Below are 71,890 nucleotides of genomic sequence, written 5' to 3'. Positions count from 1 at the left end.
TGGCTAAGAAAACACATGTTCCTCACATTTCTGTGGAAGAAAGTTCTGGAATCTGAGGGGAGCCACAAATTTCCTTCCACCCAGTGTTCCCCCAAGTCTCCCGATAAAAATGATACCTCACTTGTGTGGGTAGGCCTAGCGCCCGCGACAGGAAACGACCAAAGCGCAACGTGGACACACCAAATTTTTGAAAGAAAACAGAGGTGTTTTTTGCGAAGTGCCTACCTGTAGATTTTGGCCTCTAGCTCAGCCGGCACCTAGGGAAACGTACCAAACCTTTGCATTTCTGAAAACTAGAGACCTAGGGGAATCCAAGGATGGGTGACTTGCGGGGCTCGGACCAGGTTCTGTTACCCAGAATCCTTTGCAAACCTCAAAATTTGGCTAAAAAAACACATGTTCCTCACATTTCTATGGCAGAAAATTCTGGAATCTGAGAGGAGCCACAAATTACCTTACACCCAGCGTTCCCCCAAGTCTCCCGATAAAAATGATGCCTCACTTGTGTGGGTAGGCCTAGCGCCCGCGACAGGAAACGCCCCAAAGCGCAACGTGGACACATCCACATTTTTTAAAGAAAACAGAGGTGTTTTTTGCGAAGTGCCTACCTGTAGATTTTGGCCTCTAGCTCAGCCGTCACCTAGGGAAACGTACCAAACCTTTGCATTTCTGAAAACTAGAGACCTAGGGGAATCCAAGGAGGGGTGACTTGCGGGGCTCGGACCAGGTTCTGTTACCCAGAATCCTTTGCAAACCTCAAAATTTGGCTAAAAAAACACATGTTCCTCACATTTCTGTGGCAGAAAGTTCTGGAATCTGAGAGGAGCCACAAATTTCCTTCTACCCAGTGTTCCCCCAAGTCTCCCGATAAAAATTATACCTCACTTGTGTGGGTAGGCCTAGCGCCCGCGACAGGAAACGCCCAAAGCGCAACGTGGACACATCCAAATTTTTGAAAGAAAACAGAGGTGTTTTTTGCGAAGTGCCTACCTGTAGATTTTGGCCTCTAGCTCAGCCGGCACCTAGGGAAACGTACCAAACCTGTGCATTTCTGAAAACTAGAGACCTAGGGGAATCCAAGATGGGGTGACTTGCGGGGCTCGGACCAGGTTCTGTTACCCAGAATCCTTTGCAAACCTCAAAATTTGGATACGAAAACACATGTTCCTCACATTTCTGTGGAAGAAAGTTCTGGAATCTGAGAGGAGCCACAAATTTCCTTCCACCCAGTGTTCCCCCAAGTCTCCCGATAAAAATGATACCTCACTTGTGTGGGTAGGCCTAGCGCCCGCGACAGGAAACGCCCAAAGCGCAACGTGGACACATCCAAATTTTTGAAAGAAAACAGAGGTGTTTTTTGCGAAGTGCCTACCTGTAGATTTTAGCCTCTAGCTCAGCCGGCACCTAGGGAAACGTACCAAACCTGTGCATTTCTGAAAACTAGAGACCTAGGGGAATCCAAGATGGGGTGACTTGCGGGGCTCGGACCAGGTTCTGTTACCCAGAATCCTTTGCAAACCTCAAAATTTGGCTAAAAAAACACATGTTCCTCACATTTCGGTGGCAGAAAGTTCTGGAATCTGAGAGGAGCCACAAATTTCCTTCCACCCAGTGTTCCCCAAAGGCTCCCGATAAAAATTATACCTCACTTGTGTGGGTAGGCCTAGCGCCCGCGACAGGAAACGCCCAAAGCGCAACATGGACACATCCAAATTTTTGAAAGAAAACAGAGGTGTTTTTTGCGAAGTGCCTACCTGTAGATTTTGGCCTCTAGCTCAGCCGGCACCTAGGGAAACGTACCAAACCTGTGCATTTCTGAAAACTAGAGACCTAGGGGAATCCAAGGAGGGGTGACTTGCGGGGCTCGGACCAGGTTCTGTTACCCAGAATCCTTTGCAAACCTCAAAATTTGGCTAAGAAAACACATGTTCCTCACATTTCTGCGGCAGAAAGTTCTGGAATCTGAGAGGAGCCACAAATTTCCTTCCACCCAGTGTTCCCCCAAGTCTCCCGATAAAAATTATACCTCACTTGTGTGGGTAGGCCTAGCGCCCGCAACAGGAAACGCCCAAAGCGCAACGTGGACACATCCAAATTTTTGAAAAAAAACAGAGGTGTTTTTTGCGAAGTGCCTACCTGTAGATTTTGGCCTCTAGCTCAGCCGGCACCTAGGGAAACGTACCAAACCTGTGCATTTCTGAAAACTAGAGACCTAGGGGTGACTTGCGGGGCTCGGACCAGGTTCTGTTACCCAGAATCCTTTGCAAACCTCAAAATTTGGCTAAAAAAACACATGTTCCTCACATTTCTGTGGCAGAAAGTTCTGGAATCTGAGAGGAGCCACAAATTTCCTTCCACCCAGTGTTCCCCCAAGTCTCCCGATAAAAATGATACCTCACTTGTGTGGGTAGGCCTAGCGCCCGCGACAGGAAACGCCCAAAGCGCAACGAGGACACATCCATATTTTTGAAAGAAAACAGAGGTGTTTTTTGCGAAGTGCCTACCTGTAGATTTTGGCCTCTAGCTCAGCCGGCACCTAGGGAAACGTACCAAACCTGTGCATTTCTGAAAACTAGAGACCTAGGGGAATCCAAGATGGGGTGACTTGCGGGGCTCTGACCAGGTTCTGTTACCCAGAATCCTTTGCAAACCTCAAATTTGGCTAAGAAAACACATGTTCCTCACATTTCTGTGGGAGAAAGTTCTGGAATCTGAGAGGAGCCACAAATTTCCTTCCACCCAGTGTTCCCCCAAGTGTCCCGATAAAAATGATACCTCACTTGTGTGGGTAGGCCTAGCGCCCGCGACAGGAAACGCCCAAAGCGCAACGTGGACACATCCACATTTTTGAAAGAAAACAGAGGTGTTTTTTTGCGAAGTGCCTACCTGTAGATTTTGGCCTCTAGCTCAGCCGGCACCTAGGGAAACGTACCAAACCTGTGCATTTCTGTAAACTAGAGACCTAGGGGAATCCAAGGAGGGGTGACTTGCGGGGCTCGGACCAGGTTCTGTTACCCAGAATCCTTTGCAAACCTCAAAATTTGGCTAAAAAAACACATGTTCCTCACATTTCTGTGGCAGAAAGTTCTGGAATCTGAGAGGAGCCACAAATTTCACCCACCCAGCGTTCCCCCAAGTCTCCCGATAAAAATGATACCTCACTTGTGTGGGTAGGCCTTTCGCCCGCGACAGGAAACCCCCCAAAGCGCAACGTGGACACATCCAAATTTTTGAAAGAAAACAGAGGTGTTTTTTGCGAAGTGCCTACCTGTAGATTTTGGCCTCTAGCTCAGCCGGCACCTAGGGAAACGTACCAAACCTGTGCATTTCTGAAAACTAGAGACCTAGGGGAATCCAAGATGGGGTGACTTGCGGGGCTCGGACCAGTTTCTGATTCCCAGAATCCTTTGCAAACCTCAAAATTTGGCTAAGAAAACACATGTTCCTCACATTTCTGTGGAAGAAAGTTCTGGAATCTGAGGGGAGCCACAAATTTGCTTCCACCCAGTGTTCCCCCAAGTCTCCCGATAAAAATGATACCTCACTTGTGTGGGTAGGCCTAGCGCCCGCGACAGGAAACGCCCAAAGCGCAACGTGGACACACCACATTTTTGAAAGAAAACAGAGGTGTTTTTTGCGAAGTGCCTACCTGTAGATTTTGGCCTCTAGCTCAGCCGGCACCTAGGGAAACGTACCAAACCTTTGCATTTCTGAAAACTAGAGACCTAGGGGAATCCAAGGATGGGTGACTTGCGGGGCTCGGACCAGGTTCTGTTACCCAGAATCCTTTGCAAACCTCAAAATTTGGCTAAAAAAACACATGTTCCTCACATTTCTATGGCAGAAAATTCTGGAATCTGAGAGGAGCCACAAATTACCTTACACCCAGCGTTCCCCCAAGTCTCCCGATAAAAATGATGCCTCACTTGTGTGGGTAGGCCTAGCGCCCGCGACAGGAAACGCCCCAAAGCGCAACGTGGACACATCCACATTTTTTAAAGAAAACAGAGGTGTTTTTTGCGAAGTGCCTACCTGTAGATTTTGGCCTCTAGCTCAGCCGTCACCTAGGGAAACGTACCAAACCTTTGCATTTCTGAAAACTAGAGACCTAGGGGAATCCAAGGAGGGGTGACTTGCGGGGCTCGGACCAGGTTCTGTTACCCAGAATCCTTTGCAAACCTCAAAATTTGGCTAAAAAAACACATGTTCCTCACATTTCTGTGGCAGAAAGTTCTGGAATCTGAGAGGAGCCACAAATTTCCTTCTACCCAGTGTTCCCCCAAGTCTCCCGATAAAAATTATACCTCACTTGTGTGGGTAGGCCTAGCGCCCGCGACAGGAAACGCCCAAAGCGCAACGTGGACACATCCAAATTTTTGAAAGAAAACAGAGGTGTTTTTTGCGAAGTGCCTACCTGTAGATTTTGGCCTCTAGCTCCGCCGGCACCTAGGGAAACGTACCAAACCTGTGCATTTCTGAAAACTAGAGACCTAGGGGAATCCAAGATGGGGTGACTTGCGGGGCTCGGACCAGGTTCTGTTACCCAGAATCCTTTGCAAACCTCAAAATTTGGATACGAAAACACATGTTCCTCACATTTCTGTGGAAGAAAGTTCTGGAATCTGAGAGGAGCCACAAATTTCCTTCCACCCAGTGTTCCCCCAAGTCTCCCGATAAAAATGATACCTCACTTGTGTGGGTAGGCCTAGCGCCCGCGACAGGAAACGCCCAAAGCGCAACGTGGACACATCCAAATTTTTGAAAGAAAACAGAGGTGTTTTTTGCGAAGTGCCTACCTGTAGATTTTAGCCTCTAGCTCAGCCGGCACCTAGGGAAACGTACCAAACCTGTGCATTTCTGAAAACTAGAGACCTAGGGGAATCCAAGATGGGGTGACTTGCGGGGCTCGGACCAGGTTCTGTTACCCAGAATCCTTTGCAAACCTCAAAATTTGGCTAAAAAAACACATGTTCCTCACATTTCTGTGGCAGAAAGTTCTGGAATCTGAGAGGAGCCACAAATTTCCTTCCACCCAGTGTTCCCCAAAGGCTCCCGATAAAAATTATACCTCACTTGTGTGGGTAGGCCTAGCGCCCGCGACAGGAAACGCCCAAAGCGCAACATGGACACATCCAAATTTTTGAAAGAAAACAGAGGTGTTTTTTGCGAAGTGCCTACCTGTAGATTTTGGCCTCTAGCTCAGCCGGCACCTAGGGAAACGTACCAAACCTGTACATTTCTGAAAACTAGAGACCTAGGGGAATCCAAGGAGGGGTGACTTGCGGGGCTCGGACCAGGTTCTGTTACCCAGAATCCTTTGCAAACCTCAAAATTTGGCTAAGAAAACACATGTTCCTCACATTTCTGCGGCAGAAAGTTCTGGAATCTGAGAGGAGCCACAAATTTCCTTCCACCCAGTGTTCCCCCAAGTCTCCCGATAAAAATTATACCTCACTTGTGTGGGTAGGCCTAGCGCCCGCGACAGGAAACGCCCAAAGCGCAACGTGGACACATCCAAATTTTTGAAAAAAAACAGAGGTGTTTTTTGCGAAGTGCCTACCTGTAGATTTTGGCCTCTAGCTCAGCCGGCACCTAGGGAAACGTACCAAACCTGTGCATTTCTGAAAACTAGAGACCTAGGGGTGACTTGCGGGGCTCGGACCAGGTTCTGTTACCCAGAATCCTTTGCAAACCTCAAAATTTGGCTAAAAAAACACATGTTCCTTACATTTCTGTGGCAGAAAGTTCTGGAATCTGAGAGGAGCCACAAATTTCCTTCCACCCAGTGTTCCCCCAAGTCTCCCGATAAAAATGATACCTCACTTGTGTGGGTAGGCCTAGCGCCCGCGACAGGAAACGCCCAAAGCGCAACGAGGACACATCCATATTTTTGAAAGAAAACAGAGGTGTTTTTTGCGAAGTGCCTACCTGTAGATTTTGGCCTCTAGCTCAGCCGGCACCTAGGGAAACGTACCAAACCTGTGCATTTCTGAAAACTAGAGACCTAGGGGAATCCAAGATGGGGTGACTTGCGGGGCTCTGACCAGGTTCTGTTACCCAGAATCCTTTGCAAACCTCAAATTTGGCTAAGAAAACACATGTTCCTCACATTTCTGTGGGAGAAAGTTCTGGAATCTGAGAGGAGCCACAAATTTCCTTCCACCCAGTGTTCCCCCAAGTGTCCCGATAAAAATGATACCTCACTTGTGTGGGTAGGCCTAGCGCCCGCGACAGGAAACGCCCAAAGCGCAACGTGGACACATCCACATTTTTGAAAGAAAACAGAGGTGTTTTTTTGCGAAGTGCCTACCTGTAGATTTTGGCCTCTAGCTCAGCCGGCACCTAGGGAAACGTACCAAACCTGTGCATTTCTGTAAACTAGAGACCTAGGGGAATCCAAGGAGGGGTGACTTGCGGGGCTCGGACCAGGTTCTGTTACCCAGAATCCTTTGCAAACCTCAAAATTTGGCTAAAAAAACACATGTTCCTCACATTTCTGTGGCAGAAAGTTCTGGAATCTGAGAGGAGCCACAAATTTCCTTCCACCCAGTGTTCCCCCAAGTCTCCCGATAAAAATGATACCTCACTTGTGTGGGTAGGCCTAGCGCCCGCGACAGGAAACGCCCAAAGCGCAACGAGGACACATCCATATTTTTGAAAGAAAACAGAGGTGTTTTTTGCGAAGTGCCTACCTGTAGATTTTGGCCTCTAGCTCAGCCGGCACCTAGGGAAACGTACCAAACCTGTGCATTTCTGAAAACTAGAGACCTAGGGGAATCCAAGATGGGGTGACTTGCGGGGCTCTGACCAGGTTCTGTTACCCAGAATCCTTTGCAAACCTCAAATTTGGCTAAGAAAACACATGTTCCTCACATTTCTGTGGGAGAAAGTTCTGGAATCTGAGAGGAGCCACAAATTTCCTTCCACCCAGTGTTCCCCCAAGTGTCCCGATAAAAATGATACCTCACTTGTGTGGGTAGGCCTAGCGCCCGCGACAGGAAACGCCCAAAGCGCAACGTGGACACATCCACATTTTTGAAAGAAAACAGAGGTGTTTTTTTGCGAAGTGCCTACCTGTAGATTTTGGCCTCTAGCTCAGCCGGCACCTAGGGAAACGTACCAAACCTGTGCATTTCTGTAAACTAGAGACCTAGGGGAATCCAAGGAGGGGTGACTTGCGGGGCTCGGACCAGGTTCTGTTACCCAGAATCCTTTGCAAACCTCAAAATTTGGCTAAAAAAACACATGTTCCTCACATTTCTGTGGCAGAAAGTTCTGGAATCTGAGAGGAGCCACAAATTTCACCCACCCAGCGTTCCCCCAAGTCTCCCGATAAAAATGATACCTCACTTGTGTGGGTAGGCCTTTCGCCCGCGACAGGAAACCCCCCAAAGCGCAACGTGGACACATCCAAATTTTTGAAAGAAAACAGAGGTGTTTTTTGCGAAGTGCCTACCTGTAGATTTTGGCCTCTAGCTCAGCCGGCACCTAGGGAAACGTACCAAACCTGTGCATTTCTGAAAACTAGAGACCTAGGGGAATCCAAGATGGGGTGACTTGCGGGGCTCGGACCAGTTTCTGATTCCCAGAATCCTTTGCAAACCTCAAAATTTGGCTAAGAAAACACATGTTCCTCACATTTCTGTGGAAGAAAGTTCTGGAATCTGAGGGGAGCCACAAATTTCCTTCCACCCAGTGTTCCCCCAAGTCTCCCGATAAAAATGATACCTCACTTGTGTGGGTAGGCCTAGCGCCCGCGACAGGAAACGCCCAAAGAGCAACGTGGACACACCAAATTTTTGAAAGAAAACAGAGGTGTTTTTTGCGAAGTGCCTACCTGTAGATTTTGGCCTCTAGCTCAGCCGGCACCTAGGGAAACGTACCAAACCTTTGCATTTCTGAAAACTAGAGACCTAGGGGAATCCAAGGATGGGTGACTTGCGGGGCTCGGACCAGGTTCTGTTACCCAGAATCCTTTGCAAACCTCAAAATTTGGCTAAAAAAACACATGTTCCTCACATTTCTATGGCAGAAAATTCTGGAATCTGAGAGGAGCCACAAATTACCTTACACCCAGCGTTCCCCCAAGTCTCCCGATAAAAATGATGCCTCACTTGTGTGGGTAGGCCTAGCGCCCGCGACAGGAAACGCCCCAAAGCGCAACGTGGACACATCCACATTTTTTAAAGAAAACAGAGGTGTTTTTTGCGAAGTGCCTACCTGTAGATTTTGGCCTCTAGCTCAGCCGTCACCTAGGGAAACGTACCAAACCTTTGCATTTCTGAAAACTAGAGACCTAGGGGAATCCAAGGAGGGGTGACTTGCGGGGCTCGGACCAGGTTCTGTTACCCAGAATCCTTTGCAAACCTCAAAATTTGGCTAAAAAAACACATGTTCCTCACATTTCTGTGGCAGAAAGTTCTGGAATCTGAGAGGAGCCACAAATTTCCTTCTACCCAGTGTTCCCCCAAGTCTCCTGATAAAAATTATACCTCACTTGTGTGGGTAGGCCTAGCGCCCGCGACAGGAAACGCCCAAAGCGCAACGTGGACACATCCAAATTTTTGAAAGAAAACAGAGGTGTTTTTTGCGAAGTGCCTACCTGTAGATTTTGGCCTCTAGCTCAGCCGGCACCTAGGGAAACGTACCAAACCTGTGCATTTCTGAAAACTAGAGACCTAGGGGAATCCAAGATGGGGTGACTTGCGGGGCTCGGACCAGGTTCTGTTACCCAGAATCCTTTGCAAACCTCAAAATTTGGATACGAAAACACATGTTCCTCACATTTCTGTGGAAGAAAGTTCTGGAATCTGAGAGGAGCCACAAATTTCCTTCCACCCAGTGTTCCCCCAAGTCTCCCGATAAAAATGATACCTCACTTGTGTGGGTAGGCCTAGCGCCCGCGACAGGAAACGCCCAAAGCGCAACGTGGACACATCCAAATTTTTGAAAGAAAACAGAGGTGTTTTTTGCGAAGTGCCTACCTGTAGATTTTAGCCTCTAGCTCAGCCGGCACCTAGGGAAACGTACCAAACCTGTGCATTTCTGAAAACTAGAGACCTAGGGGAATCCAAGATGGGGTGACTTGCGGGGCTCGGACCAGGTTCTGTTACCCAGAATCCTTTGCAAACCTCAAAATTTGGCTAAAAAAACACATGTTCCTCACATTTCTGTGGCAGAAAGTTCTGGAATCTGAGAGGAGCCACAAATTTCCTTCCACCCAGTGTTCCCCAAAGTCTCCCGATAAAAATTATACCTCACTTGTGTGGGTAGGCCTAGCGCCCGCGACAGGAAATGCCCAAAGCGCAACATGGACACATCCAAATTTTTGAAAGAAAACAGAGGTGTTTTTTGCGAAGTGCCTACCTGTAGATTTTGGCCTCTAGCTCAGCCGGCACCTAGGGAAACGTACCAAACCTGTGCATTTCTGAAAACTAGAGACCTAGGGGTGACTTGCGGGGCTCGGACCAGGTTCTGTTACCCAGAATCCTTTGCAAACCTCAAAATTTGGCTAAAAAAACACATGTTCCTCACATTTCTGTGGCAGAAAGTTCTGGAATCTGAGAGGAGCCACAAATTTCCTTCCACCCAGTGTTCCCCCAAGTCTCCCGATAAAAATGATACCTCACTTGTGTGGGTAGGCCTAGCGCCCGCGACAGGAAACGCCCAAAGCGCAACGAGGACACATCCATATTTTTGAAAGAAAACAGAGGTGTTTTTTGCGAAGTGCCTACCTGTAGATTTTGGCCTCTAGCTCAGCCGGCACCTAGGGAAACGTACCAAACCTGTGCATTTCTGAAAACTAGAGACCTAGGGGAATCCAAGATGGGGTGACTTGCGGGGCTCTGACCAGGTTCTGTTACCCAGAATCCTTTGCAAACCTCAAATTTGGCTAAGAAAACACATGTTCCTCACATTTCTGTGGGAGAAAGTTCTGGAATCTGAGAGGAGCCACAAATTTCCTTCCACCCAGTGTTCCCCCAAGTGTCCCGATAAAAATTATACCTCACTTGTGTGGGTAGGCCTAGCGCCCGCGACAGGAAACGCCCAAAGCGCAACGTGGACACATCCACATTTTTGAAAGAAAACAGAGGTGTTTTTTGCGAAGTGCCTACCTGTAGATTTTGGCCTCTAGCTCAGCCGGCACCTAGGGAAACGTACCAAACCTGTGCATTTCTGTAAACTAGAGACCTAGGGGAATCCAAGGAGGGGTGACTTGCGGGGCTCGGACCAGGTTCTGTTACCCAGAATCCTTTGCAAACCTCAAAATTTGGCTAAAAAAACACATGTTCCTCACATTTCTGTGGCAGAAAGTTCTGGAATCTGAGAGGAGCCACAAATTTCACCCACCCAGCGTTCCCCCAAGTCTCCCGATAAAAATGATACCTCACTTGTGTGGGTAGGCCTTTCGCCCGCGACAGGAAACCCCCCAAAGCCCAACGTGGACACATCCAAATTTTTGAAAGAAAACAGAGGTGTTTTTTGCGAAGTGCCTACCTGTAGATTTTGGCCTCTAGCTCAGCCGGCACCTAGGGAAACGTACCAAACCTGTGCATTTCTGAAAACTAGAGACCTAGGGGAATCCAAGATGGGGTAACTTGCGGGGCTCGGACCAGGTTCTGTTACCCAGAATCCTTTGCAAACCTCAAAATTTGGATAAGAAAACACATGTTCCTCACATTTCTGTGGAAGAAAGTTCTGGAATCAGAGGGGAGCCACAAATTTCCTTCCACCCAGTGTTCCCCCAAGTCTCCCGATAAAAATGATACCTCACTTGTGTGGGTAGGCCTAGCGCCCGCGACAGGAAACGCCCAAAGCGCAACGTGGACACATCCAAATTTTTGAAAGAAAACAGAGGTGTTTTTTGCGAAGTGCCTACCTGTAGATTTTGGCCTCTAGCTCAGCCGGCACCTAGGGAAACGTACCAAACCTGTGCATTTCTGAAAACTAGGGACCTAGGGGAATCCAAGATGGGGTGACTTGCGGGGCTCGGACCAGGTTCTGTTACCCAGAATCCTTTGCAAACCTCAAAATTTGGCTAAGAAAACACATGTTCCTCACATTTCTGTGGCAGAAAGTTCTGGAATCTGAGAGGAGCCACAAATTTCCTTCCACCCAGTGTTCCCCCAAGTCTCACGATAAAAATGATACCTCACTTGTGTGGGTAGGCCTAGCGCCCGCGACAGGAAACGCCCAAAGCGCAACGTGGACACATCCAAATTTTTGAAAGAAAACAGAGGTGTTTTTAGCGAAGTGCCTACCTGTAGATTTTAGCCTCTAGCTCAGCCGGCACCTAGGGAAACGTACCAAAACTGTGCATTTCTGAAAACTAGAGACCTAGGGGAATCCAAGATGGGGTGACTTGCGGGGCTCGGACCAGGTTCTGTTACCCAGAATCCTTTGCAAACCTCAAAATTTGGCTAAAAAAACACATGTTCCTCACATTTCTGTGGCAGAAAGTTCTGGAATCTGAGAGGAGCCACAAATTTCCTTCCACCCAGTGTTCCCCAAAGTCTCCCGATAAAAATGATACCTCACTTGTGAGGGTAGGCCTAGCGCCCGGGACAGGAAACGCCCAAAGCGCAACATGGACACATCCAAATTTTTGAAAGAAAACAGAGGTGTTTTTTGCGAAGTGCCTACCTGTAGATTTTGGCCTCTAGCTCAGCCGGCACCTAGGGAAACGTACCAAACCTGTGCATTTCTGAAAACTAGAGACCTAGGGGAATCCAAGGAGGGGTGACTTGCGGGGCTCGGACCAGGTTCTGTTACCCAGAATCCTTTGCAAACCTCAAAATTTGGCTAAGAAAACACATGTTCCTCACATTTCTGTGGGAGAAAGTTCTGGAATCTGAGAGGAGCCACAAATTTCCTTCCACCCAGTGTTCCCCCAAGTCTCCCGATAAAAATGATACCTCACTTGTGTGGGTAGGCCTAGCGCCCGCGATAGGAAACGTCCAAAGCGCAACGTGGACACATCCAAATTTTTGAAAGAAAACAGAGGTGTTTTTTGCGAAGTGCCTACCTGTAGATTTTGGCCTCTAGCTCAGCCGGCACCTAGGGAAACATACCAAACCTGTGCATTTCTGAAAACTAGAGACCTAGGGGTGACTTGCGGGGCTCGGACCAGGTTCTGTTACCCAGAATCCTTTGCAAACCTCAAAATTTGGCTAAAAAAACACATGTTCCTCACATTTCTGTGGCAGAAAGTTCTGGAATCTGAGAGGAGCCACACATTTCCTTCCACCCAGTGTTCCCCCAAGTCTCCCGATAAAAATGATACCTCACTTGTGTGGGTAGGCCTAGCGCCCGCGACAGGAAACGCCCAAAGCGTAACGTGGACACATCCAAATTTTTGAAAGAAAACAGAGGTGTTTTTTGCGAAGTGCCTACCTGTAGATTTTGGCCTCTAGCTCAGCCGGCACCTAGGGAAACGTACCAAACCTGTGCATTTCTGAAAACTAGAGACCTAGGGGAATCCAAGATGGGGTGACTTGCGGGGCTCGGACCAGGTTCTGTTACCCAGAATCCTTTGCAAACCTCAAAATTTGGATAAGAAAACACATGTTCCTCACATTTCTGTGGAAGAAAGTTCTGGAATCTGAGAGGAGCCACAAATTTCCTTCCACCCAGTGTTCCCCCAAGTCTCACGATAAAAATGATACCTCACTTGTGTGGGTAGGCCTAGCGCCCGCGACAGGAAACGCCCAAAGCGCAACGTGGACACATCCAAATTTTTGAAAGAAAACAGAGGTGTTTTTAGCGAAGTGCCTACCTGTAGATTTTAGCCTCTAGCTCAGCCGGCACCTAGGGAAACGTACCAAAACTGTGCATTTCTGAAAACTAGAGACCTAGGGGAATCCAAGATGGGGTGACTTGCGGGGCTCGGACCAGGTTCTGTTACCCAGAATCCTTTGCAAACCTCAAAATTTGGCTAAAAAAACACATGTTCCTCACATTTCTGTGGCAGAAAGTTCTGGAATCTGAGAGGAGCCACAAATTTCCTTCCACCCAGTGTTCCCCAAAGTCCCCCGATAAAAATGATACCTCACTTGTGTGGGTAGGCCTAGCGCCCGGGACAGGGAACGCCCAAAGCGCAACATGGACACATCCAAATTTTTGAAAGAAAACAGAGGTGTTTTTTGCGAAGTGCCTACCTGTAGATTTTGGCCTCTAGCTCAGCCGGCACCTAGGGAAACGTACCAAACCTGTGCATTTCTGAAAACTAGAGACCTAGGGGAATCCAAGGAGGGGTGACTTGCGGGGCTCGGACCAGGTTCTGTTACCCAGAATCCTTTGCAAACCTCAAAATTTGGCTAAGAAAACACATGTTCCTCACATTTCTGTGGGAGAAAGTTCTGGAATCTGAGAGGAGCCACAAATTTCCTTCCACCCAGTGTTCCCCCAAGTCTCCCGATAAAAATGATACCTCACTTGTGTGGGTAGGCTTAGCGCCCGCGATAGGAAACGTCCAAAGCGCAACGTGGACACATCCAAATTTTTGAAAGAAAACAGAGGTGTTTTTTGCGAAGTGCCTACCTGTAGATTTTGGCCTCTAGCTCAGCCGGCACCTAGGGAAACATACCAAACCTGTGCATTTCTGAAAACTAGAGACCTAGGGGTGACTTGCGGGGCTCGGACCAGGTTCTGTTACCCAGAATCCTTTGCAAACCTCAAAATTTGGCTAAAAAAACACATGTTCCTCACATTTCTGTGGCAGAAAGTTCTGGAATCTGAGAGGAGCCACACATTTCCTTCCACCCAGTGTTCCCCCAAGTCTCCCGATAAAAATTATACCTCACTTGTGTGGGTAGGCCTAGTGCCAGCGACAGGAAACGCCCAAAGCGCAACGTGGACACATCCACATTTTTTAAAGAAAACAGAGGTGTTTTTTGCGAAGTGCCTACCTGTAGATTTTGGCCTCTAGCTCAGCCGGCACCTAGGGAAACGTACCAAACCTGTGCATTTCTGAAAACTAGAGACCTAGGGGAATCCAAGATGGGGTGACTTGCGGGGCTCGGACCAGGTTCTGTTACCCAGAATCCTTTGCAAACCTCAAAATTTGGCTAAGAAAACACATGTTCCTCACATTTCTGTGGGAGAAAGTTCTGGAATCTGAGAGGAGCCACAAATTTCCTTCCACCCAGTGTTCCCCCAAGTCTCCCGATAAAAATGATACCTCACTTGTGTGGGTAGGCCTAGCGCCCGCGACAGGAAACGCCCAAAGCGCAACGTGGACACATCCACATTTTTTAAAGAAAACAGAGGTGTTTTTTGCGAAGTGCCTACTTGTAGATTTTGGCCTCTAGCTCAGCCGGCACCTAGGGAAACGTACCAAACCTGTGCATTTCTGAAAACTAGAGACCTAGGGGAATCCAAGGAAGGGTGACTTGCGGGGCTCGGACCAGGTTCTGTTACCCAGAATCCTTTGCAAACCTCAAAATTTGGATACGAAAACACATGTTCCTCACATTTCTGTGGAAGAAAGTTCTGGAATCTGAGAGGAGCCACAAATTTCCTTCCACCCAGTGTTCCCCCAAGTCTCCCGATAAAAATGATACCTCACTTGTGTGGGTAGGCCTAGCGCCCGCGACAGGAAACGCCCAAAGCGCAACGTGGACACATCCAAATTTTTGAAAGAAAACAGAGGTGTTTTTTGCGAAGTGCCTACCTGTAGATTTTAGCCTCTAGCTCAGCCGGCACCTAGGGAAACGTACCAAACCTGTGCATTTCTAAAAACTAGAGACCTAGGGGAATCCAAGGTGGGGTGACTTGCGGGGCTCGGACCAGGTTCTGTTAGCCAGAATCCTTTGCAAACCTCAAAATTTGGCTAAAAAAACACATGTTCCTCACATTTCTGTGGCAGAAAGTTCTGGAATCTGAGAGGAGCCACAAATTTCCTTCCACCCAGTGTTCCCCAAAGTCTCCCGATAAAAATTATACCTCACTTGTGTGGGTAGGCCTAGCGCCCGCGACAGGAAACGCCCAAAGCGCAACATGGACACATCCACATTTTTGAAAGAAAACAGAGGTGTTTTTTGCGAAGTGCCTACCTGTAGATTTTGGCCTCTAGCTCAGCCGGCACCTAGGGAAACGTACCAAACCTGTGCATTTCTGAAAACTAGAGACCTAGGGGAATCCAAGGAGGGGTGACTTGCGGGGCTCGGACCAGGTTCTGTTACCCAGAATCCTTTGCAAACCTCAAAATTTGGCTAAGAAAACACATGTTCCTCACATTTCTGTGGGAGAACGTTCTGGAATCTGAGAGGAGCCACAAATTTCCTTCCACCCAGTGTTCCCCCAAGTCTCCCGATAAAAATGATACCTCACTTGTGTGGGTAGGCTTAGCGCCCGCGACAGGAAACGTCCAAAGCGCAACGTGGACACATCCAAATTTTTGAAAGAAAACAGAGGTGTTTTTTGCGAAGTGCCTACCTGTAGATTTTGGCCTCTAGCTCAGCCGGCACCTAAGGAAACGTACCAAACCTGTGCATTTCTAAAAACTAGAGACCTAGGGGAATCCAAGGTGGGGTGACTTGCGGGGCTCGGACCAGGTTCTGATAGCCAGAATCCTTTGCAAACCTCAAAATTTGGCTAAGAAAACACATGTTCCTCACATTTCTGTGGCAGAAAGTTCTGGAATCTGAGAGGAGCCACAAATTTCATTCCACCCAGTGTTCCCCCAAGTCTCCCGATAAAAATGATACCTCACTTGTGTGGGTAGGCCTAGCGCCCGCGACAGGAAACGCCCAAAGCGCAACGTGGACACATCCAAATTTTTGAAAGAAAACAGAGGTGTTTTTTGCGAAGTGCCTACCTGTAGATTTTGGCCTCTAGCTCAGCCGGCACCTAGGGAAACGTACCAAACCTGTGCATTTCTGAAAACTAGAGACCTAGGGGAATCCAAGATGGGGTGACTTGCGGGGCTCGGACCAGGTTCTGTTACCCAGAATCCTTTGCAAACCTCAAATTTGGCTAAGAAAACACATGTTCCTCAAATTTCTGTGGGAGAAAGTTCTGGAATCTGAGAGGAGCCACAAATTTCCTTCCACCCAGTGTTCCCCCAAGTGTCCCGATAAAAATGAAACCTCACTTGTGTGGGTAGGCCTAGCGCCCGCGACAGGAAACGCCCAAAGCGCAACGTGGACACATCCACATTTTTGAAAGAAAACAGAGGTGTTTTTTGCGAAGTGCCTACCTGTAGATTTTGGCCTCTAGCTCAGCCGGCACCTAGGGAAACGTACCAAACCTGTGCATTTCTGTAAACTAGAGACCTAGGGGAATCCAAGGAGGGGTGACTTGCGGGGCTCGGACCAGGTTCTGTTACCCAGAATCCTTTGCAAACCTCAAAATTTGGCCAAAAAAACACATGTTCCTCACATTTCTGTGGCAGAAAGTACTGGAATCTGAGAGGAGCCACAAATTTCACCCACCCAGCGTTCCCCCAAGTCTCCCGATAAAAATGATACCTCACTTGTGTGGGTAGGCCTAGCGCCCGCGACAGGAAATGCCCAAAGCGTAACGTGGACACATCCAAATTTTTGAAAGAAAACAGAGGTGTTTTTTGCGAAGTGCCTACCTGTAGATTTTGGCCTCTAGCTCAGCCGGCACCTAGGGAAACGTACCAAACCTGTGCATTTCTGAAAACTAGAGACCTAGGGGAATCCAAGATGGGGTGACTTGCGGGGCTCAGACCAGGTTCTGTTACCCAGAATCCTTTGCAAACCTCAAAATTTGGATAAGAAAACACATGTTCCTCACATTTCTGTGGAAGAAAGTTCTGGAATCTGAGAGAAGCCACAAATTTCCTTCCACCCAGTGTTCCCCCAAGTCTCACGATAAAAATGATACCTCACTTGTGTGGGTAGGCCTAGCGCCCGCGACAGGAAACGCCCAAAGCGCAACGTGGACACATCCAAATTTTTGAAAGAAAACAGAGGTGTTTTTAGCGAAGTGCCTACCTGTAGATTTTAGCCTCTAGCTCAGCCGGCACCTAGGGAAACGTACCAAAACTGTGCATTTCTGAAAACTAGAGACCTAGGGGAATCCAAGATGGGGTGACTTGCGGGGCTCGGACCAGGTTCTGTTACCCAGAATCCTTTGCAAACCTCAAAATTTGGCTAAAAAAACACATGTTCCTCACATTTCTGTGGCAGAAAGTTCTGGAATCTGAGAGGAGCCACAAATTTCCTTCCACCCAGTGTTCCCCAAAGTCTCCCGATAAAAATGATACCTCACTTGTGTGGGTAGGCCTAGCGCCCCGGACAGGAAACGCCCAAAGCGCAACATGGACACATCCAAATTTTTGAAAGAAAACAGAGGTGTTTTTTGCGAAGTGCCTACCTGTAGATTTTGGCCTCTAGCTCAGCCGGCACCTAGGGAAACGTACCAAACCTGTGCATTTCTGAAAACTAGAGACCTAGGGGAATCCAAGGAGGGGTGACTTGCGGGGCTCGGACCAGGTTCTGTTACCCAGAATCCTTTGCAAACCTCAAAATTTGGCTAAGAAAACACATGTTCCTCACATTTCTGTGGGAGAGAGTTCTGGAATCTGAGAGGAGCCACAAATTTCCTTCCACCCAGTGTTCCCCCAAGTCTCCCGATAAAAATGATACCTCACTTGTGTGGGTAGGCTTAGCGCCCGCGATAGGAAACGTCCAAAGCGCAACGTGGACACATCCAAATTTTTGAAAGAAAACAGAGGTGTTTTTTGCGAAGTGCCTACCTGTAGATTTTGGCCTCTAGCTCAGCCGGCACCTAGGGAAACATACCAAACCTGTGCATTTCTGAAAACTAGAGACCTAGGGGTGACTTGCGGGGCTCGGACCAGGTTCTGTTACCCAGAATCCTTTGCAAACCTCAAAATTTGGCTAAAAAAACACATGTTCCTCACATTTCTGTGGCAGAAAGTTCTGGAATCTGAGAGGAGCCACACATTTCCTTCCACCCAGTGTTCCCCCAAGTCTCCCGATAAAAATTATACCTCACTTGTGTGGGTAGGCCTAGCGCCAGCGACAGGAAACGCCCAAAGCGCAACGTGGACACATCCACATTTTTTAAAGAAAACAGAGGTGTTTTTTGCGAAGTGCCTACCTGTAGATTTTGGCCTCTAGCTCAGCCGGCACCTAGGGAAACGTACCAAACCTGTGCATTTCTGAAAACTAGAGACCTAGGGGAATCCAAGATGGGGTGACTTGCGGGGCTCGGACCAGGTTCTGTTACCCAGAATCCTTTGCAAACCTCAAAATTTGGCTAAGAAAACACATGTTCCTCACATTTCTGTGGGAGAAAGTTCTGGAATCTGAGAGGAGCCACAAATTTTCTTCCACGCAGTGTTCCCCCAAGTCTCCCGATAAAAATGATACCTCACTTGTGTGGGTAGGCCTTTCGCCCGCGACAGGAAACGCCCCAAAGCGCAACGTGGACACATCCAAATTTTTGAAAGAAAACAGAGGTGTTTTTTGCGAAGTGCCTACCTGTAGATTTTGGCCTCTAGCTCAGCCGGCACCTAGGGAAACGTACCAAACCTGTGCATTTCTGAAAACTAGAGAACTAGGGAAATCCAAGGAGGGGTGACGTGCAGGGCTCGGACCAGGTTCTGTTACCCAAAATCCTTTGCAAACCTCAAAATTTGGCTAAAAAAACACATGTTCCTCACATTTCTGTGGCAGAAAGTTCTGGAATCTGAGAGGAGCCACAAATTTCCTTCCACCCAGTGTTCCCCCAAGTCTCCCGATAAAAATGATACCTCACTTGTGTGGGTAGGCCTAGCGCCCGCAACAGGAAACGCCCAAAGCGTAACGTGGACACATCCACATTTTTTAAAGAAAACAGAGGTGTTTTTTGCGAAGTGCCTACCTGTAGATTTTGGCCTCTAGCTCAGCCGGCACCTAGGGAAACGTACCAAACCTGTGCATTTCTGAAAACTAGAGACCTAGGGGAATCCAAGATGGGGTGTCTTGCGGGGCTCGGACCAGGTTCTGTTACCCAGAATCCTTTGCAAACCTCAAAATTTGGCAAAGAAAACACATGTTCCTCACATTTCTGTGGCAGAAATTTCTGTAATCTGAGAGGAGCCACAAATTTCCTTCCACCCAGCGTTCCCCCAATTCTCCCGATAAAAATGATACCTCACTTGTGTGGGTAGGCCTAGCGCCCACGACAGGAAACGCCCAAAGCGCAACGTTTACACATCCACATTTTTGAAAGAAAACAGAGGTGTTTTTTGCGAAGTGCCTACCTGTAGATTTTGGCCTCCAGCTCAGCCGGCACATAGTGAAACGTACCAAACCTGTGCATTTCTGAAAACTAGAGACCTAGGGGAATCCAAGGAGGGGTGACTTGCAGGGCTCGGACCAGGTTCTGTTACCCAGAATCCTTTGCAAACCTCAAAATGTGGCTAAGAAAACACATGTTCCTCACATTTCTGTGGGAGAAAGTTCTGGAATCTGAGAGGAGCCACAAATTTCCTTCCACCCAGGGTTCCCCCAAGTCTCCCGATAAAAATGATACCTCACTTGTGTGGGTAGGCCTAGCGCCCGCGACAGGAAACGCCCAAAGCGCAACGTGGACACATCCACATTTTGTAAAGAAAACAGAGGTGTTTTTTGCGAAGTGCCTACTTGTAGATTTTGGCCTCTAGCTCAGCCGGCACCTAGGGAAACGTACCAAACCTGTGCATTTCTGAAAACTAGAGACCTAGGGGAATCCAAGGAGGGGTGACTTGCGGGGCTCGGAACAGGTTCTGTTACCCAGAATCCTTTGCAAACCTCAAAATTTGGCTAAGAAAACACATGTTCCTCACATTTCTGTGGCAGAAATTTCTGTAATCTGAGAGGAGCCACAAATTTCCTTCCACCCAGCGTTCCCCCAAGTCTCCCGATAAAAATGATACCTCACTTGTGTGGGTAGGCCTAGCGCCCGCGACAGGAAACGCCCAAAGCGCAACGTGGACACATCCAAATTTTTGAAAGAAAACAGAGGTGTTTTTTGCGAAGTGCCTACCTGTAGATTTTGGCCTCCAGCTCAGCCGGCACCTAGGGAAACGTACCAAACTTGTGCATTTTTGAAAACTAGAGACCTAGGGGAATCCAAGGAGGGGTGACTTGCGGGGCTCGGACCAGGTTCTGTTACCCAGAATCCTTTGCAAACCTCAAAATTTGGCTAAAAAAACACATGTTCCTCACATTTCTGTGGCAGAAAGTTCTGGAATCTGAGAGGAGCCACAAATTTCCTTCCACCCAGTGTTCCCCCAAGTCTCCCGATAAAAATGATACCTCACTTGTGTCGGTAGGCCTAGCGCCCGCGACAGGAAACGCCCAAAGCACAACGTGGACACATCCAAATTTTTTAAAGAAAACAGAGGTTTTTTTTGCGAAGTTCCTACCTGTAGATTTTGGCCTCTAGCTCAACCGGCACCTAGGGAAACCTACCAAACCTGTGCATTTCTGAAAACTAGAGACCTAGGGGAATCCAAGATGGGGTGACTTGCGGGGCTCGGACCAGGTTCTGTTACCCAGAATCCTTTGCAAACCTCAAAATTTGGCTAAGAAAACACATTTTCCTCACATTTCCGTGGGAGAAAGTTCTGGAATCTGAGAGGAACCACAAATTTCCTTCCACCCAGTGTTCCCACAAGTCTCCCGATAAAAATGATACCTCACTTGTGTGCGTAGGCCTAGCGCCCGCGACAGGAAACGCCCAAAGCGCAACGTGGACACATCCAAATTTTTGAAAGAAAACACAGGTGTTTTTTGCGAAGTGCCTACCTGTAGATTTTGGCCTCTAGCTCAGCCGGCACCTAGGGAAACGTACCAAACCTGTGCATTTCTGAAAACTAGAGACCTAGGGGAATCCAAGGAGGGGTGACTTGCGGGGCTCGGACCATGTTCTGTTACCCAGAATCCTTTGCAAACCTCAAAATTTGGCTAAAAAAACACATGTTCCTCACATTTCTGTGGCAGAAAGTTCTGGAATCTGAGAGGAGCCACAAATTTCCTTCCACCCAGCGTTCCCCAAGTCTCCAGATAAAAATGATACCTCACTTGTGTGGGTAGGCCTAGCGCCAGCGACAGGAAATGCCCCAAAGCGCAACGTGGACACATCCAAATTTTTGAAAGAAAACAGAGGTGTTTTTTGCGAAGTGCCTACCTGTAGATTTTGGCCTCTAGCTCAGCCGGCACCCAGGGACACGTACCAAACCTGTGCATTTCTCAAAACTAGAGACCTAGGGGAATCCAAGGAGGGGTGACTTGCTGGGCTCGGACCAGGTTCTGTTACCCAGAATCCTTTGCAAACCTCAAAATTTGGATAAAAAAACACATGTTCCTCACATTTCTGTGGCAGAAAGTTCTGGAATCTGAGAGGAGCCACAAATTTCCTTCCACCCAGTGTTCCCCCAAGTCTCCCGATAAAAATGATACCTCACTTGTGTGGGTAGGCCTAGCGCCCGTGACAGGAAACGCCCAAAGCGCAACGTGGACACATCCAAATTTTTGAAAGAAAACAGAGGTGTTTTTTGCGAAGTGCCTACCTGTAGATTTTGGCCTCCAGCTCAGCCGGCACCTAGGGAAACGTACCAAACCTGTGCATTTTTGAAAACTAGAGACCGAGGGGAATCCAAGGAGGGGTGACTTGCGGGGCTCGGACCAGGTTCTGTTACCCAGAATCCTTTGCAAACCTCAAAATTTGGCTAAAAAAACACATGTTCCTCACATTTCTGTGGCAGAAAGTTCTGGAATCTGAGAGGAGCCACAAATTTCCTTCCACCCAGTGTTCCCCCAAGTCTCCCGATAAAAATGATACCTCACTTGTGTCGGTAGGCCTAGCGCCCGCGACAGGAAACGCCCAAAGCACAACGTGGACACATCCAAATTTTTGAAAGAAAACAGAGGTTTTTTTTGCGAAGTGCCTACCTGTAGATTTTGGCCTCTAGCTCAGCCGGCACCTAGGGAAACGTACCAAACCTGTGCATTTCTGAAAACTAGAGACCTAGGGGAATCCAAGATGGGGTGACTTGCGGGGCTCGGACCAGGTTCTGTTACCCAGAATCCTTTGCAAACCTCAAAATTTGGCTAAGAAAACACATGTTCCTCACATTTCTGTGGGAGAAAGTTCTGGAATCTGAGAGGAGCCACAAATTTCCTTCCACCCAGTGTTCCCCCAAGTCTCCCGATAAAAATGATACCTCACTTGTGTGGGTAGGCCTAGCGCCCGCGACAGGAAACGCCCAAAGCGCAACGTGGACACATCCACATTTTTGAAAGAAAACAGAGGTGTTTTTTGCGAAGTGCCTACCTGTAGATTTTGGCCTCTAGCTCAGCCGGCCCCTAGGGAAACGTACCAAACCTGTGCATTTCTGAAAACTAGAGACCTAGGGGAATCAAAGGAGGGGTGACTTGCGGGGCTCGGACCAGGTTCTGTTACCCAGAATCCTTTGCAAACCTCAAAATTTGGCTAAAAAAACACATGTTCCTCACATTTCTGTGGCAGAAAGTTCTGGAATCTGAGAGGAGCCACAAATTTCCTTCCACCCAGTGTTCCCCCAAGTCTCCCGATAAAAATGATACCTCACTTGTGTGGGTAGGCCTAGCGCCCGCGACAGGAAACGCCCAAAGCGCAACGTGGACACATCCAAATTTTTGAAAGAAAACAGAGGTGTATTTAGCGAAGTGCCTACCTGTAGATTTTGGCCTCCAGCTCAGCCGGCACCTAGGGAAACGTACCAAACCTGTGCATTTCTGAAAACTAGAGACCTAGGGGAATCCAAGGAGGGGTGACTTGCGGGGCTCGGACCAGGTTCTGTTACCCAGAATCCTTTGCAAACCTCAAAATTTGGCTAAAAAAACACATGTTCCTCACATTTCTGTGCCAGAAAGTTCTGGAATCTGAGAGGAGCCACAAATTTCCTTCCACCCAGTGTTCCCCCAAGTCTCCCGATAAAAATGATACCTCACTTGTGTGGGTAGGCCTAGCGCCCGCGACAGGAAACGCCCAAAGCACAACGTGGACAGATCCAAATTTTTGAAAGAAAACAGAGGTGTTTTTTTGCGAAGTGCCTACCTGTAGATTTTGGCCTCTAGCTCAGCCGGCACCTAGGGAAACGTACCAAACCTGTGCATTTCTGAAAACTAGAGACCTAGGGGAATCCAAGATGGGGTGACTTGCGGGGCTCGGACCAGGTTCTGTTACCCAGAATCCTTTGCAATCCTCAAAATTTGGCTAGGAAAACACATGTTCCTCACATTTCTGTGGGAGAAAGTTCTGGAATCTGAGAGGAGCCACATATTTCCTTCCACCCAGTGTTCCCCCAAGTCTCCCGATAAAAATGATACCTCACTTGTGTGGGTAGGCCTAGCGCCCGCAACAGGAAACGCCCAAAGTGCACCGTGGACACATCCAAATTTTTGAAAGAAAACAGAGGTGTTTTTTGCGAAGTGCCTACCTGTAGATTTTGGCCTCTAGCTCAGCCGGCCCCATTCGAAACGTACCAAACCTGTGCATTTCTGAAAACTAGAGACCTAGGGGAATCAAAGGAGGGGTGATTTGCGGGGCTCGGACCAGGTTCTGTTACCCAGAATCCTTTGCAAACCTCAAAATTTGGCTAAAAAAACACATGTTCCTCACATTTCTGTGGCATAAAGTTCTGGAATCTGAGAGGAGCCACAAATTTCCTTCCACCCAGTGTTCCCCCAAGTCTCCCGATAAAAATGATACCTCACTTGTGTGGGTAGGCCTAGCGCCCGCGACAGGAAACGCCCAAAGCGCAACGTGGACACATCCAAATTTTTGAAAGAAAACAGAGGTGTTTTTTGCGAAGTGCCTACCTGTAGATTTTGGCCTCCAGCTCAGCCGGCACCTAGGGAAACGTACCAAACCTGTGCATTTCTGAAAACTAGAGACCTAGGGGAATCCAAGGAGGGGTGACTTGCGGGGCTCGGACCGGGTTCTGTTACCCAGAATCCTTTGCAAACCTCAAAATTTGGCTAAAAAAACACATGTTCCTCACATTTCTGTGGCAGAAAGTTCTGGAATCTGAGAGGAGCCACAAATTTCCTTCCACCCAGTGTTCCCCCAAGTCTCCCGATAAAAATGATACCTCACTTGTGTGGGTAGGCCTAGCGCCCGTGACAGGAAACGCCCAAAGCGCAACGTGGACACATCCAAATTTTTGAAAGAAAACAGAGGTGTTTTTTGCGAAGTGCCTACCTGTAGATTTTGGCCTCTAGCTCAGCCGGCACCTAGGGAAACGTACCAAACCTGTGCATTTCTGAAAAATAGAGACCTAGGGGTGACTTGCGGGGCTCGGACCAGGTTCTGTTACCCAGAATCCTTTGCAAACCTCAAAATTTGGCTAAAAAAACACATGTTCCTCACATTTCTGTGGCAGAAAGTTCTGGAATCTGAGAGGAGCCACAAATTTCCTTCCACCCAGTGTTCCCCCAAGTCTCCCGATAAAAATGATACCTCACTTGTGTGGGTAGGCCTAGCGCCCGCGACAGGAAACGCCCAAAGCGCAACGAGGACACATCCACATTTTTTAAAGAAAACAGAGGTGTTTTTTGCGAAGTGCCTACCTGTAGATTTTGGCCTCTAGCTCAGCCGGCACCTAGGGAAACGTACCAAAGCTGTGCATTTCTGAAAACTAGAGACCTAGGGGAATCCAAGATGGGGTGACTTGCGGGGCTCGGACCAGGTTCTGTTACCCAGAATCCTTTGCAAACTTCAAAATGTGGCTAAGAAAACACATGTTCCTCACATTTCTGTGGGAGAAAGTTCTGGAATCTGAGAGGAGCCACAAATTTCCTTCCACCCAGGGTTCCCCCAAGTCTCCCGATAAAAATGACACCTCACTTGTGTGGGTAGGCCTAGCGCCCGCGACAGGAAACGCCCAAAGCGCAACGTGGACACATCCACATTTTGTAAAGAAAACAGAGGTGTTTTTTGCGAAGTGCCTACTTGTAGATTTTGGCCTCTAGCTCAGCCGGCACCTAGGGAAACGTACCAAACCTGTGCATTTCTGAAAACTAGAGACCTAGGGGAATCCAAGGAGGGGTGACTTGCGGGGCTCGGACCAGGTTCTGTTACCCAGAATCCTTTGCAAACCTCAAAATTTGGCTAAGAAAACACATGTTCCTCACATTTCTGTGGTAGAAATTTCTGTAATCTGAGAGGAGCCACAAATTTCCTTCCACCCAGCGTTCCCCCAAGTCTCCCGATAAAAATGATACCTCACTTGTGTGGGTAGGCCTAGCGCCCGCGACAGGAAACGCCCAAAGCGCAACGTGGACACATCCAAATTTTTGAAAGAAAACAGAGGTGTTTTTTGCGAAGTGCCTACCTGTAGATTTTGGCCTCCAGCTCAGCCGGCACCTAGGGAAACGTACCAAACCTGTGCATTTTTGAAAACTAGAGACCTAGGGGAATCCAAGGAGGGGTGACTTGCGGGGCTCGGACCAGGTTCTGTTACCCAGAATCCTTTGCAAACCTCAAAATTTGGCTAAAAAAACACATGTTCCTCACATTTCTGTGGCAGAAAGTTCTGGAATCTGAGAGGAGCCACAAATTTCCTTCCACCCAGTGTTCCCCCAAGTCTCCCGATAAAAATGATACCTCACTTGTGTCGGTAGGCCTAGCGCCCGCGACAGGAAACGCCCAAAGCACAACGTGGACACATCCAAATTTTTTAAAGAAAACAGAGGTTTTTTTTGCGAAGTTCCTACCTGTAGATTTTGGCCTCTAGCTCAACCGGCACCTAGGGAAACCTACCAAACCTGTGCATTTCTGAAAACTAGAGACCTAGGGGAATCCAAGATGGGGTGACTTGCGGGGCTCGGACCAGGTTCTGTTACCCAGAATCCTTTGCAAACCTCAAAATTTGGCTAAGAAAACACATTTTCCTCACATTTCCGTGGGAGAAAGTTCTGGAATCTGAGAGGAGCCACAAATTTCCTTCCACCCAGTGTTCCCACAAGTCTCCCGATAAAAATGATACCTCACTTGTGTGCGTAGGCCTAGCGCCCGCGACAGGAAACGCCCAAAGCGCAACGTGGACACATCCAAATTTTTGAAAGAAAACACAGGTGTTTTTTGCGAAGTGCCTACCTGTAGATTTTGGCCTCTAGCTCAGCCGGCACCTAGGGAAACGTACCAAACCTGTGCATTTCTGAAAACTAGAGACCTAGGGGAATCCAAGGAGGGGTGACTTGCGGGGCTCGGACCATGTTCTGTTACCCAGAATCCTTTGCAAACCTCAAAATTTGGCTAAAAAAACACATGTTCCTCACATTTCTGTGGCAGAAAGTTCTGGAATCTGAGAGGAGCCACAAATTTCCTTCCACCCAGCGTTCCCCAAGTCTCCAGATAAAAATGATACCTCACTTGTGTGGGTAGGCCTAGCGCCAGCGACAGGAAATGCCCCAAAGCGCAACGTGGACACATCCAAATTTTTGAAAGAAAACAGAGGTGTTTTTTGCGAAGTGCCTACCTGTAGATTTTGGCCTCTAGCTCAGCCGGCACCCAGGGACACGTACCAAACCTGTGCATTTCTCAAAACTAGAGACCTAGGGGAATCCAAGGAGGGGTGACTTGCTGGGCTCGGACCAGGTTCTGTTACCCAGAATCCTTTGCAAACCTCAAAATTTGGATAAAAAAACACATGTTCCTCACATTTCTGTGGCAGAAAGTTCTGGAATCTGAGAGGAGCCACAAATTTCCTTCCACCCAGTGTTCCCCCAAGTCTCCCGATAAAAATGATACCTCACTTGTGTGGGTAGGCCTAGCGCCCGTGACAGGAAACGCCCAAAGCGCAACGTGGACACATCCAAATTTTTGAAAGAAAACAGAGGTGTTTTTTGCGAAATGCCTACCTGTAGATTTTGGCCTCTAGCTCACCCGGCACCTAGGGAAACCTACCAAACCTGTGCATTTCTGAAAACTAGAGACCTAGGGGAATCCAAGATGGGGTGACTTGCGGGGCTCGGACCAGGTTCTGTTACCCAGAATCCTTTGCAAACCTCAAAATTTGGCTAAGAAAACACATGTTCCTCACATTTCTGTGGCAGAAATTTCTGTAATCTGAGAGGAGCCACAAATTTCCTTCCACCCAGCGTTCCCCCAAGTCTCCCGATAAAAATGATACCTCACTTGTGTGGGTAGGCCTAGCGCCCGCGACAGGAAACGCCCAAAGCGCAACGTGGACACATCCAAATTTTTGAAAGAAAACAGAGGTGTTTTTTGCGAAGTGCCTACCTGTAGATTTTGGCCTCCAGCTCAGCCGGCACCTAGGGAAACGTACCAAACCTGTGCATTTTTGAAAACTAGAGACCTAGGGGAATCCAAGGAGGGGTGACTTGCGGGGCTCGGACCAGGTTCTGTTACCCAGAATCCTTTGCAAACCTCAAAATTTGGCTAAAAAAACACATGTTCCTCACATTTCTGTGGGAGAAAGTTCTGGAATCTGAGAGGAGCCACAAATTTCCTTCCACCCAGTGTTCCCCCAAGTCTCCCGATAAAAATGATACCTCACTTGTGTGGGTAGGCCTAGCGCCCACGACAGGAAACGCCCAAAGCGCAACGTGGACACATCCAAATTTTTGAAAGAAAACAGAGGTGTTTTTTGCGAAGTGCCTACCTGTAGATTTTGGCCTCTAGCTCAGCCGGCCCCTAGGGAAACGTACCAAACCTGTGCATTTCTGAAAACTAGAGACCTAGGGGAATCAAAGGAGGGGTGACTTGCGGGGCTCGGACCAGGTTCTGTTACCCAGAATCCTTTGCAAACCTCAAAATTTGGCTAAAAAAACACATGTTCCTCACATTTCTGTGGCAGAAAGTTCTGGAATCTGAGAGGAGCCACAAATTTCCTTCCACCCAGTGTTCCCCCAAGTCTCCCGATAAAAATGATACCTCACTTGTGTGGGTAGGCCTAGCGCCCGCGACAGGAAACGCCCAAAGCGCAACGTGGACACATCCAAATTTTTGAAAGAAAACAGAGGTGTATTTAGCGAAGTGCCTACCTGTAGATTTTGGCCTCCAGCTCAGCCGGCACCTAGGGAAACGTACCAAACCTGTGCATTTCTGAAAACTAGAGACCTAGGGGAATCCAAGGAGGGGTGAATTGCGGGGCTCGGACCAGGTTCTGTTACCCAGAATCCTTTGCAAACCTCAAAATTTGGCTAAAAAAACACATGTTCCTCACATTTCTGTGGCAGAAAGTTCTGGAATCTGAGAGGAGCCACAAATTTCCTTCCACGCAGTGTTCCCCCAAGTCTCCCGATAAAAATGATACCTCACTTGTGTGGGTAGGCCTAGCGCCCGCGACAGGAAACGCCCAAAGCACAACGTGGACAGATCCAAATTTTTGAAAGAAAACAGAGGTGTTTTTTTGCGAAGTGCCTACCTGTAGATTTTGGCCTCTAGCTCAGCCGGCACCTAGGGAAACGTACCAAACCTGTGCATTTCTGAAAACTAGAGACCTAGGGGAATCCAAGATGGGGTGACTTGCGGGGCTCGGACCAGGTTCTGTTACCCAGAATCCTTTGCAATCCTCAAAATTTGGCTAGTAAAACACATGTTCCTCACATTTCTGTGGGAGAAAGTTCTGGAATCTGAGAGGAGCCACATATTTCCTTCCACCCAGTGTTCCCCCAAGTCTCCCGATAAAAATGATACCTCACTTGTGTGGGTAGGCCTAGCGCCCGCAACAGGAAACGCCCAAAGTGCACCGTGGACACATCCAAATTTTTGAAAGAAAACAGAGGTGTTTTTTGCGAAGTGCCTACCTGTAGATTTTGGCCTCTAGCTCAGCCGGCCCCATTCGAAACGTACCAAACCTGTGCATTTCTGAAAACTAGAGACCTAGGGGAATCAAAGGAGGGGTGATTTGCGGGGCTCGGACCAGGTTCTGTTACCCAGAATCCTTTGCAAACCTCAAAATTTGGCTTAAAAAACACATGTTCCTCACATTTCTGTGGCATAAAGTTCTGGAATCTGAGAGGAGCCACAAATTTCCTTCCACCCAGTGTTCCCCCAAGTCTCCCGATAAAAATGATACCTCACTTGTGTGGGTAGGCCTAGCGCCCGCGACAGGAAACGCCCAAAGCGCAACATGGACACATCCAAATTTTTGAAAGAAAACAGAGGTGTTTTTTGCGAAGTGCCTACCTGTAGATTTTGGCCTCCAGCTCAGCCGGCACCTAGGGAAACGTACCAAACCTGTGCATTTCTGAAAACTAGAGACCTAGGGGAATCCAAGGAGGGGTGACTTGCGGGGCTCGGACCAGGTTCTGTTACCCAGAATCCTTTGCAAACCTCAAAATTTGGCTAAAAAAACACATGTTCCTCACATTTCTGTGGCAGAAAGTTCTGGAATCTGAGAGGAGCCACAAATTTCCTTCCACCCAGTGTTCCCCCAAGTCTCCCGATAAAAATGATACCTCACTTGTGTGGGTAGGCCTAGCGCCCGTGACAGGAAACGCCCAAAGCGCAACGTGGACACATCCAAATTTTTGAAAGAAAACAGAGGTGTTTTTTGCGAAGTGCCTACCTGTAGATTTTGGCCTCTAGCTCAGCCGGCACCTAGGGAAACGTACCAAACCTGTGCATTTCTGAAAACTAGAGACCTAGGGGTGACTTGCGGGGCTCGGACCAGGTTCTGTTACCCAGAATCCTTTGCAAACCTCAAAATTTGGCTAAAAAAACACATGTTCCTCACATTTCTGTGGCAGAAAGTTCTGGAATCTGAGAGGAGCCACAAATTTCCTTCCACCCAGTGTTCCCCCAAGTCTCCCGATAAAAATGATACCTCACTTGTGTGGGTAGGCCTAGCGCCCGCGACAGGAAACGCCCAAAGCGCAACGAGGACACATCCACATTTTTTAAAGAAAACAGAGGTGTTTTTTGCGAAGTGCCTACCTGTAGATTTTGGCCTCTAGCTCAGCCGGCACCTAGGGAAACGTACCAAAGCTGTGCATTTCTGAAAACTAGAGACCTAGGGGAATCCAAGATGGGGTGACTTGCGGGGCTCGGACCAGGTTCTGTTACCCAGAATCCTTTGCAAACCTCAAAATTTGGCTAAGAAAACACATGTTCCTCACATTTCTGTGGGAGAAAGTTCTGGAATCTGAGAGGAGCCACAAATTTCCTTCCACCCAGTGTTCCCCCAAGTCTCCCGATAAAAATGATACCTCACTTGTGTGGGTAGGCCTAGCGCCCGCGACAGGAAACGCCCAAAGCGCAACGTGGACACATCCAAATTTTTGAAAGAAAACAGAGGTGTTTTTTGCGAAGTGCCTACCTGTAGATTTTGGCCTCTAGCTCAGCCGGCCCCATTCGAAACGTACCAAACCTGTGCATTTCTGAAAACTAGAGACCAAGAGGAATCAAAGGAGGGGTGACTTGCGGGGCTCGGACCAGGTTCTGTTACCCAGAATCCTTTGCAAACCTCAAAATTTGGCTAAAAAAACACATGTTCCTCACATTTCTGTGGCAGAAAGTTCTGGAATCTGAGAGGAGCCACAAATTTCCTTCCACCCAGTGTTCCCCCAAGTCTCCCGATAAAAATGATACCTCACTTGTGTGGGTAGGCCTAGCGCCCGCGACCGGAAACGCCCAAAGCGCAACGTGGACACATCCAAATTTTTTAAAGAAAACAGAGGTGTTTTTTGCGAAGTGCCTACCTATAGATTTTGGCCTCTAGCTCAGCCGGCACCTAGGGAAACGTACCAAACCTGTGCATTTCTGAAAACTAGAGACCTAGGGGTGACTTGCGGGGCTCGGACCAGGTTCTGTTACCCAGTTACCTTTGCAAACCTCAAAATTTGGCTAAAAAAACACATGTTCCTCACATTTCTGTGGCAGAAAGTTCTGGAATCTGAGAGGAGCCACAAATTTCCTTCCACCCAGTGTTCCCCCAAGTCTCCCGATAAAAATGATACCTCACTTGTGTCGGTAGGCCTAGCGCCCGCGACAGGAAACGCCCAAAGCGCAACGAGGACACATCCACATTTTTTAATGACAACAGAGGTGTTTTTTGCGAAGTGCCTACCTGTAGATTTTGGCCTCTAGCTCAGCCGGCACCTAGGGAAACGTACCAAACCTGTGCATTTCTGAAAACTAGAGACCTAGGGGAATCCAAGATGGGGTGACTTGCGGGGCTCGGACCAGGTTCTGTTACCCAGAATCCTTTGCAAACCTCAAAATTTGGCTAAGAAAACACATGTTCCTCACATTTCTGTGGGAGAAAGTTCTGGAATCTGAGAGGAGCCACAAATTTCCTTCCACCCAGTGTTCCCCCAAGTCTCCCGATAAAAATGATACCTCACTTGTGTGGGTAGGCCTAGCGCCCGCGACAGGAAACGCCCAAAGCGCAACATGGACACATCCAAATTTTTGAAAGAAAACAGACGTGTTTTTTGCGAAGTGCCTACCTGTAGATTTTGGCCTCTAGCTCAGCCGGCCCCATTCGAAACGTACCAAACCTGTGCATTTCTGAAAACTAGAGACCTAGAGGAATCAAAGGAGGGGTGACTTGCGGGGCTCCGACCAGGTTCTGTTACCCAGAATCCTTTGCAAACCTCAAAATTTGGCTAAAAAAACACATGTTCCTCACATTTCTGTGGCAGAAAGTTCTGGAATCTGAGAGGAGCCACAAATTTCCTTCCACCCAGTGTTCCCCCAAGTCTCCCGATAAAAATGATACCTCACTTGTGTGGGTAGGCCTAGCGCCCGCGACAGGAAACGCCCAAAGCGCAACGTGGACACATCCAAATTTTTGAAAGAAAACAGAGGTGTTTTTTGCGAAGTGCCTACCTGTAGATTTTGGCCTCTAGCTCAGCCGGCACCTAGGGAAACGTACCAAACCAGTGCATTTCTGAAAACTAGAGACCTAGGGGAATCCAAGATGGGGTGACTTGCGGGGCTCGGACCAGGTTCTGTTACCCAGAATCCTTTGCAAACCTCAAAATTTGGATACGAAAACACATGTTCCTCACATTTCTGTGGAAGAAAGTTCTGGAATCTGAGAGGAGCCACAAATTTCCTTCCACCCAGTGTTCCCCCAAGTCTCCCGATAAAAATGATACCTCACTTGTGTGGGTAGGCCTAGCGCCCGCGACAGGAAACGCCCAAAGCGCAACGTGGACACATCCAAATTTTTGAAAGAAAACAGAGGTGTTTTTTGCGAAGTGCCTACCTGTAGATTTTAGCCTCTAGCTCAGCCGGCACCTAGGGAAACGTACCAAACCTGTGCATTTCTAAAAACTAGAGACCTAGGGGAATCCAAGGTGGGGTGACTTGCGGGGCTCGGACCAGGTTCTGTTAGCCAGAATCCTTTGCAAACCTCAAAATTTGGCTAAAAAAACACATGTTCCTCACATTTCTGTGGCAGAAAGTTCTGGAATCTGAAAGGAGCCACAAATTTCCTTCCACCCAGTGTTCCCCAAAGTCTCCCGATAAAAATTATACCTCACTTGTGTGGGTAGGCCTAGCGCCCGCGACAGGAAACACCCAAAGCGCAACATGGACACATCCAAATTTTTGAAAGAAAACAGAGGTGTTTTTTGCGAAGTGCCTACCTGTAGATTTTGGCCTCTAGCTCAGCCGGCACCTAGGGAAACGTACCAAACCTGTGCATTTCTGAAAACTAGAGACCTAGAGGAATCAAAGGAGGGGTGACTTGCGGGGCTCCGACCAGGTTCTGTTACCCAGAATCCTTTGCAAACCTCAAAATTTGGCTAAAAAAACACATGTTCCTCACATTTCTGTGGCAGAAAGTTCTGGAATCTGAGAGGAGCCACAAATTTCCTTCCACCCAGTGTTCCCGCAAGTCTCCCGATAAAAATGATACCTCACTTGTGTGGGTAGGCCTAGCGCCCGCGACAGGAAACGCCCAAAGCGCAACGTGGACACATCCAAATTTTTGAAAGAAAACAGAGGTGTTTTTTGCGAAGTGCCTACCTGTAGATTTTGGCCTCTAGCTCAGCCGGCACCTAGGGAAACGTACCAAACCTGTGCATTTCTGAAAACTAGAGACCTAGGGGAATCCAAGATGGGGTGACTTGCGGGGCTCGGACCAGGTTCTGTTACCCAGAATCCTTTGCAAACCTCAAAATTTGGATACGAAAACACATGTTCCTCACATTTCTGTGGAAGAAAGTTCTGGAATCTGAGAGGAGCCACAAATTTCCTTCCACCCAGTGTTCCCCCAAGTCTCCCGATAAAAATGATACCTCAATTGTGTGGGTAGGCCTAGCGCCCGCGACAGGAAACGCCCAAAGCGCAACGTGGACACATCCAAATTTTTGAAAGAAAACAGAGGTGTTTTTTGCGAAGTGCCTACCTGTAGATTTTAGCCTCTAGCTCAGCCGGCACCTAGGGAAACGTACCAAACCTGTGCATTTCTAAAAACTAGAGACCTAGGGGAATCCAAGGTGGGGTGACTTGCGGGGCTCGGACCAGGTTCTGTTAGCCAGAATCCTTTGCAAACCTCAAAATTTGGCTAAAAAAACACATGTTCCTCACATTTCTGTGGCAGAAAGTTCTGGAATCTGAGAGGAGCCACAAATTTCCTTCCACCCAGTGTTCCCCAAAGTCTCCCGATAAAAATTATACCTCACTTGTGTGGGTAGGCCTAGCGCCCGCGACAGGAAACGCCCAAAGCGCAACATGGACACATCCAAATTTTTGAAAGAAAACAGAGGTGTTTTTTGCGAAGTGCCTACCTGTAGATTTTGGCCTCTAGCTCAGCCGGCACCTAGGGAAACGTACCAAACCTGTGCATTTCTGAAAACTAGAGACCTAGGGGAATCCAAGGAGGGGTGACTTGCGGGGCTCGGACCAGGTTCTGTTACCCAGAATCCTTTGCAAACCTCAAAATTTGGCTAAGAAAACACATGTTCCTCACATTTCTGTGGGAGAACGTTCTGGAATCTGAGAGGAGCCACAAATTTCCTTCCACCCAGTGTTCCCCCAAGTCTCCCGATAAAAATGATACCTCACTTGTGTGGGTAGGCTTAGCGCCCGCGACAGGAAACGTCCAAAGCGCAACGTGGACACATCCAAATTTTTGAAAGAAAACAGAGGTGTTTTTTGCGAAGTGCCTACCTGTAGATTTTGGCCTCTAGCTCAGCCGGCACCTAAGGAAACGTACCAAACCTGTGCATTTCTAAAAACTAGAGACCTAGGGGAATCCAAGGTGGGGTGACTTGCGGGGCTCGGACCAGGTTCTGTTAGCCAGAATCCTTTGCAAACCTCAAAATTTGGCTAAGAAAACACATGTTCCTCACATTTCTGTGGCAGAAAGTTCTGGAATCTGAGAGGAGCCACAAATTTACTTCCACCCAGTGTTCCCCCAAGTCTCCCGATAAAAATGATACCTCACTTGTGTGGGTAGGCCTAGCGCCCGCGACAGGAAACGCCCAAAGCGCAACGTGGACACATCCAAATTTTTGAAAGAAAACAGAGGTGTTTTTTGCGAAGTGCCTACCTATAGATTTTGGCCTCTAGCTCAGCCGGCACCTAGGGAAACGTACCAAACCTGTGCATTTCTGAAAACTAGAGACCTAGGGGAATCCAAGATGGGGTGACTTGCGGGGCTCAGACCAGGTTCTGTTACCCAGAATCCTTTGCAAACCTCAAATTTGGCTAAGAAAACACATGTTCCTCACATTTCTGTGGGAGAAAGTTCTGGAATCTGAGAGGAGCCACAAATTTCCTTCCACCCAGTGTTCCCCCAAGTCTCCCGATAAAAATGATACCTCACTTGTGTGGGTAGGCCTAGCGCCCGCGACAGGAAACGCCCAAAGCGCAACATGGACACATCCAAATTTTTGAAAGAAAACAGAGGTGTTTTTTGCGAAGTGCCTACCTGTAGATTTTGGCCTCCAGCTCAGCCGGCACCTAGGGAAACGTACCAAACCTGTGCATTTCTGAAAACTAGAGACCTAGGGGAATCCAAGGAGGGGTGACTTGCGGGGCTCGGACCAGGTTCTGTTACCCAGAATCCTTTGCAAACCTCAAAATTTGGCTAAAAAAACACATGTTCCTCACATTTCTGTGGCAGAAAGTTCTGGAATCTGAGAGGAGCCACAAATTTCCTTCCACCCAGTGTTCCCCCAAGTCTCCCGATAAAAATGATACCTCACTTGTGTGGGTAGGCCTAGCGCCCGTGACAGGAAACGCCCAAAGCGCAACGTGGACACATCCAAATTTTTGAAAGAAAACAGAGGTGTTTTTTGCGAAGTGCCTACCTGTAGATTTTGGCCTCTAGCTCAGCCGGCACCTAGGGAAACGTACCAAACCTGTGCATTTCTGAAAACTAGAGACCTAGGGGTGACTTGCGGGGCTCGGACCAGGTTCTGTTACCCAGAATCCTTTGCAAACCTCAAAATTTGGCTAAAAAAACACATGTTCCTCACATTTCTGTGGCAGAAAGTTCTGGAATCTGAGAGGAGCCACAAATTTCCTTCCACCCAGTGTTCCCCCAAGTCTCCCGATAAAAATGATACCTCACTTGTGTGGGTAGGCCTAGCGCCCGCGACAGGAAACGCCCAAAGCGCAACGAGGACACATCCACATTTTTTAAAGAAAACAGAGGTGTTTTTTGCGAAGTGCCTACCTGTAGATTTTGGCCTCTAGCTCAGCCGGCACCTAGGGAAACGTACCAAAGCTGTGCATTTCTGAAAACTAGAGACCTAGGGGAATCCAAGATGGGGTGACTTGCGGGGTTCGGACCAGGTTCTGTTACCCAGAATCCTTTGCAAACCTCAAAATTTGGCTAAGAAAACACATGTTCCTCACATTTCTGTGGGAGAAAGTTCTGGAATCTGAGAGGAGCCACAAATTTCCTTCCACCCAGTGTTCCCCCAAGTCTCCCGATAAAAATGATACCTCACTTGTGTGGGTAGGCCTAGCGCCCGCGACAGGAAACGCCCAAAGCGCAACGTGGACACATCCAAATTTTTGAAAGAAAACAGAGGTGTTTTTTGCGAAGTGCCTACCTGTAGATTTTGGCCTCTAGCTCAGCCGGCCCCATTCGAAACGTACCAAACCTGTGCATTTCTGAAAACTAGAGACCAAGAGGAATCAAAGGAGGGGTGACTTGCGGGGCTCGGACCAGGTTCTGTTACCCAGAATCCTTTGCAAACCTCAAAATTTGGCTAAAAAAACACATGTTCCTCACATTTCTGTGGCAGAAAGTTCTGGAATCTGAGAGGAGCCACAAATTTCCTTCCACCCAGTGTTCCCCCAAGTCTCCCGATAAAAATGATACCTCACTTGTGTGGGTAGGCCTAGCGCCCGCGACCGGAAACGCCCAAAGCGCAACGTGGACACATCCAAATTTTTTAAAGAAAACAGAGGTGTTTTTTGCGAAGTGCCTACCTATAGATTTTGGCCTCTAGCTCAGCCGGCACCTAGGGAAACGTACCAAACCTGTGCATTTCTGAAAACTAGAGACCTAGGGGTGACTTGCGGGGCTCGGACCAGGTTCTGTTACCCAGTTACCTTTGCAAACCTCAAAATTTGGCTAAAAAAACACATGTTCCTCACATTTCTGTGGCAGAAAGTTCTGGAATCTGAGAGGAGCCACAAATTTCCTTCCACCCAGTGTTCCCCCAAGTCTCCCGATAAAAATGATACCTCACTTGTGTCGGTAGGCCTAGCGCCCGCGACAGGAAACGCCCAAAGCGCAACGAGGACACATCCACATTTTTTAATGACAACAGAGGTGTTTTTTGCGAAGTGCCTACCTGTAGATTTTGGCCTCTAGCTCAGCCGGCACCTAGGGAAACGTACCAAACCTGTGCATTTCTGAAAACTAGAGACCTAGGGGAATCCAAGATGGGGTGACTTGCGGGGCTCGGACCAGGTTCTGTTACCCAGAATCCTTTGCAAACCTCAAAATTTGGCTAAGAAAACACATGTTCCTCACATTTCTGTGGGAGAAAGTTCTGGAATCTGAGAGGAGCCACAAATTTCCTTCCACCCAGTGTTCCCCCAAGTCTCCCGATAAAAATGATACCTCACTTGTGTGGGTAGGCCTAGCGCCCGCGACAGGAAACGCCCAAAGCGCAACATGGACACATCCAAATTTTTGAAAGAAAACAGACGTGTTTTTTGCGAAGTGCCTACCTGTAGATTTTGGCCTCTAGCTCAGCCGGCCCCATTCGAAACGTACCAAACCTGTGCATTTCTGAAAACTAGAGACCTAGAGGAATCAAAGGAGGGGTGACTTGCGGGGCTCCGACCAGGTTCTGTTACCCAGAATCCTTTGCAAACCTCAAAATTTGGCTAAAAAAACACATGTTCCTCACATTTCTGTGGCAGAAAGTTCTGGAATCTGAGAGGAGCCACAAATTTCCTTCCACCCAGTGTTCCCCCAAGTCTCCCGATAAAAATGATACCTCACTTGTGTGGGTAGGCCTAGCGCCCGCGACAGGAAACGCCCAAAGCGCAACGTGGACACATCCAAATTTTTGAAAGAAAACAGAGGTGTTTTTTGCGAAGTGCCTACCTGTAGATTTTGGCCTCTAGCTCAGCCGGCACCTAGGGAAACGTACCAAACCAGTGCATTTCTGAAAACTAGAGACCTAGGGGAATCCAAGATGGGGTGACTTGCGGGGCTCGGACCAGGTTCTGTTACCCAGAATCCTTTGCAAACCTCAAAATTTGGATACGAAAACACATGTTCCTCACATTTCTGTGGAAGAAAGTTCTGGAATCTGAGAGGAGCCACAAATTTCCTTCCACCCAGTGTTCCCCCAAGTCTCCCGATAAAAATGATACCTCACTTGTGTGGGTAGGCCTAGCGCCCGCGACAGGAAACGCCCAAAGCGCAACGTGGACACATCCAAATTTTTGAAAGAAAACAGAGGTGTTTTTTGCGAAGTGCCTACCTGTAGATTTTAGCCTCTAGCTCAGCCGGCACCTAGGGAAACGTACCAAACCTGTGCATTTCTAAAAACTAGAGACCTAGGGGAATCCAAGGTGGGGTGACTTGCGGGGCTCGGACCAGGTTCTGTTAGCCAGAATCCTTTGCAAACCTCAAAATTTGGCTAAAAAAACACATGTTCCTCACATTTCTGTGGCAGAAAGTTCTGGAATCTGAAAGGAGCCACAAATTTCCTTCCACCCAGTGTTCCCCAAAGTCTCCCGATAAAAATTATACCTCACTTGTGTGGGTAGGCCTAGCGCCCGCGACAGGAAACGCCCAAAGCGCAACATGGACACATCCAAATTTTTGAAAGAAAACAGAGGTGTTTTTTGCGAAGTGCCTACCTGTAGATTTTGGCCTCTAGCTCAGCCGGCACCTAGGGAAACGTACCAAACCTGTGCATTTCTGAAAACTAGAGACCTAGAGGAATCAAAGGAGGGGTGACTTGCGGGGCTCCGACCAGGTTCTGTTACCCAGAATCCTTTGCAAACCTCAAAATTTGGCTAAAAAAACACATGTTCCTCACATTTCTGTGGCAGAAAGTTCTGGAATCTGAGAGGAGCCACAAATTTCCTTCCACCCAGTGTTCCCCCAAGTCTCCCGATAAAAATGATACCTCACTTGTGTGGGTAGGCCTAGCGCCCGCGACAGGAAACGCCCAAAGCGCAACGTGGACACATCCAAATTTTTGAAAGAAAACAGAGGTGTTTTTTGCGAAGTGCCTACCTGTAGATTTTGGCCTCTAGCTCAGCCGGCACCTAGGGAAACGTACCAAACCTGTGCATTTCTGAAAACTAGAGACCTAGGGGAATCCAAGATGGGGTGACTTGCGGGGCTCGGACCAGGTTCTGTTACCCAGAATCCTTTGCAAACCTCAAAATTTGGATACGAAAACACATGTTCCTCACATTTCTGTGGAAGAAAGTTCTGGAATCTGAGAGGAGCCACAAATTTCCTTCCACCCAGTGTTCCCCCAAGTCTCCCGATAAAAATGATACCTCACTTGTGTGGGTAGGCCTAGCGCCCGCGACAGGAAACGCCCAAAGCGCAACGTGGACACATCCAATTTTTTGAAAGAAAACAGAGGTGTTTTTTGCGAAGTGCCTACCTGTAGATTTTAGCCTCTAGCTCAGCCGGCACCTAGGGAAACGTACCAAACCTGTGCATTTCTAAAAACTAGAGACCTAGGGGAATCCAAGGTGGGGTGACTTGCGGGGCTCGGACCAGGTTCTGTTAGCCAGAATCCTTTGCAAACCTCAAAATTTGGCTAAAAAAACACATGTTCCTCACATTTCTGTGGCAGAAAGTTCTGGAATCTGAGAGGAGCCACAAATTTCCTTCCACCCAGTGTTCCCCAAAGTCTCCCGATAAAAATTATACCTCACTTGTGTGGGTAGGCCTAGCGCCCGCGACAGGAAACGCCCAAAGCGCAACATGGACACATCCAAATTTTTGAAAGAAAACAGAGGTGTTTTTTGCGAAGTGCCTACCTGTAGATTTTGGCCTCTAGCTCAGCCGGCACCTAGGGAAACGTACCAAACCTGTGCATTTCTGAAAACTAGAGACCTAGGGGAATCCAAGGAGGGGTGACTTGCGGGGCTCGGACCAGGTTCTGTTACCCAGAATCCTTTGCAAACCTCAAAATTTGGCTAAGAAAACACATGTTCCTCACATTTCTGTGGGAGAACGTTCTGGAATCTGAGAGGAGCCACAAATTTCCTTCCACCCAGTGTTCCCCCAAGTCTCCCGATAAAAATGATACCTCACTTGTGTGGGTAGGCTTAGCGCCCGCGACAGGAAACGTCCAAAGCGCAACGTGGACACATCCAAATTTTTGAAAGAAAACAGAGGTGTTTTTTGCGAAGTGCCTACCTGTAGATTTTGGCCTCTAGCTCAGCCGGCACCTAAGGAAACGTACCAAACCTGTGCATTTCTAAAAACTAGAGACCTAGGGGAATCCAAGGTGGGGTGACTTGCGGGGCTCGGACCAGGTTCTGTTAGCCAGAATCCTTTGCAAACCTCAAAATTTGGCTAAGAAAACACATGTTCCTCACATTTCTGTGGCAGAAAGTTCTGGAATCTGAGAGGAGCCACAAATTTACTTCCACCCAGTGTTCCCCCAAGTCTCCCGATAAAAATGATACCTCACTTGTGTGGGTAGGCCTAGCGCCCGCGACAGGAAACGCCCAAAGCGCAACGTGGACACATCCAAATTTTTGAAAGAAAACAGAGGTGTTTTTTGCGAAGTGCCTACCTATAGATTTTGGCCTCTAGCTCAGCCGGCACCTAGGGAAACGTACCAAACCTGTGCATTTCTGAAAACTAGAGACCTAGGGGAATCCAAGATGGGGTGACTTGCGGGGCTCAGACCAGGTTCTGTTACCCAGAATCCTTTGCAAACCTCAAATTTGGCTAAGAAAACACATGTTCCTCACATTTCTGTGGGAGAAAGTTCTGGAATCTGAGAGGAGCCACAAATTTCCTTCCACCCAGTGTTCCCCCAAGTGTCCCGATAAAAATGAAACCTCACTTGTGTGGGTAGGCCTAGCGCCCGCGACAGGAAACGCCCAAAGCGCAACGTGGACACATCCACATTTTTGAAAGAAAACAGAGGTGTTTTTTGCGAAGTGCCTACCTGTAGATTTTGGCCTCTAGCTCAGCCGGCACCTAGGGAAACGTACCAAACCTGTGCATTTCTGTAAACTAGAGACCTAGGGGAATCCAAGGAGGGGTGACTTGCGGGGCTCGGACCAGGTTCTGTTACCCAGAATCCTTTGCAAACCTCAAAATTTGGCTAAAAAAACACATGTTCCTCACATTTCTGTGGCAGAAAGTACTGGAATCTGAGAGGAGCCACAAATTTCACCCACCCAGCTTTCCCCCAAGTCTCCCGATAAAAATGATACCTCACTTGTGTGGGTAGGCCTTTCGCCCGCGACAGGAAACCCCCCAAAGCGCAACGTGGACACATCCAAATTTTTGAAAGAAAACAGAGGTGTTTTTTGCGAAGTGCCTACCTGTAGATTTTGGCCTCTAGCTCAGCCGGCACCTAGGGAAACGTACCAAACCTGTGCATTTCTGAAAACTAGAGAACTAGGGGAATCCAAGGAGGGGTGACTTGCGGGGCTCGGACCAGGTTCTGTTACCCAAAATCCTTTGCAAACCTCAAAATTTGGCTAAAAAAACACATGTTCCTCACATTTCTGTGGCAGAAAGTTCTGGAATCTGAGAGGAGCCACAAATTTCCTTCCACCCAGTGTTCCCCCAAGTCTCCCGATAAAAATGATTCCTCACTTGTGTGGGTAGGCCTAGCGCCCGCGACAGGAAATACCCAAAGCGTAACGTGGACACATCCAAATTTTTGAAAGAAAACAGAGGTGTTTTTTGCGAAGTGCCTACCTGTAGATTTTGGCCTCTAGCTCAGCCGGCACCTAGGGAAACGTACCAAACCTGTGCATTTCTGAAAACTAGAGACCTAGGGGAATCCAAGATGGGGTGACTTGCGGGGCTCAGACCAGGTTCTGTTACCCAGAATCCTTTGCAAACCTCAAAATTTGGATAAGAAAACACATGTTCCTCACATTTCTGTGGAAGAAAGTTCTGGAATCTGAGAGAAGCCACAAATTTCCTTCCACCCAGTGTTCCCCCAAGTCTCACGATAAAAATGATACCTCACTTGTGTGGGTAGGCCTAGCGCCCGCGACAGGAAACGCCCAAAGCGCAACGTGGACACATCCAAATTTTTGAAAGAAAACAGAGGTGTTTTTAGCGAAGTGCCTACCTGTAGATTTTAGCCTCTAGCTCAGCCGGCACCTAGGGAAACGTACCAAAACTGTGCATTTCTGAAAACTAGAGACCTAGGGGAATCCAAGATGGGGTGACTTGCGGGGCTCGGACCAGGTTCTGTTACCCAGAATCCTTTGCAAACCTCAAAATTTGGCTAAAAAAACACATGTTCCTCACATTTCTGTGGCAGAAAGTTCTGGAATCTGAGAGGAGCCACAAATTTCCTTCCACCCAGTGTTCCCCAAAGTCTCCCGATAAAAATGATACCTCACTTGTGTGGGTAGGCCTAGCGCCCGGGACAGGAAACGCCCAAAGCGCAACATGGACACATCCAAATTTTTGAAAGAAAACAGAGGTGTTTTTTGCGAAGTGCCTACCTGTAGATTTTGGCCTCTAGCTCAGCCGGCACCTAGGGAAACGTACCAAACCTGTGCATTTCTGAAAACTAGAGACCTAGGGGAATCCAAGGAGGGGTGACTTGCGGGGCTCGGACCAGGTTCTGTTACCCAGAATCCTTTGCAAACCTCAAAATTTGGCTAAGAAAACACATGTTCCTCACATTTCTGTGGGAGAAAGTTCTGGAATCTGAGAGGAGCCACAAATTTCCTTCCACCCAGTGTTCCCCCAAGTCTCCCGATAAAAATGATACCTCACTTGTGTGGGTAGGCTTAGCGCCCGCGATAGGAAATGTCCAAAGCGCAACGTGGACACATCCAAATTTTTGAAAGAAAACAGAGGTGTTTTTTGCGAAGTGCCTACCTGTAGATTTTGGCCTCTAGCTCAGCCGGCACCTAGGGAAACATACCAAACCTGTGCATTTCTGAAAACTAGAGACCTAGGGGTGACTTGCGGGGCTCGGACCAGGTTCTGTTACCCAGAATCCTTTGCAAACCTCAAAATTTGGCTAAAAAAACACATGTTCCTCACATTTCTGTGGCAGAAAGTTCTGGAATCTGAGAGGAGCCACACATTTCCTTCCACCCAGTGTTCCCCCAAGTCTCCCGATAAAAATTATAAATCACTTGTGTGGGTAGGCCTAGCGCCAGCGACAGGAAACGCCCAAAGCGCAACGTGGACACATCCACATTTTTTAAAGAAAACAGAGGTGTTTTTTGCGAAGTGCCTACCTGTAGATTTTGGCCTCTAGCTCAGCCGGCACCTAGGGAAACGTACCAAACCTGTGCATTTCTGAAAACTAGAGACCTAGGGGAATCCAAGATGGGGTGACTTGCGGGGCTCGGACCAGGTTCTGTTACCCAGAATCCTTTGCAAACCTCAAAATTTGGCTAAGAAAACACATGTTCCTCACATTTCTGTGGGAGAAAGTTCTGGAATCTGAGAGGAGCCACAAATTTCCTTCCACGCAGTGTTCCCCCAAGTCTCCCGATAAAAATGATACCTCACTTGTGTGGGTAGGCCTTTCGCCCGCGACAGGAAACGCCCCAAAGCGCAACGTGGACACATCCAAATTTTTTAAAGAAAACAGAGGTGTTTTTTGCGAAGTGCCTACCTGTAGATTTTGGCCTCTAGCTCAGCCGGCACCTAGGGAAACGTACCAAACCTGTGCATTTCTAAAAACTAGAGAACTAGGGAAATCCAAGGAGGGGTGACGTGCAGGGCTCGGACCAGGTTTTGTTACCCAAAATCCTTTGCAAACCTCAAAATTTGGCTAAAAAAACACATGTTCCTCACATTTCTGTGGCAAAAAGTTCTGGAATCTGAGAGGAGCCACAAATTTCCTTCCACCCAGTGTTCCCCCAAGTCTCCCGATAAAAATGATACCTCACTTGTGTGGGTAGGCCTAGCGCCCGCAACAGGAAACGCCCAAAGCGTAACGTGGACACATCCACATTTTTTAAAGAAAACAGAGGTGTTTTTTGCGAAGTGCCTACCTGTAGATTTTGGCCTCTAGCTCAGCCGGCACCTAGGGAAACGTACCAAACCTGTGCATTTCTGAAAACTAGAGACCTAGGGGAATCCAAGATGGGGTGACTTGCGGGGCTCGGACCAGGTTCTGTTACCCAGAATCCTTTGCAAACCTCAAAATTTGGCTAAGAAAACACATGTTCCTCACATTTCTGTGGGAGAAAGTTCTGGAATCTGAGAGGAGCCACAAATTTCCTTCCACCCAGGGTTCCCCCAAGTCTCCCGATAAAAATGATACCTCACTTGTGTGGGTAGGCCTAGCGCCCGCGACAGGAAACGCCCAAAGCGCAACGTGGACACATCCACATTTTGTAAAGAAAACAGAGGTGTTTTTTGCGAAGTGCCTACTTGTAGATTTTGGCCTCTAGCTCAGCCGGCACCTAGGGAAACGTACCAAACCTGTGCATTTCTGAAAACTAGAGACCTAGGGGAATCCAAGGAGGGGTGACTTGCGGGGCTCGGACCAGGATCTGTTACCCAGAATCCTTTGCAAACCTCAAAATTTGGCTAAGAAAACACATGTTCCTCACATTTCTGTGGCAGAAATTTCTGTAATCTGAGAGGAGCCACAAATTTCCTTCCACCCAGCGTTCCCCCAAGTCTCCCGATAAAAATGATACCTCACTTGTGTGGGTAGGCCTAGCGCCCGCGACAGGAAACGCCCAAAGCGCAACGTGGACACATCCAAATTTTTTAAAGAAAACAGAGGTGTTTTTTGCGAAGTGCCTACCTGTAGATTTTGGCCTCCAGCTCAGCCGGCACCTAGGGAAACGTACCAAACCTGTGCATTTTTGAAAACTAGAGACCTAGGGGAATCCAAGGAGGGGTGACTTGCGGGGCTCGGACCAGGTTCTGTTACCCAGAATCCTTTGCAAACCTCAAAATTTGGCTAAGAAAACACATGTTCCTCACATTTCTGTGGGAGAAAGTTCTGGAATCTGAGAGGAGCCACAAATTTCCTTCCACCCAGTGTTCCCCCAAGTCTCCCGATAAAAATGATACCTCACTTGTGTGGGTAGGCTTAGCGCCCGCGATAGGAAACGTCCAAAGCGCAACGTGGACACATCCAAATTTTTGAAAGAAAACAGAGGTGTTTTTTGCGAAGTGCCTACCTGTAGATTTTGGCCTCTAGCTCAGCCGGCACCTAGGGAAACATACCAAACCTGTGCATTTCTGAAAACTAGAGACCTAGGGGTGACTTGCGGGGCTCGGACCAGGTTCTGTTACCCAGAATCCTTTGCAAACCTCAAAATTTGGCTAAAAAAACACATGTTCCTCACATTTCTGTGGCAGAAAGTTCTGGAATCTGAGAGGAGCCACACATTTCCTTCCACCCAGTGTTCCCCCAAGTCTCCCGATAAAAATTATACCTCACTTGTGTGGGTAGGCCTAGCGCCAGCGACAGGAAACGCCCAAAGCGCAACGTGGACACATCCACATTTTTTAAAGAAAACAGAGGTGTTTTTTGCGAAGTGCCTACCTGTAGATTTTGGCCTCTAGCTCAGCCGGCACCTAGGGAAACGTACCAAACCTGTGCATTTCTGAAAACTAGAGACCTAGGGGAATCCAAGATGGGGTGACTTGCGGGGCTCGGACCAGGTTCTGTTACCCAGAATCCTTTGCAAACCTCAAAATTTGGCTAAGAAAACACATGTTCCTCACATTTCTGTGGGAGAAAGTTCTGGAATCTGAGAGGAGCCACAAATTTCCTTCCACGCAGTGTTCCCCCAAGTCTCCCGATAAAAATGATACCTCACTTGTGTGGGTAGGCCTTTCGCCCGCGACAGGAAACGCCCCAAAGCGCAACGTGGACACATCCAAATTTTGTAAAGAAAACAGAGGTGTTTTTTGCGAAGTGCCTACTTGTAGATTTTGGCCTCTAGCTCAGCCGGCACCTAGGGAAACGTACCAAACCTGTGCATTTCTGAAAACTAGAGACCTAGGGGAATCCAAGGAGGGGTGACTTGCGGGGCTCGGACCAGGATCTGTTACCCAGAATCCTTTGCAAACCTCAAAATTTGGCTAAGAAAACACATGTTCCTCACATTTCTGTGGCAGAAATTTCTGTAATCTGAGAGGAGCCACAAATTTCCTTCCACCCAGCGTTCCCCCAAGTCTCCCGATAAAAATGATACCTCACTTGTGTGGGTAGGCCTAGCGCCCGCGACAGGAAACGCCCAAAGCGCAACGTGGACACATCCAAATTTTTTAAAGAAAACAGAGGTGTTTTTTGCGAAGTGCCTACCTGTAGATTTTGGCCTCCAGCTCAGCCGGCACCTAGGGAAACGTACCAAACCTGTGCATTTTTGAAAACTAGAGACCTAGGGGAATCCAAGGAGGGGTGACTTGCGGGGCTCGGACCAGGTTCTGTTACCCAGAATCCTTTGCAAACCTCAAAATTTGGCTAAGAAAACACATGTTCCTCACATTTCTGTGGGAGAAAGTTCTGGAATCTGAGAGGAGCCACAAATTTCCTTCCACCCAGTGTTCCCCCAAGTCTCCCGATAAAAATGATACCTCACTTGTGTGGGTAGGCTTAGCGCCCGCGATAGGAAACGTCCAAAGCGCAACGTGGACACATCCAAATTTTTGAAAGAAAACAGAGGTGTTTTTTGCGAAGTGCCTACCTGTAGATTTTGGCCTCTAGCTCAGCCGGCACCTAGGGAAACATACCAAACCTGTGCATTTCTGAAAACTAGAGACCTAGGGGTGACTTGCGGGGCTCGGACCAGGTTCTGTTACCCAGAATCCTTTGCAAACCTCAAAATTTGGCTAAAAAAACACATGTTCCTCACATTTCTGTGGCAGAAAGTTCTGGAATCTGAGAGGAGCCACACATTTCCTTCCACCCAGTGTTCCCCCAAGTCTCCCGATAAAAATTATACCTCACTTGTGTGGGTAGGCCTAGCGCCAGCGACAGGAAACGCCCAAAGCGCAACGTGGACACATCCACATTTTTTAAAGAAAACAGAGGTGTTTTTTGCGAAGTGCCTACCTGTAGATTTTGGCCTCTAGCTCAGCCGGCACCTAGAGAAACGTACCAAACCTGTGCATTTCTGAAAACTAGAGACCTAGGGGAATCCAAGATGGGGTGACTTGCGGGGCTCGGACCAGGTTCTGTTACCCAGAATCCTTTGCAAACCTCAAAATTTGGCTAAGAAAACACATGTTCCTCACATTTCTGTGGGAGAAAGTTCTGGAATCTGAGAGGAGCCACAAATTTCCTTCCACGCAGTGTTCCCCCAAGTCTCCCGATAAAAATGATACCTCACTTGTGTGGGTAGGCCTTTCGCCCGCGACAGGAAACGCCCCAAAGCGCAACGTGGACACATCCAAATTTTTTAAAGAAAACAGAGGTGTTTTTTGCGAAGTGCCTACCTGTAGATTTTGGCCTCTAGCTCAGCCGGCACCTAGGGAAACGTACCAAACCTGTGCATTTCTAAAAACTAGAGAACTAGGGAAATCCAAGGAGGGGTGACGTGCAGGGCTCGGACCAGGTTCTGTTACCCAAAATCCTTTGCAAACCTCAAAATTTGGCTAAAAAAACACATGTTCCTCACATTTCTGTGGCAAAAAGTTCTGGAATCTGAGAGGAGCCACAAATTTCCTTCCACCCAGTGTTCCCCCAAGTCTCCCGATAAAAATGATACCTCACTTGTGTGGGTAGGCCTAGCGCCCGCAACAGGAAACGCCCAAAGCGTAACGTGGACACATCCACATTTTTTAAAGAAAACAGAGGTGTTTTTTGCGAAGTGCCTACCTGTAGATTTTGGCCTCTAGCTCAGCCGGCACCTAGGGAAACGTACCAAACCTGTGCATTTCTGAAAACTAGAGACCTAGGGGAATCCAAGATGGGGTGACTTGCGGGGCTCGGACCAGGTTCTGTTACCCAGAATCCTTTGCAAACCTCAAAATTTGGCTAAGAAAACACATGTTCCTCACATTTCTGTGGGAGAAAGTTCTGGAATCTGAGAGGAGCCACAAATTTCCTTCCACCCAGGGTTCCCCCAAGTCTCCCGATAAAAATGATACCTCACTTGTGTGGGTAGGCCTAGCGCCCGCGACAGGAAACGCCCAAAGCGCAACGTGGACACATCCACATTTTGTAAAGAAAACAGAGGTGTTTTTTGCGAAGTGCCTACTTGTAGATTTTGGCCTCTAGCTCAGCCGGCACCTAGGGAAACGTACCAAACCTGTGCATTTCTGAAAACTAGAGACCTAGGGGAATCCAAGGAGGGGTGACTTGAAGGGGCTCGGACCAGGTTCTGTTACCCAGAATCCTTTGCAAACCTCAAAATTTGGCTAAGAAAACACATGTTCCTCACATTTCTGTGGCAGAAATTTCTGTAATCTGAGAGGAGCCACAAATTTCCTTCCACCCAGCGTTCCCCCAATTCTCCCGATAAAAATGATACCTCACTTGTGTGGGTAGGCCTAGCGCCCGCGACAGGAAACGCCCAAAGCGCAACGTGGACACATCCACATTTTTTAAAGAAAACAGAGGTGTTTTTTGCGAAGTGCCTACCTGTAGATTTTGGCCTCTAGCTCAGCCGGCACCTAGGGAAACGTACCAAACCTGTGCATTTCTGAAAACTAGAGACCTAGGGGAATCCAAGATGGGGTGACTTGCGGGGCTCGGACCAGGTTCTGTTACCCAGAATCCTTTGCAAACCTCAAAATTTGGCTAAGAAAACACATGTTCCTCACATTTCTGTGGGAGAAAGTTCTGGAATCTGAGAGGAGCCACAAATTTCCTTCCACCCAGGGTTCCCCCAAGTCTCCCGATAAAAATGATACCTCACTTGTGTGGGTAGGCCTAGCGCCCGCGACAGGAAACGCCCAAAGCGCAACGTGGACACATCCACATTTTGTAAAGAAAACAGAGGTGTTTTTTGCGAAGTGCCTACTTGTAGATTTTGGCCTCTAGCTCAGCCGGCACCTAGGGAAACGTACCAAACCTGTGCATTTCTGAAAACTAGAGACCTAGGGGAATCCAAGGAGGGGTGACTTGCGGGGCTCGGACCAGGATCTGTTACCCAGAATCCTTTGCAAACCTCAAAATTTGGCTAAGAAAACACATGTTCCTCACATTTCTGTGGCAGAAATTTCTGTAATCTGAGAGGAGCCACAAATTTCCTTCCACCCAGCGTTCCCCCAAGTCTCCCGATAAAAATGATACCTCACTTGTGTGGGTAGGCCTAGCGCCCGCGACAGGAAACGCCCAAAGCGCAACGTGGACACATCCAAATTTTTTAAAGAAAACAGAGGTGTTTTTTGCGAAGTGCCTACCTGTAGATTTTGGCCTCCAGCTCAGCCGGCACCTAGGGAAACGTACCAAACCTGTGCATTTTTGAAAACTAGAGACCTAGGGGAATCCAAGGAGGGGTGACTTGCGGGGCTCGGACCAGGTTCTGTTACCCAGAATCCTTTGCAAACCTCAAAATTTGGCTAAGAAAACACATGTTCCTCACATTTCTGTGGGAGAAAGTTCTGGAATCTGAGAGGAGCCACAAATTTCCTTCCACCCAGTGTTCCCCCAAGTCTCCCGATAAAAATGATACCTCACTTGTGTGGGTAGGCTTAGCGCCCGCGATAGGAAACGTCCAAAGCGCAACGTGGACACATCCAAATTTTTGAAAGAAAACAGAGGTGTTTTTTGCGAAGTGCCTACCTGTAGATTTTGGCCTCTAGCTCAGCCGGCACCTAGGGAAACATACCAAACCTGTGCATTTCTGAAAACTAGAGACCTAGGGGTGACTTGCGGGGCTCGGACCAGGTTCTGTTACCCAGAATCCTTTGCAAACCTCAAAATTTGGCTAAAAAAACACATGTTCCTCACATTTCTGTGGCAGAAAGTTCTGGAATCTGAGAGGAGCCACACATTTCCTTCCACCCAGTGTTCCCCCAAGTCTCCCGATAAAAATTATACCTCACTTGTGTGGGTAGGCCTAGCGCCAGCGACAGGAAACGCCCAAAGCGCAACGTGGACACATCCACATTTTTTAAAGAAAACAGAGGTGTTTTTTGCGAAGTGCCTACCTGTAGATTTTGGCCTCTAGCTCAGCCGGCACCTAGGGAAACGTACCAAACCTGTGCATTTCTGAAAACTAGAGACCTAGGGGAATCCAAGATGGGGTGACTTGCGGGGCTCGGACCAGGTTCTGTTACCCAGAATCCTTTGCAAACCTCAAAATTTGGCTAAGAAAACACATGTTCCTCACATTTCTGTGGGAGAAAGTTCTGGAATCTGAGAGGAGCCACAAATTTCCTTCCACGCAGTGTTCCCCCAAGTCTCCCGATAAAAATGATACCTCACTTGTGTGGGTAGGCCTTTCGCCCGCGACAGGAAACGCCCCAAAGCGCAACGTGGACACATCCAAATTTTGTAAAGAAAACAGAGGTGTTTTTTGCGAAGTGCCTACTTGTAGATTTTGGCCTCTAGCTCTGCCGGCACCTAGGGAAACGTACCAAACCTGTGCATTTCTGAAAACTAGAGACCTAGGGGAATCCAAGGAGGGGTGACTTGCGGGGCTCGGACCAGGATCTGTTACCCAGAATCCTTTGCAAACCTCAAAATTTGGCTAAGAAAACACATGTTCCTCACATTTCTGTGGCAGAAATTTCTGTAATCTGAGAGGAGCCACAAATTTCCTTCCACCCAGCGTTCCCCCAAGTCTCCCGATAAAAATGATACCTCACTTGTGTGGGTAGGCCTAGCGCCCGCGACAGGAAACGCCCAAAGCGCAACGTGGACACATCCAAATTTTTTAAAGAAAACAGAGGTGTTTTTTGCGAAGTGCCTACCTGTAGATTTTGGCCTCCAGCTCAGCCGGCACCTAGGGAAACGTACCAAACCTGTGCATTTTTGAAAACTAGAGACCTAGGGGAATCCAAGGAGGGGTGACTTGCGGGGCTCGGACCAGGTTCTGTTACCCAGAATCCTTTGCAAACCTCAAAATTTGGCTAAGAAAACACATGTTCCTCACATTTCTGTGGGAGAAAGTTCTGGAATCTGAGAGGAGCCACAAATTTCCTTCCACCCAGTGTTCCCCCAAGTCTCCCGATAAAAATGATACCTCACTTGTGTGGGTAGGCTTAGCGCCCGCGATAGGAAACGTCCAAAGCGCAACGTGGACACATCCAAATTTTTGAAAGAAAACAGAGGTGTTTTTTGCGAAGTGCCTACCTGTAGATTTTGGCCTCTAGCTCAGCCGGCACCTAGGGAAACATACCAAACCTGTGCATTTCTGAAAACTAGAGACCTAGGGGTGACTTGCGGGGCTCGGACCAGGTTCTGTTACCCAGAATCCTTTGCAAACCTCAAAATTTGGCTAAAAAAACACATGTTCCTCACATTTCTGTGGCAGAAAGTTCTGGAATCTGAGAGGAGCCACACATTTCCTTCCACCCAGTGTTCCCCCAAGTCTCCCGATAAAAATTATACCTCACTTGTGTGGGTAGGCCTAGCGCCAGCGACAGGAAACGCCCAAAGCGCAACGTGGACACATCCACATTTTTTAAAGAAAACAGAGGTGTTTTTTGCGAAGTGCCTACCTGTAGATTTTGGCCTCTAGCTCAGCCGGCACCTAGAGAAACGTACCAAACCTGTGCATTTCTGAAAACTAGAGACCTAGGGGAATCCAAGATGGGGTGACTTGCGGGGCTCGGACCAGGTTCTGTTACCCAGAATCCTTTGCAAACCTCAAAATTTGGCTAAGAAAACACATGTTCCTCACATTTCTGTGGGAGAAAGTTCTGGAATCTGAGAGGAGCCACAAATTTCCTTCCACGCAGTGTTCCCCCAAGTCTCCCGATAAAAATGATACCTCACTTGTGTGGGTAGGCCTTTCGCCCGCGACAGGAAACGCCCCAAAGCGCAACGTGGACACATCCAAATTTTTTAAAGAAAACAGAGGTGTTTTTTGCGAAGTGCCTACCTGTAGATTTTGGCCTCTAGCTCAGCCGGCACCTAGGGAAACGTACCAAACCTGTGCATTTCTAAAAACTAGAGAACTAGGGAAATCCAAGGAGGGGTGACGTGCAGGGCTCGGACCAGGTTCTGTTACCCAAAATCCTTTGCAAACCTCAAAATTTGGCTAAAAAAACACATGTTCCTCACATTTCTGTGGCAAAAAGTTCTGGAATCTGAGAGGAGCCACAAATTTCCTTCCACCCAGTGTTCCCCCAAGTCTCCCGATAAAAATGATACCTCACTTGTGTGGGTAGGCCTAGCGCCCGCAACAGGAAACGCCCAAAGCGTAACGTGGACACATCCACATTTTTTAAAGAAAACAGAGGTGTTTTTTGCGAAGTGCCTACCTGTAGATTTTGGCCTCTAGCTCAGCCGGCACCTAGGGAAACGTACCAAACCTGTGCATTTCTGAAAACTAGAGACCTAGGGGAATCCAAGATGGGGTGACTTGCGGGGCTCGGACCAGGTTCTGTTACCCAGAATCCTTTGCAAACCTCAAAATTTGGCTAAGAAAACACATGTTCCTCACATTTCTGTGGGAGAAAGTTCTGGAATCTGAGAGGAGCCACAAATTTCCTTCCACCCAGGGTTCCCCCAAGTCTCCCGATAAAAATGATACCTCACTTGTGTGGGTAGGCCTAGCGCCCGCGACAGGAAACGCCCAAAGCGCAACGTGGACACATCCACATTTTGTAAAGAAAACAGAGGTGTTTTTTGCGAAGTGCCTACTTGTAGATTTTGGCCTCTAGCTCAGCCGGCACCTAGGGAAACGTACCAAACCTGTGCATTTCTGAAAACTAGAGACCTAGGGGAATCCAAGGAGGGGTGACTTGAAGGGGCTCGGACCAGGTTCTGTTACCCAGAATCCTTTGCAAACCTCAAAATTTGGCTAAGAAAACACATGTTCCTCACATTTCTGTGGCAGAAATTTCTGTAATCTGAGAGGAGCCACAAATTTCCTTCCACCCAGCGTTCCCCCAAGTCTCCCGATAAAAATGATACCTCACTTGTGTGGGTAGGCCTAGCGCCCGCGACAGGAAACGCCCAAAGCGCAACGTGGACACATCCAAATTTTTGAAAGAAAACAGAGGTGTTTTTTGCGAAGGGCCTACCTGTAGATTTTGGCCTCCAGCTCAGCCGGCACCTAGGGAAACGTACCAAACCTGTGCATTTTTGAAAACTAGAGACCTAGGGGAATCCAAGGAGGGGTGACTTGCGGGGCTCGGACCAGGTTCTGTTACCCAGAATCCTTTGCAAACCTCAAAATTTGGCTAAAAAAACACATGTTCCTCACATTTCTGTGGCAGAAAGTTCTGGAATCTGAGAGGAGCCACAAATTTCCTTCCACCCAGTGTTCCCCCAAGTCTCCCGATAAAAATGATACCTCACTTGTGTCGGTAGGCCTAGCGCCCGCGACAGGAAACGCCCAAAGCACAACGTGGACACATCCAAATTTTTTAAAGAAAACAGAGTTTTTTTTTGCGAAGTTCCTACCTGTAGATTTTGGCCTCTAGCTCAACCGGCACCTAGGGAAACCTACCAAACCTGTGCATTTCTGAAAACTAGAGACCTAGGGGAATCCAAGATGGGGTGACTTGCGGGGCTCGGACCAGGTTCTGTTACCCAGAATCCTTTGCAAACCTCAAAATTTGGCTAAGAAAACACATTTTCCTCACATTTCTGTGGGAGAAAGTTCTGGAATCTGAGAGGAGCCACAAATTTCCTTCCACCCAGTGTTCCCACAAGTCTCCCGATAAAAATGATACCTCACTTGTGTGCGTAGGCCTAGCGCCCGCGACAGGAAACGCCCAAAGCGCAACGTGGACACATCCAAATTTTTGAAAGAAAACACAGGTGTTTTTTGCGAAGTGCCTACCTGTAGGTTTTGGCCTCTAGCTCAGCCGGCACCTAGGGAAACGTACCAAACCTGTGCATTTCTGAAAACTAGAGACCTAGGGGAATCCAAGGAGGGGTGACTTCCGGGGCTCGGACCATGTTCTGTTACCCAGAATCCTTTGCAAACCTCAAAATTTGGCTAAAAAAACACATGTTCCTCACATTTCTGTGGCAGAAAGTTCTGGAATCTGAGAGGAGCCACAAATTTCCTTCCACCCAGCGTTCCCCAAGTCTCCAGATAAAAATGATACCTCACTTGTGTGGGTAGGCCTAGCGCCAGCGACAGGAAATGCCCCAAAGCGCAACGTGGACACATCCAAATTTTTGAAAGAAAACAGAGGTGTTTTTTGCGAAGTGCCTACCTGTAGATTTTGGCCTCTAGCTCAGCCGGCACCCAGGGACACGTACCAAACCTGTGCATTTCTCAAAACTAGAGACCTAGGGGAATCCAAGGAGGGGTGACTTGCTGGGCTCGGACCAGGTTCTGTTACCCAGAATCCTTTGCAAACCTCAAAATTTGGATAAAAAAACACATGTTCCTCACATTTCTGTGGCAGAAAGTTCTGGAATCTGAGAGGAGCCACAAATTTCCTTCCACCCAGTGTTCCCCCAAGTCTCCCGATAAAAATGATACCTCACTTGTGTGGGTAGGCCTAGCGCCCGCGACAGGAAACGCCCAAAGCGCAACGTGGACACATCCAAATTTTTGAAAGAAAACAGAGGTGTTTTTTGCGAAATGCCTACCTGTAGATTTTGGCCTCTAGCTCACCCGGCACCTAGGGAAACCTACCAAACCTGTGCATTTCTGAAAACTAGAGACCTAGGGGAATCCAAGATGGGGTGACTTGCGGGGCTCGGACCAGGTTCTGTTACCCAGAATCCTTTGCAAACCTCAAAATTTGGCTAAGAAAACACATGTTCCTCACATTTCTGTGGCAGAAATTTCTGTAATCTGAGAGGAGCCACAAATTTCCTTCCACCCAGCGTTCCCCCAAGTCTCCCGATAAAAATGATACCTCACTTGTGTGGGTAGGCCTAGCGCCCGCGACAGGAAACGCCCAAAGCGCAACGTGGACACATCCAAATTTTTGAAAGAAAACAGAGGTGTTTTTTGCGAAGTGCCTACCTGTAGATTTTGGCCTCCAGCTCAGCCGGCACCTAGGGAAACGTACCAAACCTGTGCATTTTTGAAAACTAGAGACCTAGGGGAATCCAAGGAGGGTTACTTGCGGGGCTCGGACCAGGTTCTGTTACCCAGAATCCTTTGCAAACCTCAAAATTTGGCTAAAAAAACACATGTTCCTCACATTTCTGTGGCATAAAGTTCTGGAATCTGAGAGGAGCCACAAATTTCCTTCCACCCAGTGTTCCCCCAAGTCTCCCGATAAAAATGATACCTCACTTGTGTGGGTAGGCCTAGCGCCCGCGACAGGAAACGCCCAAAGCGCAACGTGGACACATCCAAATTTTTGAAAGAAAACAGAGGTGTTTTTTGCGAAGTGCCTACCTGTAGATTTTGGCCTCTAGCTCAGCCGGCCCCATTCGAAACGTACCAAACCTGTGCATTTCTGAAAACTAGAGACCAAGAGGAATCAAAGGAGGGGTGACTTGCGGGGCTCGGACCAGGTTCTGTTACCCAGAATCCTTTGCAAACCTCAAAATTTGGCTAAAAAAACACATGTTCCTCACATTTCTGTGGCAGAAAGTTCTGGAATCTGAGAGGAGCCACAAATTTCCTTCCACCCAGTGTTCCCCCAAGTCTCCCGATAAAAATGATACCTCACTTGTGTGGGTAGGCCTAGCGCCCGCGACAGGAAACGCCCAAAGCGCAACGTGGACACATCCAAATTTTTGAAAGAAAATAGAGGTGTTTTTTGCGAAGTGCCTACCTGTAGATTTTGGCCTCTAGCTCAGCCGGCCCCTAGGGAAACGTACCAAACCTGTGCATTTCTGAAAACTAGAGACCTAGGGGAATCAAAGGAGGGGTGACTTGCGGGGCTCGGACCAGGTTCTGTTACCCAGAATCCTTTGCAAACCTCAAAATTTGGCTAAAAAAACACATGTTCCTCACATTTCTGTGGCAGAAAGTTCTGGAATCTGAGAGGAGCCACAAATTTCCTTCCACCCAGTGTTCCCCCAAGTCTCCCGATAAAAATGATACCTCACTTGTGTGGGTAGGCCTAGCGCCCGCGACCGGAAACGCCCAAAGCGCAACGTGGACACATCCAAATTTTTTAAAGAAAACAGAGGTGTTTTTTGCGAAGTGCCTACCTATAGATTTTGGCCTCTAGCTCAGCCGGAACCTAGGGAAACGTACCAAACCTGTGCATTTCTGAAAACTAGAGACCTAGGGGTGACTTGCGGGGCTCGGACCAGGTTCTGTTACCCAGTTACCTTTGCAAACCTCAAAATTTGGCTAAAAAAACACATGTTCCTCACATTTCTGTGGCAGAAAGTTCTGGAATCTGAGAGGAGCCACAAATTTCCTTCCACCCAGTGTTCCCCCAAGTCTCCCGATAAAAATGATACCTCACTTGTGTCGGTAGGCCTAGCGCCCGCGACAGGAAACGCCCAAAGCGCAACGAGGACACATCCACATTTTTTAAAGACAACAGAGGTGTTTTTTGCGAAGTGCCTACCTGTAGATTTTGGCCTCTAGCTCAGCCGGCACCTAGGAAAACGTACCAAACCTGTGCATTTCTGAAAACTAGAGACCTAGGGGAATCCAAGATGGGGTGACTTGCGGGGCTCGGACCAGGTTCTGTTACCCAGAATCCTTTGCAAACCTCAAAATTTGGCTAAGAAAACACATGTTCCTCACATTTCTGTGGGAGAAAGTTCTGGAATCTGAGAGGAGCCACAAATTTCCTTCCACCCAGTGTTCCCCCAAGTCTCCCGATAAAAATGATACCTCACTTGTGTGGGTAGGCCTAGCGCCCGCGACAGGAAACGCCCAAAGCGCAACGTGGACACATCCAAATTTTTGAAAGAAAACAGAGGTGTTTTTTGCGAAGTGCCTACCTGTAGATTTTGGCCTCTAGCTCAGCCGGCCCCATTCGAAACGTACCAAACCTGTGCATTTCTGAAAACTAGAGACCTAGAGGAATCAAAGGAGGGGTGACTTGCGGGGCTCGGACCAGGTTCTGTTACCCAGAATCCTTTGCAAACCTCAAAATTTGGCTAAAAAAACACATGTTCCTCACATTTCTGTGGCAGAAAGTTCTGGAATCTGAGAGGAGCCACAAATTTCCTTCCACCCAGTGTTCCCCCAAGTCTCCCGATAAAAATGATACCTCACTTGTGTGGGTAGGCCTAGCGCCCGCGACAGGAAACGCCCAAAGCGCAACGTGGACACATCCAAATTTTTGAAAGAAAACAGAGGTGTTTTTTGCGAAGTGCCTACCTGTAGATTTTGGCCTCTAGCTCAGCCGGCACCTAGGGAAACGTACCAAACCTGTGCATTTCTGAAAACTAGAGACCTAGGGGAATCCAAGATGGGGTGACTTGCGGGGCTCGGACCAGGTTCTGTTACCCAGAATCCTTTGCAAACCTCAAAATTTGGCTAAGAAAACACATGTTCCTCACATTTCTGTGGGAGAAAGTTCTGGAATCTGAGAGGAGCAACAAATTTCCTTCCACCCAGTGTTCCCCCAAGTCTCCCGATAAAAATGATACCTCACTTGTGTGGGTAGGCCTAGCGCCCGCGACAGGAAATGCCCAAAGCGCAACGTGGACACATCCAAATTTTTGAAAGAAAACAGAGGTGTTTTTTGCGAAGTGCCTACCTGTAGATTTTGGCCTCCAGCTCAGCCGGCACCTAGGGAAACGTACCAAACCTGTGCATTTCTGAAAACTAGAGACCTAGGGGAATCCAAGATGGTGTGACTTGCGGGGCTCGGACCAGGTTCTGTTACCCAGAATCCTTTGCAAACCTCAAAATTTGGCAAAGAAAACACCTGTTCCTCACATTTCTGTGGGAGAAAGTTCTGGAATCTGAGAGGAGCCACAAATTTCCTTCCACCCAGTGTTCCCCCAAGTCTCCCGATAAAAATGATACCTCACTTGTGTGGGTAGGCCTAGCGCCCGCGACAGGAAACGCCCAAAGCGCAACGTGGACACATCCAAATTTTTGAAAGAAAACAGAGGTGTTTTTTGCGAAGTGCCTACCTGTAGATTTTGGCCTCTAGCTCAGCCGGCCCCTAGGGAAACGTACCATACCTGTGCATTTCTGAAAACTAGAGACCTAGGGGAATCCAAGGAGGGGTGACTTGCGGGGCTCGGACCAGGTTCTGTTACCCAGAATCCTTTGCAAACCTCAAAATTTGGCTAAAAAAACACATGTTCCTCACATTTCTGTGGCAGAAAGTTCTGGAATCTGAGAGGAGCCACAAATTTCCTTCCACCCAGTGTTCCCCCAAGTCTCCCGATAAAAATGATACCTCACTTGTGTGGGTAGGCCTAGCGCCCGCGACAGGAAACACCCAAAGCGCAACGTGGACACATCCAAATTTTTGAAAGAAAACAGAGGTGTTTTTTGCGAAGTGCCTACCTGTAGATTTTGGCCTCTAGCTCAGCCGGCACCTAGGGAAACGTACCAAACCTGTGCATTTCTGAAAACTAGAGACCTAGGGGAATCCAAGATGGTGTGACTTGCGGGGCTCGGACCAGGTTCTGTTACCCAGAATCCTTTGCAAACCTCAAAATTTGGCTAAAAAAACACATGTTCCTCACATTTCTGTTGCAGAAAGTTCTGAAATCTGAGAGGAGCCACAAATTTCCTTCCACCCAGTGTTCCCCCAAGTCTCCCGATAAAAATGATACCTCACTTGTGTGGGTAGGCCTAGCGCCCGCGACAGGAAACGCCCAAAGTGCAACGTGGACACATCCAAATTTTTGAAAGAAAACAGAGGTGTTTTTTGCGAAGTGCCTACCTGTAGATTTTGGCCTCTAGCTCAGCCGGCACCAAGGGAAACGTACCAAACCTGTGCATTTCTGAAAACTAGAGACCTAGGGGAATCCAAGATGGGGTGACTTGCGGGGCTCGGACCAGGTTCTGTTACCCAGAATCCTTTGCAAACCTCAAAATTTGGCCTAGAAAACACATGTTCCTCACATTTCTGTTGGAGAAAGTTCTGGAATCTGAGAGGAGCCACAAATTTCCTTACACCCAGTGTTCCCCCAAGTCTCCCGATAAAAATGATACCTCACTTGTGTGGGTAGGCCTAGCGCCCGTGACAGGAAACGCCCAAAGCGCAACGTGGACACATCCAAATTTTTGAAAGAAAACAGAGGTGTTTTTTGCGAAGTGCCTACCTGTAGATTTTGGCCTCCAGCTCAGCCGGCACCTAGGGAAACGTACCAAACCTGTGCATTTCTGAAAACTAGAGACCTAGGGGAATCCAAGGAGGGGTGACTTGCGGGGCTCGGACCAGGTTCTGTTACCCAGAATCCTTTGCAAACCTCAAAATTTGGCTAAAAAAACACATGTTCCTCACATTTCTGTGGCAGAAAGTTCTGGAATCTGAGAGGAGCCACAAATTTCCTTGCACCCAGTGTTCCCCCAAGTCTCCCGATAAAAATGATACCTCACTTGTGTGGGTAGGCCTAGCGCCCGCGACAGGAAACGCCCAAAGCGCAACGTGGACACATCCAAATTTTTGAAAGAAAACAGAGGTGTTTTTTGCGAAGTGCCTACCTGTAGATTTTGGCCTCTAGCTCAGCCGGCACCTAGGGAAACGTACCAAACCTGTGCATTTCTGAAAACTAGAGACCTAGGGGAATCCAAGATGGGGTGACTTGCGGGGCTCGGACCAGGTTCTGTTACCCAGAATCCTTTGCAAACCTCAAAATTTGGCTAAAAAAACACATGTTCCTCACATTTCTGTGGCAGAAAGTTCTGAAATCTGAGAGGAGCCACAAATTTCCTTCCACCCAGTGTTCCCCCAAGTCTCCCGATAAAAATGATACCTCACTTGTGTGGGTAGGCCTAGCGCCCGCGACAGGAAACGCCCAAAGTGCAACGTGGACACATCCAAATTTTTGAAAGAAAACAGAGGTGTTTTTTGCGAAGTGCCTACCTGTAGATTTTGGCCTCTAGCTCAGCCGGCACCAAGGGAAACGTACCAAACCTGTGCATTTCTGAAAACTAGAGACCTAGGGGAATCCAAGGAGGGGTGACTTGCGGGGCTCGGACCAGGTTCTGTTACCCAGAATCCTTTGCAAACCTCAAAATTTGGCTAAAAAAACACATGTTCCTCACATTTCTGTGGCAGAAAGTTCTGGAATCTGAGAGGAGCCACAAATTTCCTTGCACCCAGTGTTCCCCCAAGTCTCCCGATAAAAATGATACCTCACTTGTGTGGGTAGGCCTAGCGCCCGCGACAGGAAACGCCCAAAGCGCAACGTGGACACATCCAAATTTTTGAAAGAAAACAGAGGTGTTTTTTGCGAAGTGCCTACCTGTAGATTTTGGCCTCTAGCTCAGCCGGCACCTAGGGAAACGTACCAAACCTGTGCATTTCTGAAAACTAGAGACCTAGGGGAATCCAAGATGGGGTGACTTGCGGGGCTCGGACCAGGTTCTGTTACCCAGAATCCTTTGCAAACCTCAAAATTTGGCTAAAAAAACACATGTTCCTCACATTTCTGTGGCAGAAAGTTCTGAAATCTGAGAGGAGCCACAAATTTCCTTCCACCCAGTGTTCCCCCAAGTCTCCCGATAAAAATGATACCTCACTTGTGTGGGTAGGCCTAGCGCCCGCGACAGGAAACGCCCAAAGTGCAACGTGGACACATCCAAATTTTTGAAAGAAAACAGAGGTGTTTTTTGCGAAGTGCCTACCTGTAGATTTTGGCCTCTAGCTCAGCCGGCACCAAGGGAAACGTACCAAACCTGTGCATTTCTGAAAACTAGAGACCTAGGGGAATCCAAGATGGGGTGACTTGCGGGGCTCGGACCAGGTTCTGTTACCCAGAATCCTTTGCAAACCTCAAAATTTGGCCTAGAAAACACATGTTCCTCACATTTCTGTTGGAGAAAGTTCTGGAATCTGAGAGGAGCCACAAATTTCCTTACACCCAGTGTTCCCCCAAGTCTCCCGATAAAAATGATACCTCACTTGTGTGGGTAGGCCTAGCGCCCGCGACAGGAAACGCCCAAAGCGCAACGTGGACACATCCAAATTTTTGAAAGAAAACAGAGGTGTTTTTTTGCGAAGTGCCTACCTGTAGATTTTGGCCTCCAGCTCAGCCGGCACCTAGGGAAACGTACCAAACCTGTGCATTTCTGAAAACTAGAGACCTAGGGGAATCCAAGGAGGGGTGACTTGCGGGGCTCGGACCAGGTTCTGTTACCCAGAATCCTTTGCAAACCTCAAAATTTGGCTAAAAAAACACATGTTCCTCACATTTCTGTGGCAGAAAGTTCTGGAATCTGAGAGGAGCCACAAATTTCCTTGCACCCAGTGTTCCCCCAAGTCTCCCGATAAAAATGATACCTCACTTGTGTGGGTAGGCCTAGCGCCCGCGACAGGAAACGCCCAAAGCGCAACGTGGACACATCCAAATTTTTGAAAGAAAACAGAGGTGTTTTTTGCGAAGTGCCTACCTGTAGATTTTGGCCTCTAGCTCAGCCGGCACCTAGGGAAACGTACCAAACCTGTGCATTTCTGAAAACTAGAGACCTAGGGGAATCCAAAATGGGGTGACTTGCGGGGCTCGGACCAGGTTCTGTTACCCAGAATCCTTTGCAAACCTAAAAATTTGGCTAAGAAAACACATGTTCCTCACATTTCTGTGGGAGAAAGTTCTGGAATCTGAGAGGAGCCACAAATTTCCTTCCACCCAGTGTTCCCCCAAGTCTCCCGATAAAAATGATACCTCACTTGTGTGGGTAGGCCTAGCGCCCGCGACAGGGAACGCCCAAAGCGCAACGTGGACACATCCAAATTTTTGAAAGAAAACAGAGGTGTTTTTTGCGAAGTGCCTACCTGTAGATTTTGGCCTCTAGCTCAGCCGGCCCCTAGGGAAACGTACCAAACCTGTGCATTTCTGAAAACTAGAGACCTAGGGGAATCAAAGGAGGGGTGACTTGCGGGGCTCGGACCAGGTTCTGTTACCCAGCATCCATTGCAAACCTCAAAATTTGGCTAAAAAAACACATGTTCCTCACATTTCTGTGGCAGAAAGTTCTGGAATCTGAGAGGAGCCACAAATTTCCTTCCACCCAGCGTTCCCCCAAGTCTCCCGATAAAAATGATACCTCACTTGTGTGGGTAGGCCTAGAGCCCGCGACAGGAAACGCCCAAAGCGCAACGTGGACACATCCACATTTTTGAAAGAAAACAGATGTGTTTTTTGGAAGTGCCTACCTGTAGATTTTGGCCTTTAGCTCAGCCGGCACCTAGGGAAACGTACCAAACCTGTGCATTTCTTAAAACTAGAGACCTAGGGGAATCCAAGATGGGGTGACTTGCGGGGCTCGTACCAGGTTCTGTTACCCAGAATCCTTTGCAAACCTCAAAATTTGGCTAAGAAAACACATGTTCCTCACATTTCTGTGGCAGAAAGTTCTGGAATCTGAGAGGAGCCACAAATTTCCTTCCACCCAGTGTTCCCCCAAGTCTCCCGATAAAAATGATACCTCACTTGTGTGGGTAGGCCTAGCGCCCGCGACAGGAAACGCCCAAAGCGCAACGTGGACACATCCAAATTTTTGAAAGAAAACAGAGGTGTTTTTTGCGAAGTGCCTACCTGTAGATTTTGGCCTCTAGCTCAGCCGGCACCTAGGGAAACGTACCAAACCTGTGCATTTCTGAAAACTAGAGACCTAGGGGAATCCAAGATGGTGTGACTTGCGGGGCTCGGACCAGGTTCTGTTACCCAGAATCCTTTGCAAACCTCAAAATTTGGCTAAGAAAACACATGTTCCTCACATTTCTGTGGGAGAAAGTTCTGGAATCTGAGAGGAGCCACAAATTTCCTTCCACCCAGTGTTCCCCAAGTCTCCCGATAAAAATGATACCTCACTTGTGTGGGTAGGCCTAGCGCCTGCGACAGGAAACGCCCAAAGCGCAACGTGGACACATCCAAATTTTTGAAAGAAAACAGAGGTGTTTTTTGCGAAGTGCCTACCTGTAGATTTTGGCCTCTAGCTCAGCCGGCCCCTAGGGAAACGTACCAAACCTGTGCATTTCTGAAAACTAGAGACCTAGGGGAATCCAAGGAGGGGTGACTTGCGGGGCTCGGACCAGGTTCTGTTACCCAGAATCCTTTGCAAACCTCAAAATTTGGCTAAAAAAACACATGTTCCTCACATTTCTGTGGCAGAAAGTTCTGAAATCTGAGAGGAGCCACAAATTTCCTTCCACCCAGTGTTCCCCCAAGTCTCCCGATAAAAATGATACCTCACTTGTGTGGGTAGACCTAGCGCCCGCGACAGGAAACGCCCAAAGCGCAACGTGGACACATCCAAATTTTTGAAAGAAAACAGAGGTGTTTTTTGCGAAGTGCCTTCCTGTAGATTTTGGCCTCCAGCTCACCCGGCACCTAGGGAAACGTACCAAACCTGTGCATTTCTGAAAACTAGAGACCTAGGGGAATCCAAGGAGGGGTGACTTGCGGGGCTCGGACCAGGTTCTGTTACCCAGAATCCTTTGCAAACCTCAAAATTTGGCTAAAAAAACACATGTTCCTCACATTTCTGTGGCAGAAAGTTCTGGAATCTGAGAGGAGCCACAAATTTCCTTGCACCCAGTGTTCCCCCAAGTCTCCCGATAAAAATGATACCTCACTTGTGTGGGTAGGCCTAGCGCCCGCGACAGGAAACGCCCAAAGTGCAACGTGGACACATCCAAATTTTTGAAAGAAAACAGAGGTGTTTTTTGCGAAGTGCCTACCTGTAGATTTTGGCCTCTAGCTCAGCCGGCACCTAGGGAAACGTACCAAACCTGTGCATTTCTGAAAACTAGAGACCTAGGGGAATCCAAGATGGGGTGACTTGCGGGGCTCGGACCAGGTTCTGTTACCCAGAATCCTTTGCAAACCTCAAAATTTGGCTAAGAAAACACATGTTCCTCACATTTCTGTGGGAGAAAGTTCTGGAATCTGAGAGGAGCCACAAATTTCCTTCCACCCAGTGTTCCCCCAAGTCTCCTGATAAAAATGATACCTCACTTGTGTGGGTAGGCCTAGCGCCCGCGACAGGGAACGCCCAAAGCGCAACGTGGACACATCCAAATTTTTGAAAGAAAACAGAGGTGTTTTTTGCGAAGTGCCTACCTGTAGATTTTGGCCTCTAGCTCAGCCGGCCCCTAGGGAAACGTACCAAACCTGTGCATTTCTGAAAACTAGAGACCTAGGGGAATCAAAGGAGGGGTGACTTGCGGGGCTCGGACCAGGTTCTGTTACCCAGCATCCATTGCAAACCTCAAAATTTGGCTAAAAAAACACATGTTCCTCACATTTCTGTGGCAGAAAGTTCTGGAATCTGAGAGGAGACACAAATTTCCTTCCACCCAGCGTTCCCCCAAGTCTCCCGATAAAAATGATACCTCACTTGTGTGGGTAGGCCTAGAGCCCGCGACAGGAAACGCCCAAAGCGCAACGTGGACACATCCACATTTTTGAAAGAAAACAGATGTGTTTTTTGGAAGTGCCTACCTGTAGATTTTGGCCTTTAGCTCAGCCGGCACCTAGGGAAACGTACCAAACCTGTGCATTTCTTAAAACTAGAGACCTAGGGGAATCCAAGATGGGGTGACTTGCGGGGCTCGTACCAGGTTCTGTTACCCAGAATCCTTTGCAAACCTCAAAATTTGGCTAAGAAAACACATGTTCCTCACATTTCTGTTGGAGAAAGTTCTGGAATCTGAGAGGAGCCACAAATTTCCTTCCACCCAGTGTTCCCCCTTAGTCTGCTGATAAAAATGATACCTCACTTGTGTGGGTAGGCCTAGCGCCCGCGACAGGAAACGCCCAAAGCGCAACGTGGACACATCCAAATTTTTGAAAGAAAACAGAGGTGTTTTTTGCGAAGTGCCTACCTGTAGATTTTGGCCTCCAGCTCAGCCGGCACCTAGGGAAACGTACCAAACCTGTGCATTTCTGAAAACTAGAGACCTAGGGGAATCCAAGGAGGGGTGACTTGCGGGGCTCGGACCAGGTTCTGTTACCCAGAATCCTTTGCAAACCTCAAAATTTGGCTAAAAAAACACATGTTCCTCACATTTCTGTGGCAGAAAGTTCTGGAATCTGAGAGGAGCCACAAATTTCCTTGCACCCAGTGTTCCCCCAAGTCTCCCGATAAAAATGATACCTCACTTGTGTGGGTAGTCCTAGCGCCCGCGACAGGAAACGCCCAAAGCGCAACGTGGACACATCCACATTTTTGAAAGAAAACAGAGGTGTTTTTTGCGAAGTGCCTACCTGTAGATTTTGGCCTCAAGCTCAGCCGGCACCTAGGGAAACGTACCAAACCTGTGCATTTCTGAAAACTAGAGACCTAGGGGAATCCAAGATGTGGTGACTTGCGGGGCTCGGACCAGGTTCTGTTACCCAGAATCCTTTGCAAACCTCAAAATTTGGCTAAGAAAACACATGTTCCTCACATTTCTGTGGGAGAAAGTTCTGGAATCTGAGAGGAGCCACAAATTTCCTTCCACCCAGTGTTCCCCCAAGTCTCCCGATAAAAATGATACCTCACTTGTGTGGGTAGGCCTAGCGCCCGCGACAGGAAACGCCCAAAGCGCAACGTGGACACATCCAAATTTTTGAACGAAAACAGAGGTGTTTTTTGCGAAGTGCCTACCTGTAGATTTTGGCCTCTAGCTCAGCCGGCCCCTAGGGAAACGTACCAAACCTGTGCATTTCTGAAAACTAGAGACCTAGGGGAATCAAAGGAGGGGTGACTTGCGGGGCTCGGACCAGGTTCTGTTACCCAGAATCCTTTGCAAACCTCAAAATTTGGCTAAAAAAACACATGTTCCTCACATTTCTGTGGCAGAAAGTTCTGGAATCTGAGAGGAGCCACAAATTTCCTTCCACCCAGTGTTCCCCCAAGTCTCCCGATTAAAATGATACCTCACTTGTGTGGGTAGGCCTAGCGCCCGCGACAGGAAACGCCCAAAGCGCAACGTGGACACATCCAAATTTTTGAAAGAAAACAGAGGTGTTTTTTGCGAAGTGCCTACCTGTAGATTTTGGCCTCTAGCTCAGCCGGCACCTAGGGAAACGTACCAAACCTGTGCATTTCTGAAAACTAGAGACCTAGGGGAATCCAAGATGGTGTGACTTGCGGGGCTCGGACCAGGTTCTGTTACCCAGAATCCTTTGCAAACCTCAAAATTTGGCTAAGAAAACACATGTTCCTCACATTTCTGTGGGAGAAAGTTCTGGAATCTGAGAGGAGCCACAAATTTCCTTCCACCCAGTGTTCCCCAAGTCTCCCGATAAAAATGATACCTCACTTGTGTGGGTAGGCCTAGCGCCTGCGACAGGAAACGCCCAAAGCGCAACGTGGACACATCCAAATTTTTGAAAGAAAACAGAGGTGTTTTTTGCGAAGTGCCTACCTGTAGATTTTGGCCTCTAGCTCAGCCGGCCCCTAGGGAAACGTACCAAACCTGTGCATTTCTGAAAACTAGAGACCTAGGGGAATCCAAGGAGGGGTGACTTGCGGGGCTCGGACCAGGTTCTGTTACCCAGAATCCTTTGCAAACCTCAAAATTTGGCTAAAAAAACACATGTTCCTCACATTTCTGTGGCAGAAAGTTCTGAAATCTGAGAGGAGCCACAAATTTCCTTCCACCCAGTGTTCCCCCAAGTCTCCCGATAAAAATGATACCTCACTTGTGTGGGTAGACCTAGCGCCCGCGACAGGAAACGCCCAAAGCGCAACGTGGACACATCCAAATTTTTGAAAGAAAACAGAGGTGTTTTTTGCGAAGTGCCTTCCTGTAGATTTTGGCCTCCAGCTCAGCCGGCACCTAGGGAAACGTACCAAACCTGTGCATTTCTGAAAACTAGAGACCTAGGGGAATCCAAGGAGGGGTGACTTGCGGGGCTCGGACCAGGTTCTGTTACCCAGAATCCTTTGCAAACCTCAAAATTTGGCTAAAAAAACACATGTTCCTCACATTTCTGTGGCAGAAAGTTCTGGAATCTGAGAGGAGCCACAAATTTCCTTGCACCCAGTGTTCCCCCAAGTCTCCCGATAAAAATGATACCTCACTTGTGTGGGTAGGCCTAGCGCCCGCGACAGGAAACGCCCAAAGTGCAACGTGGACACATCCAAATTTTTGAAAGAAAACAGAGGTGTTTTTTGCGAAGTGCCTACCTGTAGATTTTGGCCTCTAGCTCAGCCGGCACCTAGGGAAACGTACCAAACCTGTGCATTTCTGAAAACTAGAGACCTAGGGGAATCCAAGATGGGGTGACTTGCGGGGCTCGGACCAGGTTCTGTTACCCAGAATCCTTTGCAAACCTCAAAATTTGGCTAAGAAAACACATGTTCCTCACATTTCTGTGGGAGAAAGTTCTGGAATCTGAGAGGAGCCACAAATTTCCTTCCACCCAGTGTTCCCCCAAGTCTCCTGATAAAAATGATACCTCACTTGTGTGGGTAGGCCTAGCGCCCGCGACAGGGAACGCCCAAAGCGCAACGTGGACACATCCAAATTTTTGAAAGAAAACAGAGGTGTTTTTTGCGAAGTGCCTACCTGTAGATTTTGGCCTCTAGCTCAGCCGGCCCCTAGGGAAACGTACCAAACCTGTGCATTTCTGAAAACTAGAGACCTAGGGGAATCAAAGGAGGGGTGACTTGCGGGGCTCGGACCAGGTTCTGTTACCCAGCATCCATTGCAAACCTCAAAATTTGGCTAAAAAAACACATGTTCCTCACATTTCTGTGGCAGAAAGTTCTGGAATCTGAGAGGAGACACAAATTTCCTTCCACCCAGCGTTCCCCCAAGTCTCCCGATAAAAATGATACCTCACTTGTGTGGGTAGGCCTAGAGCCCGCGACAGGAAACGCCCAAAGCGCAACGTGGACACATCCACATTTTTGAAAGAAAACAGATGTGTTTTTTGGAAGTGCCTACCTGTAGATTTTGGCCTTTAGCTCAGCCGGCACCTAGGGAAACGTACCAAACCTGTGCATTTCTTAAAACTAGAGACCTAGGGGAATCCAAGATGGGGTGACTTGCGGGGCTCGTACCAGGTTCTGTTACCCAGAATCCTTTGCAAACCTCAAAATTTGGCTAAGAAAACACATGTTCCTCACATTTCTGTTGGAGAAAGTTCTGGAATCTGAGAGGAGCCACAAATTTCCTTCCACCCAGTGTTCCCCCTTAGTCTGCTGATAAAAATGATACCTCACTTGTGTGGGTAGGCCTAGCGCCCGCGACAGGAAACGCCCAAAGCGCAACGTGGACACATCCAAATTTTTGAAAGAAAACAGAGGTGTTTTTTGCGAAGTGCCTACCTGTAGATTTTGGCCTCCAGCTCAGCCGGCACCTAGGGAAACGTACCAAACCTGTGCATTTCTGAAAACTAGAGACCTAGGGGAATCCAAGGAGGGGTGACTTGCGGGGCTCGGACCAGGTTCTGTTACCCAGAATCCTTTGCAAACCTCAAAATTTGGCTAAAAAAACACATGTTCCTCACATTTCTGTGGCAGAAAGTTCTGGAATCTGAGAGGAGCCACAAATTTCCTTGCACCCAGTGTTCCCCCAAGTCTCCCGATAAAAATGATACCTCACTTGTGTGGGTAGTCCTAGCGCCCGCGACAGGAAACGCCCAAAGCGCAACGTGGACACATCCACATTTTTGAAAGAAAACAGAGGTGTTTTTTGCGAAGTGCCTACCTGTAGATTTTGGCCTCAAGCTCAGCCGGCACCTAGGGAAACGTACCAAACCTGTGCATTTCTGAAAACTAGAGACCTAGGGGAATCCAAGATGTGGTGACTTGCGGGGCTCGGACCAGGTTCTGTTACCCAGAATCCTTTGCAAACCTCAAAATTTGGCTAAGAAAACACATGTTCCTCACATTTCTGTGGGAGAAAGTTCTGGAATCTGAGAGGAGCCACAAATTTCCTTCCACCCAGTGTTCCCCCAAGTCTCCCGATAAAAATGATACCTCACTTGTGTGGGTAGGCCTAGCGCCCGCGACAGGAAACGCCCAAAGCGCAACGTGGACACATCCAAATTTTTGAACGAAAACAGAGGTGTTTTTTGCGAAGTGCCTACCTGTAGATTTTGGCCTCTAGCTCAGCCGGCCCCTAGGGAAACGTACCAAACCTGTGCATTTCTGAAAACTAGAGACCTAGGGGAATCAAAGGAGGGGTGACTTGCGGGGCTCGGACCAGGTTCTGTTACTCAGAATCCTTTGCAAACCTCAAAATTTGGCTAAAAAAACACATGTTCCTCACATTTCTGTGGCAGAAAGTTCTGGAATCTGAGAGGAGCCACAAATTTCCTTCCACCCAGTGTTCCCCCAAGTCTCCCGATTAAAATGATACCTCACTTGTGTGGGTAGGCCTAGCGCCCGCGACAGGAAACGCCCAAAGCGCAACGTGGACACATCCAAATTTTTGAAAGAAAACAGAGGTGTTTTTTGCGAAGTGCCTACCTGTAGATTTTGGCCTCTAGCTCAGCCGGCACCTAGGGAAACGTACCAAACCTGTGCATTTCTGAAAACTAGAGACCTAGGGGAATCAAAGGAGGGGTGACTTGCGGGGCTCGGACCAGGTTCTGTTACCCAGCATCCATTGCAAACCTCAAAATTTGGCTAAAAAAACACATGTTCCTCACATTTCTGTGGCAGAAAGTTCTGGAATCTGAGAGGAGCCACAAATTTCCTTCCACCCAGCGTTCCCCCAAGTCTCCCGATAAAAATGATACCTCACTTGTGTGGGTAGGCCTAGCGCCCGCGACAGGAAACGCCCAAAGCGCAACGTGGACACATCCAAATTTTTGAAAGAAAACAGAGGTGTTTTTTGGAAGTGCCTACCGGTAGATTTTGGCCTTTAGCTCAGCCGGCACCTAGGGAAGCGTACCAAACCTGTGCATTTCTGAAAACTAGAGACCTAGGGGAATCCAAGATGGGGTGACTTGCGGGGCTCGGACCAGGTTCTGTTACCCAGAATCCTTTGCAAACCTCAAAATTTGGCAAAGAAAACACATGTTCCTCACATTTCTGTGGCAGAAATTTCTGTAATCTGAGAGGAGCCACAAATTTCCTTCCACCCAGCGTTCCCCCAAGTCTCCCGATAAAAATGTTACCTCACTTGTGTGGGTAGGCCTAGCGCCCACGACAGGAAACGCCCAAAGCGCAACGTGGACACATCCAAATTTTTGAAAGAAAACAGAGGTGTTTTTTGCGAAGTGCCTACCTGTAGATTTTGGCCTCCAGCTCAGCCGGCACATTGGGAAACGTACCAAACCTGTGCATTTCTGAAAACTAGAGACCTAGGGGAATCCAAGGAGGGGTGACTTGCGGGGCTCGGACCAGGTTCTGTTACCCAGAATCCTTTGCAAACCTCAAAATTTGGCTAAAAAAACACATGTTCCTCACATTTCTGTGGCAGAAAGTTCTGGAATCTGAGAGGAGCCACAAATTTCCTTCCACCCAGTGTTCCCCCAAGTCTCCCGATAAAAATGATACCTCACTTGTGTGGGTAGGCCTAGCGCCCGCGACAGGAAACGCCCAAAGCGCAACGTGGACACATCCAAATTTTTGAACGAAAACAGAGGTGTTTTTTGCGAAGTGCCTACCTGTAGATTTTGGCCTCTAGCTCAGCCGGCACCTAGGGAAACGTACCAAACCTGTGCATTTCTGAAAACTAGAGACCTAGGGGAATCCAAGATGGGGTGACTTGCGGGGCTCGGACCAGGTTCTGTTACCCAGAATCCTTTGCAAACCTCAAAATTTGGCTAAGAAAACACGTGTTCCTCACATTTCTGTGGCAGAAAGTTCTGGAATCTGAGTGGAGCCACAAATTTCCTTCCACCCAGTGTTCCCCCAAGTCTCCCGATAAAAATGATACCTCACTTGTGTGGGTAGGCCTAGCGCCCGCGACCGGAAACGCCCAAAGCGCAACGTGGACACATCCAAATTTTTGAAAGAAAACAGAGGTGTTTTTTGCGAAGTGCCTACCTGTAGATTTTGGCCTCTAGCTCAGCCGGCACCTAGGGAAACGTACCAAACTGTGCATTTCTGAAAACTAGAGACCTAGGGGAATCTAAGATGGGGTGACTTGCGGGGCTCGGACCAGGTTCTGTTACCCAGAATCCTTTGCAAACCTCAAAATTTGGCTAAGAAAACACGTGTTCCTCACATTTCTGTGGCAGAAAGTTCTGGAATCTGAGTGGAGCCACAAATTTCCTTCCACCCAGTGTTCCCCCAAGTCTCCCGATAAAAATGATACCTCACTTGTGTGGGTAGGCCTAGCGCCCGCGACAGGAAACGCCCAAAGCGCAACGTGGACACATCCAAATTTTTGAACGAAAACAGAGGTGTTTTTTGCGAAGTGCCTACCTGTAGATTTTGGCCTCTAGCTCAGCCGGCCCCTAGGGAAACGTACCAAACCTGTGCATTTCTGAAAACTAGAGACCTAGGGGAATCAAAGGAGGGGTGACTTGCGGGGCTCGGACCAGGTTCTGTTACCCAGAATCCTTTGCAAACCTCAAAATTTGGCTAAAAAAACACATGTTCCTCACATTTCTGTGGCAGAAAGTTCTGGAATCTGAGAGGAGCCACAAATTTCCTTCCACCCAGTGTTCCCCCAAGTCTCCCGATAAAAATGATACCTCACTTGTGTGGGTAGGCCTAGCGCCCGCGACAGGAAACTCCCAAAGCGCAACGTGGACACATCCAAATTTTTGAAAGAAAACAGAGGTGTTTTTTGCGAAGTGCCTACCTGTAGATTTTGGCCTCTAGCTCAGCCGGCACCTAGGGAAACGTACCAAACCTGTGCATTTCTGAAAACTAGAGACCTAGGGGAATCAAAGGAGGGGTGACTTGCGGGGCTCGGACCAGGTTCTGTTACCCAGCATCCATTGCAAACCTCAAAATTTGGCTAAAAAAACACATGTTCCTCACATTTCTGTGGGAGAAAGTTCTGGAATCTGAGAGGAGCCACAAATTTCCTTCCACCCAGCGTTCCCCCAAGTCTCCCGATAAAAATGATACCTCACTTGTGTGGGTAGGCCTAGCGCCCGCGACAGGAAACGCCCAAAGCGCAACGTGGACACATCCACATTTTTGAAAGAAAACAGAGGTGTTTTTTGGAAGTGCCTACCTGTAGATTTTGGCCTTTAGCTCAGCCGGCACCTAGGGAAACGTACCAAACCTGTGCATTTCTGAAAACTAAAGACCTAGGGGAATC

This window comes from Pleurodeles waltl, chromosome 9 (assembly GCF_031143425.1).
Source record: "Pleurodeles waltl isolate 20211129_DDA chromosome 9, aPleWal1.hap1.20221129, whole genome shotgun sequence".
Lineage (NCBI taxonomy): Eukaryota > Metazoa > Chordata > Amphibia > Caudata > Salamandridae > Pleurodeles > Pleurodeles waltl.
The sequence above is the reverse complement of the archived record's forward strand: the minus strand, read 5'-3'. Positions refer to the sequence as shown.